Source organism: Pristiophorus japonicus, chromosome 19 (assembly GCF_044704955.1).
Source record: "Pristiophorus japonicus isolate sPriJap1 chromosome 19, sPriJap1.hap1, whole genome shotgun sequence".
Taxonomy (NCBI): domain Eukaryota; kingdom Metazoa; phylum Chordata; class Chondrichthyes; family Pristiophoridae; genus Pristiophorus; species Pristiophorus japonicus.
Genome location: NC_091995.1, coordinates 94,843,210 through 94,914,641, shown reverse-complemented (window position 1 = coordinate 94,914,641; position 71,432 = coordinate 94,843,210). Strand labels below are relative to the sequence as shown.

At 49.1% G+C, this 71,432-nt stretch overlaps 3 protein-coding genes across 4 annotated transcripts in view; 1 reads left to right on the top strand and 2 right to left on the bottom strand.

Moving 5' to 3' along the window:
- Positions 1-6,338, top strand: part of LOC139230544 (arf-GAP with dual PH domain-containing protein 1) — a 54,525-nt gene extending 48,187 nt beyond the window's left edge. For both annotated transcript variants that reach the window (XM_070862379.1, XM_070862380.1), the window contains exon 12: positions 4,861-6,338. In XM_070862379.1, coding sequence (XP_070718480.1) covers positions 4,861-4,889 — 29 coding nt within the window. In that variant the 3' untranslated portion in view covers positions 4,890-6,338. The remainder of the gene's footprint in view (positions 1-4,860) is intronic.
- A 16,741-nt stretch (positions 6,339-23,079) lies between these two features.
- On the bottom strand, positions 23,080-39,441 carry LOC139230543 (galectin-2-like). Its single transcript, XM_070862378.1, has 4 exons — positions 39,328-39,441; positions 35,157-35,236; positions 29,374-29,536; positions 23,080-25,001 (listed from the first exon to the last, which is right to left on the bottom strand). The coding sequence occupies exons 1-4, from the start codon at positions 39,334-39,336 to the stop codon at positions 24,852-24,854; spliced, it is 402 nt and encodes a 133-aa protein (XP_070718479.1). The 5' UTR covers positions 39,337-39,441; the 3' UTR covers positions 23,080-24,851.
- A 26,620-nt stretch (positions 39,442-66,061) lies between these two features.
- The window catches only part of LOC139230542 (ATP synthase subunit f, mitochondrial-like), a 5,845-nt gene continuing 474 nt past the window's right edge, over positions 66,062-71,432 (bottom strand). The window contains exons 2-4 of the mRNA XM_070862376.1: positions 69,679-69,786; positions 67,881-67,997; positions 66,062-66,203 (exon numbers count right to left, since the gene is read on the bottom strand). Of these exons, the coding sequence (XP_070718477.1) occupies positions 66,175-66,203; positions 67,881-67,997; positions 69,679-69,786 (254 nt within the window). The 3' untranslated portion in view covers positions 66,062-66,174. The remainder of the gene's footprint in view (positions 66,204-67,880; positions 67,998-69,678; positions 69,787-71,432) is intronic.

Sequence of the window (71,432 nt, the reverse complement as noted above, 5' to 3'; positions counted from 1 at the left end):
ACACTCTCTCTCCCTCCCTCACACTCTCTCTCCCTCCCTCACACTCTCTCTCTCTCTCTCCCTCGCACTCTCTCTCTCTCTCTCTCTTCTCGCACTCTCTCTCTCTCTCACTCTCTCCCTCACATTCTCTCTCTCTCCCTCACACTCTCTCTCTCTCTCCCTCAAACACTCTCTCTCTCTCTCTCTCCCTCAAAACACTCTCTCTCTCTCTCCCTCAAACACTCTCTCTCTCTCTCCCTCAAACACTCTCTCTCTCTCTCCCTCACACACTCTCTCTCTCTCTCCCTCAAACACTCTCTCTCTCTCTCCCTCAAACACACTCTCTCTCTCCCTCACACTCTCCCTCCCTCACTCTCTCTCCCTCCCTCACACTCTCTCTCTCTCCCTCACACTCTCCCTCCCTCCCTCACACTCTCTCTCCCTCCCTCACACTCTCTCTCCCTCCCTCACACTCTCTCTCCCTCCCTCACACTCTCTCTCCCTCCCTCACACTCTCTCTCCCTCCCTCACACTCTCTCTCCCTCCCTCACACTCTCTCTCCCTCCCTCACACTCTCTCTCCCTCCCTCACACTCTCTCTCCCTCCCTCACACTCTCTCTCCCTCCCTCACACTCTCTCTCCCTCCCTCACACTCTCTCTCCCTCCCTCACACTCTCTCTCCCTCCCTCACACTCTCTCTCCCTCCCTCACACTCTCTCTCTCCCTCCCTCACACTCTCTCGCACTCTCTCTCTCTCTCTCGCACTCTCTCTCTCTCTCTCGCACTCTCTCTCTCTCTCTCGCACTCTCTCTCTCTCTCTCTCTCGCACTCTCTCTCTCTCTCACTCTCTCCCTCACATTCTCTCTCTCTCCCTCACACTCTCTCTCTCTCTCCCTCACACACTCTCTCTCTCTCTCGCGCTTTCTCTCTCTCGCACTCTCTCTTTCCCTCACACACTCTCTCACTCTCCCTCACACTCTCTCGCTCTCTCTCCCTCACACGCTCTCTCTCTTTCTCCCTCACACTCTCTCTCTCTCTCTCTCCCTCACTCTCTCTTTCTTTCTCTTTGTTTCACACTCTCCTCTTTTCTCTCTCTCACTTTCTCTCGCTCTCCTCCCATAGAAACATAGAAACATAGAAAATAGGTGCAGGAGCAGGCCATTCAGCCCTTCTAGCCTGCACCGCCATTCAATGAGTTCATGGCTGAACATGAAACTTCAGTACCCCCTTCCTGCTTTCTCGCCATACCCCTTGATCCCCCGAGTAGTAAGGACCTCATCTAACTCCCTTTTGAATATATTTAGTGAATTGGCCTCAACTACTTTCTGTGGTAGAGAATTCCACAGGTTCACCACTCTCTGGGTGAAGAAGTTTCTCCTCATCTCGGTCCTAAATGGCTTACCCCTTATCCTCAGACTGTGACCCCTGGTTCTGGACTTCCCCAACATTGGGAACATTCTTTCTGCATCTAACCTGTCTAAACCCGTCAGAATTTTAAACGTTTCTATGAGGTCCCCTCTCATTCTTCTGAACTCCAGTGAATACAAGCCCAATTGATCCAATCTTTCTTGATAGGTCAGTCCCGCCATCCCGGGAATCAGTCTGGTGAACCTTCGCTGCACTCCCTCAATAGCAAGAATGTCCTTCCTCAAGTTAGGAGACCAAAACTGTACACAATACTCCAGGTGTGGCCTCACCAAGGCCCTGTACAACTGTAGCAACACCTCCCTGCCCCTGTATTCAAATCCCCTCGCTATGAAGGCCAACATGCCATTTGCTTTCTTAACCGCCTGCTGTACCTGCATGCCAACCTTCAATGACTGATGTACCATGACACCCAGGTCTCGTTGCACCTTCCCTTTTCCTAATCTGTCACCATTCAGATAATAGTCTGTCTCTCTGTTTTTACCACCAAAGTGGATAACCTCACATTTATCCACATTATACTTCATCTGCCATGCATTTGCCCACTCACCTAACCTATCCAAGTTTGAGTTGACGTGGCTCTGGAGACCTACGCTTGATCTTACAAATGTTATTGGAGCTCTGTCGCGGGCCATTGTAGCCACACAGAACAGGAAGATCTCGGTATCCATATAGAGTCCGCGCTAAGTTAGCAAATCACACAGTCAGGCCAGCTGTTGGAACGTTATACTTGGCTTCAGCACCTCTGGACAAGGATGGGGGAGGGAGGGGCAGAAGATCAGCCAAGTCTCTTGTTCCTGATCAATATCTGGCCCTTGGACAAACATGGGTTTGGTTGTGATGCCCTCCTTGGTGCAATAGTCTTCCAACATACACTAATCTCACACAGGAAGAAAGGGTATTTGGTCAACTGTGATTGGTGGAACCCATAACCCAGCAACAGTCATGAGATTGGGGGGAGAAGGAGTGACACTGGGAGGGGCTTCGCTGGGGGAGGGGCATCACTAAGGGGGAAGGGCTACACAAAGGGAAAAAAATCATCGCCTTTTGCAGATGATATTAAGACTTTGCTTTTTTTCTACAGCATTTCCGCTATTTGCCTTTATGTTGGTCTTCCCATCACACCCTGAACCCCAACCTCACCCTGGGCCCCACACCACAACATCAACATCACTAAAACAGATTATCTGGGTCATTATCACATTGCTGTGTGTGGGAGCTTGCTGTGCGCAAATTGGCTGCCACATTTCCCACATTACAACAGTGACTACACTCTAAAAGTATTTCATTGGCTGTAAAATGCTTTGGGACGTCCAGTAGTCGTGAAAGGCGCTATATAAATGCAAGTCTTCCCTTTCTTCTTTCACCCCATACCCTCGTCGCTCACACCAACAGCAGCCTCAGATCATCAAAGCGGTTTCACCGATTGAATGGGCGGCCATCAATCTTGCGGACGGCGCTATTTACAGAGAGAGGCCAGCCGCCCATTGCCTGGGTTGGGCGTTGGGAGACTGTAATGTATTTGCTTCATGGGTTCGTTGTTTAAGAATCCATAGCAACACATTGCTATTAAGAACTAGTTGGTTTATTAGCAAAAGGTTTAACAATCACACTACACATTACCGGTTCATCCACCAGGCTCACAATCACCTGCCCCATCGTGGATCCCCCTGAACTCAACTGGCCGGGGTTTTATTGAGTCTTGTGAACATCACGTGACTGGCTAAGCCACTCCCAACTCAACAGCTCCACCAACCAGTGAGCATACTCACAGGGGCATACATTACAGAAGCAAAGCCGAGTACCCTTTTATGTGGTGACTGTCTCTGCAGACTGCCCACTCACCCCATGCCCAGAAATTCTGCAGATCTCCACGCTCAGACCAACACCTCCAATCTAATCGCAGTCATTGAGGAAGTCTGCGATTCTGCCTCCATCTCTTCCCCCACCATAGGAACATCGCATTCTGTTTGTTCAATAATTCCAGGGATTTTTCCGCCATTACTGAATTCCATTCCAAGTGGTGGTTTTCTGTGTGAAGAAGAATCAGTCTTCAAATTTACCTATCACTAATTTGCAAATGTGCTCTCTGCACTGAGCCATCGGTTACCCCACTCAGTACGTTCCCCCCCCAACCCCCTCCACATTCACTCTGCCAGTTCCGCCATCATTGCATCAACGTGTCTTCTATCTATGAACCAATTTCTTATCCATTCCCAAGATTTACCCTAAATCGCCACAACTTTGGGGTTACACAGTAGTTACAGCCCAGAAACAGGCCACTGGGCCCCACCGCTCCGTGCCGGGGTTTATGCCCCACCGCTCCGTGCCGGGGTTTATGCCCCACCGCTCCGTGCCGGGGTTTATGCCCCACCGCTCCGTGCCGGGGTTTATGCCCCACCGCTCCGTGCCGGGGTTTATGCCCCACCGCTCCGTGCCGGGGTTTATGCTCCACACCAGCCCCCTCCCACCCCTCTCCATCTCACCCCATCACCATCTCCTTCTATTCCTTTCTCCCTCATGTGTTTATCCAGCCTCCCCTTAAATACATCGATACTATTCACCTCAACGCCTCCCTGTGGCAGCGAGTTCCACATTCTCACTGCTCTCTGGGTAAAGAAGTTTCTCCTGAATTCCCCATTGGATTTATTGCTGACTGTCTTATATTGATGGCCCCCCGAGTTCTGGTCGCCCCACAAGTGCAAACATCTTCTCTACGTCGACCCTAACGAACCCCTTTATAATTTTAAAGACCTCCATCAGGTCAGCCCTTCACCTTCTCATTTCTAGAGGACAGAAACAGATCCAACCTGCAGCCTGGTATCGTTCCAGTAAATCTTTTTTGCACCTTCTCCAGTGCCTCTACATTTTTTTTTTTACTAACATTTTAATAAACATCCTTTCATTTTTTTAAAATTAATTCTCGGGGGTGCTGGCCAGGCCAGCATTTATTGTCCATCCCTAATTGCCCCTTGAGAAGGTGGTGGTGAGCCGCCTTCTTGAACCGCTGCAGTCCGTGTGGTGAAGGTGCTCCCACAGTGCTGTTAGGGAGGGAGTTCCAGGATTGTGACCCAGCGACGGTGAAGGAACGGCCGATATATTTCCCAGTCGGGATGGTGTGTGACTGGGAGGGGAACGTGGAGGTGGTGGTGTTCCCATGCGCCTGCTGCCCTTGTCCTTCTAGGGGGTAGAGGTCGCGGGTTTGGGAGGTGCTGCCGAAGAAGCCTTGGCGAGTTGCTGCAGCGCATCTTGTAGATGTGGAAGTATGTCTGAAGCCAAGCGCCATGCGGGTGCCCATAGTCCACCTGGGTAGTCGCTTCCTTAAGGAAGTCGGCGTGGAGATAGGGCGGAGAGGGGAGCAGGAAAACTGTAACACAGAAGAGAATTGCGGGCCTGCTTACTGCTGTATGTGTGTTTATTCGTGGATTGAGTTAATTATTGCCTTTCCTCTTACAGTGGAAGCCTACTTCAAGCACAAACGATAAACCGAGACCAAGCTGACCACCAATCTCTGACCTCTGACCTCGCCTTGACTCATAAACACGACACAACGCCATTGAGATGCTGCTGGAATGTACAACACCCGCTTCCCCCCCCAACCCCCCACTCACCAACGACACCCATTATTTCCGATGAAGGCGGGAGCATTTTCCCCCCCGGGGTCTTGGCTTTGTCAACTTCGAGCTTCACCTTTAAGAGCGTTCTGGATCAGAAGCAGGACACAAATCCTCAGGCCGTATTCAGCGGGTGCTGAGTCTTTGCATATCACTGACTGATCGAAGGTGCCTTCCCAGCTCAGTCAACAGCTCATTGGGTAACGGAGAGGAAAGTGTAGAGTGTACAGACCCACCTCCTGGTGAGGACACTCGGGGGCTGGGACTGTGAGATACCGACCACTCACATCAGTATGTCCGGCAGAATATTTAGTTCAATGAGATTAATTAGAGAATGTAATGGAGTGGGAAATGCAAATATGTCATACCTGAACAATAAAGGGGCATTCCTTAGAGCCTGAAGTTCAGGCACATTGACGGGACAGTGTGGAGGGAGCTTTACTCAGTATCTAACCCCGTGCTGTACCTGCCCTGGGAGTGTTTGATGGGACAGTGTAGAGGGAGCTTTACTCTGTATCTACCCCCGTGCTGTACCTGCCCTGGGAGTGTTTGATGGGACAGTGTAGAGGGAGCTTTACTCTGTATCTAACCCCGTGCTGTACCTGCCCTGGGAGTGTTTGATGGGACAGTGTAGAGGGAGCTTTACTCTGTATCTAACCCCGTGCTGTACCTGCCCTGGGAGTGTTTGATGGGATAGTGTAGAGGGAGCTTTACTCTGTATCTAACCCCCTGTACCTGCCCTGGGAGTGTTTGATGGGACAGTGTAGAGGGAGCTTTACTCTGTATCTAACCCCGTGCTGTACCTGCCCTGGGAGTGTTTGATGGGACAGTGTAGAGGGAGCTTTACTCTGTATCTAACCCCCTGTACCTGCCCTGGGAGTGTTTGATGGGACAGTGTAGAGGGAGCTTTACTCTGTATCTAACCCCGTGCTGTACCTGCCCTGGGAGTGTTTGATGGGACAGTGTAGCGGGAGTTTTACTCTGTATCTAACTGTATTCAACCAACCTGGGAATGCCAACAATAGGTGCCTGAAACAGCAAAGTGTTCGATTCCTCAGCACCGACGTCCCGCACAAGTAAAATAAATGCTAAATCCTGTTTCAGTTAGAGAGATTGATGCCGCTCTTGGAAAAGGACAGGTCCTTCACGCAGATATACGGACATCTCACAGCTGACTCCGCCATGGTCTACAGGCACGTGTCAGTCACTCGGGGGCTGCAATCAGGGGGAATGCTGCTCTCTGGTTGCTCAGTAGATGGTGAACACTCTTCATTAAAATATTAATCCCTGCACCAAAGTAATTCCAATGTTTAATTAAAAGAAAGACACAAAATGAAATGAGAATCATTTTTGATTTAAACATGCTACCGTCAATACAGCAAATTGTCACACACCAACATAGAACGTCGCTGAGCTTAACAACTTGATGCAAGAACAGAGCGTATTTGTATAGCGCCTTTAATGTAGCTGAATGCCCTATGGTGTTTGATAATCGCTCCTGTGAAGCACCTTGGGACGATTTACTATATTAAAGGCGCTATATAAAGGCAAGAATGTTTACACACAGTGGAACAGAAAAAACAACTTATTTTTTTATTTGTTCACGGGATGTGGGCGTCGCTGGCAAGACCAGCATTTATTGCCCATCCCTAATTGCCCCTTGAGAAGGTGGTGGTGAGCCGCCTTCTTGAACCGCTGCAGTCCGTGTGGTGAAGGTGCTCCCACAGTGCTGTTAGGGAGGGAGTTCCAGCGACGATGAAGGAACGCACTGTCACGAGGGGCAGTACTGAGGGAGTGCCGCACTGTCGGAGGGGCAGTACTGAGGGAGCGCCACACTGTCGGAGGGGCAGTACTGAGGGAGCGCCGCACTGTCGGAGGGGCAGTACTGAGGGAGTGCTGCCCTGTCGGAGGGGCAGTACTGAGGGAGCACCACCCTGTCAGAGGTGCCATCTTTCAAATCAGCTGTTAAACACATTATCTGATCATGATCACATTGCTGTTTGTGGGTGCTTGCTATGCGATATTGGCTGCCGCGTTTACCACATTACAACAGTGACCACACTTCCAGAAAGTACTTCATTGGCTGTAAAGCGCTTTGGGACGCTCTGAGGTCATGAAAGGCGCTATTGAAATGCAAGTTCTTTCTATCTTTCTCTTTATAGGCTCAGAAGCTGTAAACTAGGCACCAGTTCAGTTACCCTTTCCTGCACTGCCTCCAATACCTGGATCAATAGTTCTACAGATTAGAAAGACACTGACATGGTTGTGAGCAGAAATAACAGATCAGTGACCAGTTCCCCTGTAGACCAATTGGTAAGGTATCAAAGGGTTAGTCTGACGTTGGGCAAAGGGGTTACTATTGATCCGGAGGCATGATTTCAAATCTCATCACGGAAGTTAGGGAATTTAACTTCAGTTAATTAAATAAATGTGGTATAAAAAGATGTCAATAATGGTGACCATGAAACTATTGGATTGTGGTTAAAAACTTATCTGGTTCACTGATGTCCCATTAGAGAAGGAAATCTGCCGCCCTTACCCGGTCTGGCCGATATGTGACTCCAGACCCACAGCAATGGGGTTGACTCTTAACTGCCCCTCTGAAATGGGCCAGCAAGACACTCAGTTGTATCAAACCGCTGGGTCAAAGTCAGCACCATCACCACACGGACTGCAGCGGTTCAAGAAGGCGGCTCACCACCACCTTCTCAAGGGGCAATTAGGGATGGGCACTAAATACCGGCCTGGCCAGTGACAGATACATCCCAGGAACGAATTTTTAAAAAGTCAGATATTCCTGTGCACTGTTTCCTTTTGTAAGTCGGATGAGAATAACCTTCCAGAACTCAACATCTAGGGTTGGATTTGAAGATTGACCATTAGGTCAACGTACTACAGATCTGCAGCTGCAAAACCTGCATTTATATAGGGCCTTTAAAGTAGTAAGACACCCCAAGGGGCTTCACAGGAGCGTTATCAGACAAGATTTGACACCGAGCCACATAAGGAGGTATTAGCGACAGGCGACCAAAAAGCTGGGTCAAAGAGGTGGGTTTTAAGGAGCATCTAAAAGGAGGAGAGAGAGGCGGAGAGGTTTAGGGAGGGAGTTCCAGAGCTTGGGGCCCAGGCAACAGAAGGCACGGCCACCGATGGTGGAGCGATTATAATCAGGGATGTTCAGGAGGGCAGAATTAGAGGAGCACAAGCTGTTTGGCCTGGGAGCGCTCGATGTCGACACTGGCTGTCTGGCATGAAAACCTTTCGAGTTCCTCACCTCGATGAGCACAGAGATTCGCGGCGTTAAATTCAAAACATCATTTTCGGAGCTCTGCGGCAGGCTAATGCGTTCGATGGCCGCTTGCTGGGATCGGTGATGCTGAAGTTTGAGGGAGCAAGGTTATTGACGGCAGAGTCGCATCAAGGGGCAGTGAATCACTAATCGCAAAGCAACGAGATGCAAGTTAATCGATAAAACTCAATCAGAGGAATGCGTGGTGGGGGGTGGGGAGGGAGGAAGAGAGGGGCGTCACCACACAACATGCTTCAGGTCAGTCAGCCGTCAGTCATCGCTAATCAAAGATCCACGAGGAAGTCGGGACATTTCTCTCAAAGCACAGATACAGAAAGGCTTTAAGTAAGAAAGAAACTTGCATTTATATAGCGCCTTTCAGGACCTCAGGACGTCCCAAAGCGTCCCGCATCCATTCAAGGACTTTCTGGAGTGTAGTCACTGTTGTAATGTAGGGAAATGTGTCAGCCAATCTGCGCACAGCACGCTCCCACACACAGCAATGTGATAATGAGCAGTTATTTTTGTGATGTTGGTTGAGGGATAAATATTGGCCCGCCCCCAAGATTGAGCCCATAATCTAGGCTGACACTCCCAGTGCAGTACTGAGGGAGTGCCGCACTGTCGGAGGGGCAGTACTGAGGGAGCGCCGCACTGTCGGAGGGGCAGTACTGAGGGAGCGCCGCACTGTCGGAGGGGCAGTACTGAGGGAGTGCCGCACTGTCGGAGGGGCAGTACTGAGGGAGCGCCGCACTGTCGGAGGGGCAGTACTGAGGGAGTGCCGCACTGTCGGAGGGGCAGTACTGAGGGGGCACTGCACTGTCGGAGGGGCAGTTCAAGGGAGTGCTGCACTGTCGAAGGGGCAGTACTGAGGGGGCACTGCACTGTCGGAGGGGTAATAATGAGAGAGCGCCGCACTGTCGGAGGGGCAGTACTGAGGGGGCACTGCACTGTCGGAGGGGTAATAATGAGAGTGCGCCGCACTGTCGGAGGGACAGTTCTGAGAAAACGCCACACTGTCGGAGGGGCAGTACTGAGGGGGCACTGCACTGTCGGAAGGGTAATAATGAGAGAACGCCGCACTGTCGGAGGGACAGTTCTGAGAAAACGCCACACTGTCGGAGGGGCAGTACTGAGGGAGCGCCGCACTGTCGGAGGGGCAGTACTGAGAAAACGCCACACTGTCGGAGGGGCAGTACTGAGGGAGCGCCGCACTATCGGAGTGGCAGTAATGATGGAACGCCGCACTGTCGGAGGGGCAGTACTGAGGGAGCGCCGCACTGTCAGAGGGGCAGTACTGAGGGAGTGCTGCACTGTCGGAGGGGCAGTACTGAGGGAGTGCTGCATTGTCGGAGAGGCAATCATGAGGAGGTGCCGCACTGTTGGAGGTGCCTTCTTTCAGACGAGATGTTAAACCACGTCTGCTCTCTCAGGTGGATGTAAAAGATTCCATGACCATTATTTCGAAGAAGAGCAGGAGAGTTATTCCTGGTGTCCTGGGGCCAATATTTATCCCTCATTCAACGTTACAAAAACAGATTATCTGGTAATTATCACAATGGTGGTTGTGGGAGCTTGCTGTGCACAAATTGGCTGCTGCGTTTCCCAATATTACAACAGTGACCACACAAACGTGAAGCCCTTTGGGTCGTACTGTAGCTGTGAAAGGCGATCTCGAAATGTAAGCATTTTATTCGTTCTTAGTTGTCCAACTGCAACACTTCGCAAGTAAACACCAACACCTCACAGAGATCAGAGATGTGGGGTAAAGATGGGACTTCTAATTTAGAACGTCAGCTTCTGCCGTCTAGTTTCGACAAACCACAGAGACACCAGGCAGCCCAGAACACAAATAAATGCGCGGCAATCCTATTTATACACGCTCTTTAAAGTGTTCCTGTAACTCAAGTCACCGTCAACTTGAGCAGATCCTCTCAAAGACACCGCTGCCCCAGTTAGTGGCGTCTTTAACTGCACGCGCGTTGCAAACTCCTGGTGGACCCATTCCTGGAGGCTTCATCACATGATCCCCAGCTTCCAGAAAAACACTCCTTTTCATCCCCATCTCCAATACTTTTATCACCAATGTACACCAGGTGTTGAAAGAACATTTTTACATTTTTCAACGCCCCGATTTTTTTTTCTCTCCTGGGTGTGGCTAGTAGCAGTAACCTGGAGATTAATCTTTAATTCCTGGGGACTCCAGGGTCAAGCCTGGAGAGTTGGCGACCCCTATCTATTCAGCATTCTTCCTGGATATTTGATGCCTCCTTCACCAACAACTTGCATTTATATATCTGTTGTGTGTGCAATAACTGTTAGACTGAGTACTGTTTAATTCCAAGAGGTATAACCTTGGCTCTGCTTTATTAAGGGCCAAAGTGACTAATATACAAAATGGCTGCACGTGTGTGCAGCCCAATGGCCTCCAACAGTGACGCCATCTAGTGGCTAGTGATCCCAAAAGTATATACATGACAATATAATTTTTGTTCGTTCCAGGGATGTGGCCATCGCTGGCCAGGCCGGTATTTTTTGCCCATCCCTAATTGCCCCTTGAGAAGGTGGTGGTGAGCCGCCTTCTTGAACCGCTGCAGTCCGTGTGGTGAAGGTGCTCCCACAGTGCTGTTAGGGAGGGAGTTCCAGGATTGTGACCCAGCGACGATGGAGGAACGGCCGATATATTTCCAAGTCGGGATGGTGTGTGACTGGGAGGGGAACGTGGAGGTGGTGGTGTTCCCATGCGCCTGCTGCCCTTGTCCTTCTAGGGGGTAGAGGTCGCGGGTTTGGGAGGTGCTGCCGAAGAAGCCTTGGCGAGTTGCTGCAGTGCATCTTGTATATTAAAAGGAGCGGAGGTGAGGTGACCCAGGAGCAGTGCCAGCTGGTGCAGGAGAGCGACGACTTGGAGAAGGGCAACTGGATTGGATGGCTCCAAAATCACGTTCGCTTATTGGAGCGTGGGCAGGTACAGCAGGAGAGGCGGCAAGCAGCAGAGAAGTCGGGGCGAAGGAGCGGCGAGAGATTGTAGAAGGATATGATCAGGGCCCGGGAGAGGCGTGAGTTTGGGGCCCAGGAGAGGCGAGGGCCCAGGGGCAGCACGGGCCCAGCCCACACTGTGCGCTATGTGTGTACACTAGGTCCGTGCAGCAGAGCTGGTCTCCAGTCGTCCTGGGTAACCCTTGCCGCTGGACCAAGACCTCGCTCTGTCAAACCCGTGTGGTGGCTGGTGTGCAACGGTCACCACACGTTAAAAAAATCCACCCACAGGCATCTTCCACCCTTCAGGATGTAGTTCGGGATCCGGAATATTAGGACCTTCATTGAAATACCGTTTTTGGCATGGAAGCAAGTCATCCTCGATACGAGGGACCGCCTATGATGATTACGCCTCTCATGGTGTGCACCTACTTTGCCAAGGATCCTCCTCAGTCTGGACCTTCTGGCCATGCGTGCCGGCATTTTCATACTCACCGCCATGGGCACCGAGCGGTACGGGGGGACGGTGGCGACGTCGCTGCATGCCGGGAATGCAAGCTGATGGCCGTGGTCATTTGGCTGCTGTCCTGACCTCCTGATGATCATGACCCACCTGAGAGAAAGCGCCAACAGTTCGGGGTCGGTGAAGAGAATTTGCTACCCGAGGCTGACAAGACCTACCTCACCGTTTTATTCCACACCAGCGTCCTGGCCCCCGGCGTCATCACCAGAGACTTGTACATCCGCCTGCCGCGCACACCTACTGGACCTCGGTCGTCGAGCTACAGTACGCGGACGACGCTTGCGTCTGCGCACATTCAGAGACTGAACTCCAAGTCATCGTCAACACTTTCACCGAGGCGTATGAAAGCATGGGCCTTACACTAAACATCCGTAAGACAAAGGTCCTCCATCAGCTTGACCCCGCCACACAGCACTGCCCCCCAATCAACAAGATCCACGGCGCAGCCCTGGACAATGTCGACCACATTCCATACCTCAGGAGCCTATTATCAACAAGGGCAGACATTGACGATGAGGTTCAACACTGCCTCCAGTGCGCCAGCATAGCCTTCGGCCGCCTGAGGAAGAGAGTGTTCGAAGATCAGGCCCTCAAGTCTGGCGCCAAGCTCATGATCCACAGGGCTGCAGTGATACCCGCCCTCCTGTATGGCTTAGCGACGCGGACCATATACAGTAGACACCTCAAACCGCTGGAGAAATATCACCAACGATGTCTCCACAAGATCCTGCAAATCCCCTGGGAGGACAGACGCATCAACGTCAGTGTGTCCTCGATCAGGCCAACATCCCCAGCATCAAAGCACTGACCACACTCGACCAGCTCCGCTGGGCGGGCCACATTGTCCACATGCCCGACACAAGATTCCCAAAGCAAGCGCTCTACTCGGAACTCCTTCATGGCAAGCGAGCCCCAGGTGGGCAGAGGGATCATTTCAAAGACACCCTCCTTGATAAAATGCGACATCCCCACCGGCAGCTGGGAATCTTAACTTGTCCCGTTACCATCTCCTCTCGAATCGCACCATCATCCCTTTTGTCTCTCTAATCTCTCCTACCTTCCACCCGATCACAGACCTTCCCTTTTGTTCTTCCCTCCCCTCCCCACTTTCCCTCCCCCCCCGGCACTTTGCTTAAAAACCTGTCACCTCTCTCCAGTTCTGACGAAGGGTCACCGACCTGAAACGTTAACTCTGTTTCTCTCTCCACAGATGCTGCCCGACCCGCTGAGATTTCCAGCATTGTCTGTTGTATTGATTTCGCTAAACATCCCTTTCCAGGTTCCTAGCCACCTTTCCAGAAGTTCATGGTCCAAAACTAGACACAAGATTCCAACTGTGACCTCAACAAGGATTGGTGAGAAAAGTATAAATTAAAAAGAGAATAAACTTTGTCACACTTGAGCGAGGAGATATTGTTCCCAGTTCTTTGTGACAGTTTCAATGTGAGGAAGAACAACAGTGCCCTTAACACGCGCCCTAATCAGAAAAATGTCCTCATTGTGCTCGGTTGATTGGAACCAGATTGCAAAGGTCAAAGTACAGTCTATCCAAACATGCTGTGCCAGCCCCTAACTGGGTTGTACTTTTGACTGTTGTAATGCAGCAAATGCGGCAGCCAATTTGCGCACAGCAAGCTCCCACAAACAGAAACGTAATAATGACCCAATAATCCGTTTATAGTGATGTTGGTTGAGTGATAAATATTGGCCCCAGGACACCGGGGAGAACTCCCCCTGCTCTTCTTCCAATACTCCCACGGGATCTTTTAAGTCGACCTGAGAGAGCAGACGGGACCTTGGTTTAATGTCTCATCTGAACGATGGCTCCTCCGACAATGCGGTGCTCCCTCAGCACTGCTCCTCCGACAGTGCGGTGCTCCCTCAGTACTGCCCCTCCGATAGTGCGGCGCTCCCTCAGTACCGCCCCTTGACAGTGCGGCGCTCCCTCAGTACCGCCCCTCTGACAGTGCGGCGCTCCCTCAGTACTGCCCCTCCGACAGTGCAGCGCTCCTTCAGTACTGCCCCTCCGACAGTGCGGCGCTCCCTCAGTACTGCCCCTCCGACAGTGCGGCGCTCCCTCAGTACTGTCCCTCCGACAGTGCAGCACTCCCTCAGTACTGCCCCTCCGACAGTGCGGTGCTCCCTCAGCACTGCCCCTCCGACAGTGCGGCGCTCCCTCAGTACTGCCCCTCCGACAGTGCGGCGCTCTCTCAGTACTGCCCCTCCGACAGTGCGGCGCTCCCTCAGTACTGCCCCTCCGACAGTGCGGCGCTCTCTCAGTACTGCCCCTCCGACAGTGCGGCACTCCCCCAGGACCCACTGTACTGCAGCACTCTGGGACGTTGCGGTTGTGAAAGAAGCTTGTATAAATGCAAATTGTGTCTTTACTATTCTGCTGCTCGGACAGAAAATCCAACTTTAGTGTTTAATATACAAGGAATTGTCACCCAGCTTCAAGGTCTTGGAGAAGCTGCAGAGGAGATTTCCCCGAATGGCACGAGAGATGAGGGATTTCAGTTACGTGGATAGACTGGAAAAGTTGGGGTTGTTCTCCTTAGAGCAGAGAAGGTTAAGAGGAAATTTGATCGAGGCTTTTCAAAATCACGAGGGGTTTTGATAAGAGTAAATCGGGGGAAGCTGTTCCCAGGGACAGGAGGGTCGGTAACCAGAGGGACACGGATTTAAGGTAATTGGCAAAAGAACCAGAGGGGGAAATGAGGAGAATGTTTTTACGCAGCGAGTTGTTGTGATCGGGAACGCGCTGCCTGAAAGGACGGTGGGAGCAGATTCAATCGTGACTTTCAAACAGGGAGCTGAATAAATACTTGGATGGCTCTCATAAAGAATCTGCAGAGGCATGGAGGGCCAAATAGCCTCCTTCTGTACCACAAGGTTCTCAGATTATTACTGTGAGCTATTACTGCCCCACACTTTAAACCAAACCAACATCCAAATTGTCAAGGGCCGTTAAGTGTATTTCTCGGGCAGCGCAGTTCACACCAGGACAGACTCTCAGCCCCCCCAAGCACCGGGGATAGAGTGCAGGAGAAGTGTGACCCACTCGAACACCTTGCCCAGCTGGGACTACAACAACAACTTGTATCTATATAGCACCTTTAAAGTAGGTGTGCCTTTATTTGAACTAACTGAATTGCAGTCGTGTCTCCGATTGGCTCGCCATTATCACATGACCTATTGCTGATTGGTCCTCTTCGAGGATAAGCCACACCCTGAAGTTTCTGCGGAATGTGTGAATGGAACCGCCCAGCCAACTTTGCACATTGTAACATGATCCACTTTAACTTCAGAAGTCAGAAAGGACACATCCCTCCCCCAGCCCAAGTCCATCCTCACCCCAAAGCAAGTGCATGCCCTCCCCCTCCCTTCCCCCCTCCCCACCATAGATGGGGCGGGTATTGTGTACGGATTGGTAACAGGTGTATTGGGTATTGTTATGTCTTTAGATCCTCTGATAATGACTGTACAAGGCAAAATATTGCATTGAACTGTAGTGACCTTTGCCCATCTAATATAACTCCAGAGTGATGATCACACCTGGTGGCCTGCCTTTAATACTAGGCCCAGCACACCTGTACAGGTAACCTACAGGTCTCCCACTGCAGCGCCCTCTGGTGCCACATCATATGTAATAGTACAAGCAATAAACATGTCTGATTACATGACAGGTATGAAATGACTAGACACAGTGTCGTGCCTTAGAAACAGAGAAACATAGAAAATAGGTGCAGGAGTAGGCCATTTGGCCCTTCTAGCCTGCACCGCCATTCAATGAGTTCATGGCTGAACATGCAACTTCAGTACCCCATTCCTGCTTTCTCACCATACCCCTTGATCCCCCTAGTAGTAAGGACTACATCTATCTCCTTTTTGAATATATTTAGTGAATTGGCCTCAACAACTTTATGTGGTAGAGAATTCCACAGGTTCACCACTCTCTGGGTGAAGAAGTTTCTCCTCATCTCGGTCCTAAATGGCTTACCCCTTATCCTCAGACTGTGTCCCCTGGTTCTGGATTTCCCCAACATTGGGAACATTCTTCCTGCATCTAACCTGTCTGACACCGTCAGAATTTTAAACGTTTCTATGAGATCCCCTCTCATTCTTCTGAACTCCAGTGAATACAAGCCCAGTTGATCCAATCTTTCTTGATATGTCAGTCCCGCCAACCCGGGAATCAGTCTGGTGAACCTTTGCTGCACTCCCTCAATAGCAAGAATGTCCTTCCTCAAGTTAGGAGACCAAAACCGTACACAATACTCCAGGTGTGGCCTCACCAAGGTCCTGTACAACTGTAGCTTCTGGATTTCATCCACTCCGATTCCCCCCATGTCTCTCTCCCAACCACCCCCACCCTCTCGGCCGCACGCTGCTCCTCTCGATACTGTGGAGGATGCGTTCGGAGGCTCGGGACTGCTCAAAGCTCAATGGATCGGAGGCTCAGTTGACACAGTGGAGGCAAAGTGGTGTTTGGGGCTGGTTCCAGTTCCGGGCGTGGGGGGGGGGGGGAGGGGGGAGGCGGGGGGGGGCGAAGGGAGGACACATGCGCAGAAAATTGTTAGTGGAAATTGCGCTAAGGGGGAGGAGTCGGAGGACGCATGCGCAGAAGTGAGTTAGGACAAATAGTCACTCCGTTAAAGTAGTGAAATGTCCCAAGGCGCTTCATAGGAGTATTATGAGATTAAAAATTTAACACCGAGCCGCAAAAGTAGAAATTAGCGCAGGTGACCAAAAGCTTGTCAAAGAGGTAGGTTTTACGGAACCTCTTGAAAGAGGAAAGAGAGGTAGAGAGGTTTAGGGAGGGAGTCCCGGAGCTTGAGGCCCAGGCAACAGAAGGCACGGCCACCGATGGTGGAGCGACTATAATCAGAGATGCTCAAGAGGGCAGAATTAGAGAAGTGCAGACATCTCGCGGAGTTATGGGGCTGCAGGAGGGGCGAGGGCCATGGCGGGGATTTGAAAACAAGAATGAGAATTTTGAAATCGAGGTGTTGCTTAACCGGGAGCCAATGTAGGTCAGCGAGCACAGGGGGTGATGGGTGAGCGGGAATCGGTGTGAGTGGGAATCGGTGTGAGTTAGGACGAGTTTTGGATCACCTCTACTTTACGTAGGGTGGAATGTGGGAGGCCAGCCAGGAGTACGTTGGAGTAGTCAAGTGTAGAGGTAACAAAGGCACAGATGAGGGCTTCAGCAGCGGATGAGCTGAGGCAGGGGGCGGAGACGGGCGATGTTATGGAGATGGAAATAGGCGGTCTTAGTTATGCTGCGGGAATGTGGTCGAAAGCTCATTTCAGGGTCAAATATGACACCAAGTTGCGAACAATCTGGTTCAGCCTCAGTCAGGAGTTGGGGAGAGGAATGGAGTCAGTGGCTGGGGAACAGAGTTTGTGGCGGGGACCAAAAACAATGGCTTTGGTCTTCCCAATATTTAATTGGAGAAAATTTCTGCTCATCCAGAACTGGATGTGGGACAAGCAGTCTGACAATTTAGAGACCGAGGAGGAGTCGAGAGAAGTGGTGGTGAGGTAGAGCTGGGCGTACATGTGGAAACTGACTCCGTGATGTCACAAGGCCCTCTCAGCATTTGCCCTTCGTGACTTTCAGCCAGCCTCTCATTTTCTCGTGGCTTGCACAATCGCTTGAATAGAAATCGGTCCCCGCTGTCGCAGTGGCCCATTTCCTTAATGCCTTGCACAAATATAGAACTGAGAGGATCCTGCCAGGAAATGGTCCTCTCGTCACACTCACACACTCACACACTCACACACTCACACGCCGAGATTCTGTCAGGTGTTGCATTGGATTCGCGCAGCTGTGATTACTGTTGTTATTGCTGCACACAAGCGACGTCGGCTGCAGCTTTCAAACACTCATTTCAGATTGTGGTCACGAATGGAAACAAATTAAATAGAACGTTCTTCGTCTACACATTGTAAGAAATCATAAATTGGAAGAAATCACTCGAGACCAAAAAGTCTCCTCAGACTGGCTAGATGCTTAGAATTTGCTTCTGTTTTTGATTCCCTGCGGATGTTATAACATTTAATGATTCATTCCATGGTGCAATAGCTAATTGAACAGCGTGAACATAAATAACGGGCGTCTGGCAGCCAAAAATGGCCTGTCAAACTCCACCCTTGGGAGGATAACAGGACAGATGGGCCTTTAGAAAGTATAAACAGGGAAAGACATGTGGAGAGGAAGGTTACACCCAAGAGTTGAGACAAAGAACTCAACATATCCTAGGTTAAATAGTCTTGTCCATAACCTACACCAGGCCCACCCCTAAAAATAAAATAAAATAAAGACCGATAGGGCATTTCAGGGCAGACGGTGCAGAGAAGAACTGTTCGTGTCACCAGCCGTCTGTCTGATCGGGACTAGTACCAACTACTTGTCATGGTCGTATGTCTATCCTGATTGTGTGTTCTGTTTGACTATATTTGAACTACTGCTTCCTTAATAAAATGTCTTATAACTCCTAAGACCCTTTGGGTATGTGTGTGACCCATGATGCTAATCTTACACCGTTTATGTTTAAAGTGGCACCATTGTTGCCAAGTCTAAAAGCAGATCATGGTCGAGTGGGGGAGCGGAGAGGTAAAGGGCAGGACATGATCTGGTGGGGGCAGGCAGGGGTGGGAGCACACCAGAGTTTAGCTTTGCTGGTCAAAACTCAATTGAAACCCTGAATAATCCACATTGAGCAAGTAACCCGATCATGAAAGAAAGGCTTGCATTTATATAACGCCTTTCACAACCACCGGACATCTCAAAGCGCTTTACAGCCAATGAAGCACTATTGGAGTGCAGTCACTGTTGCAATGTCAAACACGGCAGCCAACTTGCACACAGCAAGCTCCCACAAACAGCAATGTGATAACGACCAGCTAATCTGTTTTTGTGATGTTGGTTGAGGGACAAATATTGGCCTCAGGACACCGGGGAGAACTCCCCTGCTCTTCTTTGAAATAGTGCCATGGGATCTTTCATATCCACCTGAGAGGGCAGACGGGGCCTCGGTTTAACATCTCATCCAAAAGACGGCACCTCCGACAGTGTGGCGCTCCCTCAGTACTGCACTGGGAGTGTCAGCCTGGATTTTTGTGCTCAAGTCTCTGGAGTGTGACTTGAACCCACAACCTCCTGCCACCATGAAGTAATAGGGAAGAAGGTTCCTTGTATTATTTGGAAGAAGAAAAAATAGCAGACTGCTTAGAAATTTCCAGATAGCAGTCAAAAGCTGGAATGTCCGAGAGTTGGGTCAGATAGTCACCCCACAAGTCAATCCAGCTGCATCTCTCCCCCCCTCCGAGCAGCAGTTCCAGAGAGCCTTGGGTTGAGATTGGAGAGGCCAAGGGACCTACCTGCTCTCTTAGCCAGTGAGCAGCACAGGGAGGATGTAAAAGGGAAAATCCCCCTTTCATTATTAGAATTAGAGAGCACAGGAGAGCTCATCATGCCAGCTTTGTGCAAGAGCGATCCATTTAGTCCCACTCCCCACTGCTCCAGAAATCCCATCCCACCCCACCCTCCAAGCCTATATCTAGTTCCCTTTTGAAAGTCACTATTGAATCTGCTCCCACCGCCCTTTCAGGCAGCGCGTTCCCCGATCACAACAACTCGCTGCATTATAAACAAATTCTCATCTCCCCTGTCATGTTATATGAAGGTTACAAACTATAACCCTTATGTAACACTGTACACTGCTGAGAAATGCACACCTTGCCCACAGGGGGTGAACTTGTGGGAGACACTCCTCACCTGGTCATCCAGGTATATAAAAAAAGGGGAGGTCCCACACAGGGTCATCACTTCTTGGTCCTGTAAATAAAAGGTACAGGTCACAGAGTGTCTTTGTCTCCGTATGTGCCTAGTGTTGATTTACTGTAGTGTGTAAGGACACAACATCCCCCTCTGGTTCTTTTGCCAAATTACTTCCAATCAGATGCCTCCGGTTGCTACACCCTCCCCAGCTACTCTGGTCGGAACCCCCTCATGATTTTGAGCACTTTTATTGAATCATCCTAAAGAGCTTTGCTGCTCCAAGGAGAATAATCACAGCCTCTCTACCTAGCTGAAGTCTGTCATCCCTGGTAAATCTCCTCCGCACCCTCCCCCAGGACTTGACATCCATCCTACAGTGTAGAGCCCAGCAGCAGTAACTCCATTAAACCACTTTCACACTCTTATGCTGCACTATAGCTTTCTCGATCACAAGTTAGGATGATTAAGTCTCACTTCCAGAGTCTCCAAATTAGTATCGATGAGCGCTATTGAATTTTAAAATGTCTTGGCGTGCCCCAGGTTAGGATAGAAACAACTTTGATGCACTGTTATTGAACCAGATGTATTGCATGCTACAGAATCAACGGCAATAGAAGAAAAATGAAGATGGATTGGGGAAGGAAAGGGAATGCCAGAGAAGGAGGAGCAAGGAGAGAGAAAAGAAAAACAAGACTTTCATTTATATAGCACCTTTCACAACCACTGGATGTCTCAAAGCGCTTTACAGCCAATGAAGTACTTAGAGTATAGTCACTGGGAAACAGCAGCCAATTTGAGCACAGCAAGTTCCCACAAACAGCAATGTAATAATGACCATGTTACATATGCAGACTATAGATATACTCTGTGTAGTCACCATATAGTTGCATAAGATGGAGGCTTGTTACCTGATGTATGATCAATAAGGTTTACACTGTATATACACTATGCTGGTACCACTAGAGGGTGCAACTGGTGGAGACTGGGGTTTCTTGCCCCTGTGGCAGAGGCTGTCCACTAGAGGGCACTGCAGGGGGAGACCCAAGGGTCACCTGCATAGGTGTGCAGGGCCTAGTATAAAAGGCTGCCCAGCATGCTTGTGCCTCACTCGAGTTACAATAAATGGGACTAATCACTACAGTTTGAGTACAATACAATGACTCCATGAGTCATTCATAACAGACATTAGACATAACAGACAAGATCATCTGTTTTTAGTGATGTTGGTTGAGGGATAAATATTGGCCTCAGGACACCAGGGAGAACACCCCTGCTCTTCTGCCAAATAGTGGTCATGGGATCTGCTACGTCCACTGGAGAGCAGACGGGGCCTCGGTTTAATGTCTCATTTGAAAGACAGAACCTCCGACAGTGCGGTGCTCCCTCAGCGCTGCCCCAGGTGTGTCAGCCTAGACTTGTGTTCAAGTAGGTCTATGAACGTTTGGAATAACTCCACAAGACTGTAGATCTTAAGCTCAAACTGTTGTGACCTGGGTCTCTAATGTAACCAGAGAGTGAGGAGGTAGCATGGTAGACTTCCTTTTATACCCGATTGCCCAGAGTGTGCAGGTGACCCTTGGGTCTCCCACAGGTGCACCCCCTGGTGGCAAGTATTACACATGAACATTACCAAACACTTGACTCAGGAGACTGCTACCCACCTGAGCCATGGCCAACACCTAAAAGATTACTTCTAAAAAGGTAAATTTAGCAGAAACCATTATTCCATGTGTTGCTCACTTGGAGTCAACTGTTGGATAGAGCCAGAACCAAACAGTGGAGTTCTGGGCTGAGGGTAGGGACAGAGTCTAGTGTTTTTCTGCAGGGATGAGCCAAAATGGTCTGTCATCAATCTAATGCATCTTCCAAATTTGGCAGAACATAGGATGACAGCCATCTTGGATTTAGAAATGGAGCTCACTTCTGGGCAAAAAACCAAGCACCAGCTGCTTGAGGGTGGAATGAGAAACTATCAATGATTTGAGAGGAGAAATTGGATGGGAACTTGAGAAATAAACTTGCAGGGCTACAGCAAGGGAACGAAACTGACTGGATTGCTCTAGGGAGCCGACTTGGACTGGATGGGCCGAATGGCCTCCTCCTGTACCATAATGACAGACGATCAGCAACATGTCAGAACTGTTAAATTGCAAGATACAGGCCCCAGAGCTCACAGCCAAATGCTGAGAGAGTGAGAATCTGCCACGTAAACCCAAGATCCCTCCTTGTGTATTGGAATGTCCTGTATGGACGCCCAGGAGGACAAGACTGGGATTTATTGCACTTAGTGGATAATTACAATTTTCATGTAGATACGAAAGAAATGGGATTCAAAGACCCTGAATCGCCAACTTTCATTATTTACAGCTTACCATGGGGGTGTGAGTTAGCGGTGAAGATAACTCTCCCATTTGCACAGTGATGGTGAGATCATTGCTGGCTCCTTGCCAGTCTTGCTGACATCTGACCAAAGCTCACTTGGAGAGACAGAGACAAGCAGAAGAATCATTCAACCCAACTTAGCACTATCCATGCAGCACAAAATACCCACATCCCCAAAACAGCATCCAACTGAGAAGGAATCTAGAAAAAATATATTTTAAGTTTTCACATCCGCTACCCTACCCAGAGGAAGATGTCACCAAGTGTCAACTGTGACTCAGTGGGCAGCGCACACTCCTCTGGTCAAAAGGTTGTGGATTAAAGTTCCAGTCCAGGAACTGGGGCAGTACTGAGTGAGGGGCAGCACTGTCAGATGAGACATTAAACCAAGACTACATCTGCTCTCAGGTGGATATAAAAAGATCCCAGGGCACCAATTTGAAAAATAGAAAGTTATTCCTGGTGCCAATATTTATTACTCAATCAACATCACAGATTACCTGGTCATTATCCATTGCTGTTTGAGAGAGCTTGCTGTGCACAAATTGGCTGCTGTGTTTCCCACATTACAACAGTAACTACACTCAAAAGTAGTTCATTGGCTGTAAAGTGCATTGGGATGTCCGGTGGCCATAAGAATGAAAGCCTTTTGTTATGTATGCAATAAAAGGTTCATTGAGTAATGTTTAACTAAGCAAGGTACAACCTTGCTTCTGCTTTATTTAGGCCCAAAGTGTCTGGCCTTTTATACCAGAGCAGTGCCATGTGTGCACTGCTCAATGGCCTCCAGCAATGGCACCATCTGGTGGCTACTAATAGCATGTACATTTATGACATATTTTATCCATGCAGCACAAAATGCCTACATCCACAGCACACCAACCAAATGACTAGAAGGAATCTAAAAAAAAAAAGGGTTTGTACATCTGCTACCCTACCTGGAAGATAACACCACCAGTTGATTGCTCTGCAGTACTTAAAGAATGGACTAAAATGTCTTCAGCTATCATAGGAAATTCTCTGGAAGGGCTGTTCCTGCATTGAGCAAGTGACCCGATCACAAAATAAAATTAAACAGATGAATGTATGATTTTTTTTTTTTTTTTTTTATTGATCAAAGAATGCAAAAGAACCCCAGGTAGCTGGTGCAGATGAAATCTCAAAGATGCATACAATTGCTGCGAGAGCGAGAGCGGTTTTGGTTGAATGGAGCTTATCCAACACATCCATCCATGAACCAGTGTTAATGGACTCAAAAGGCCAGGACTAGTTTCAAGCAGGAGAATATTGAACTGTCAAACTGCCTAGTGCTCAACACCAGTCATGGCTCCTGCATTATATACAGTGGAATGCAGTGAAATCCCTGAACACAGCAAAAGTGACTCAGTAAACAAGAATCACAATTATGCAACTCGAAAAAGAAAAGCACAAGTGAATTATGCACAATCTTTAGATTACCTCAAAAGCAACAGGAGACCACAAGCAAATGGACATGGTCCATTTTTGGGGGGGGGGGGGGGGGGTGGTTCAGTCACCTTATCTAGTCAAGTTGAAAAACATTTAAACCCATTTAAATGGTGAACAAGGCCAATATGCCAATACTAGGTGGGAGTGTACAATAGCACGAGAATAAGCAGGCCAACAAGTTTGTTCATGCAAGTTAGTTTGTGCAAGTGGAAACCCTTTGACTAGCAAACCACAGGATTAGTCTGCCTCAAGGTGGGCAGGTTTTAAGACACTCTTGGCAAACATTGCTCAGATCAGAGGACCGAGTCAGGGATCAGTTGCAGGAACAATGATGCTGCATCCTACACCAGTCCTTTGGGGAACACCTACCCACAAAAAGGTGCTGATGGCAACAGCCAAGTTCGAAGCACGTTCATGTAGGTCATGGGGTCCTCATCACTCCTTCCCCCATCAAGCCCAAGGTACAAGTCTCCAAATGCCCCCTAGGGAGCGGAATTGGCTGTATTTACCAGAGACATGGTCATTGACCAAATCTTGGTTCCTAGGGCCATACAAATGGGATGTAGAGGTTGATGAAGAAAGCTTGTGCTTTTGGCATTTCCTGCTTCTATGTGTAATTGGCAGTTGAAAGTAGTTCAGGAATTCAGTTTAGCAGAGCAAGAATTGGAATGCTAAAGTGAAAAAAAATCAAAATGTTCCTTGTTGGAAGTCTTGAGTCAGCTAATAAAATATTGGCATCACAGGGTCAAGACTGGCATCAGAGGGTCAAGACACCCACAGCTCGAGGTAGCAGCACACCATATTGGAACCAGGTGGCGATTAGACAGGTGGTGATGAACAGGTCATACAATGTTAATTTTTCCATAGGGAAGCTGGGTGGTAGTTAGTGGTCTAGAGTTAAACTCAGTCCAAAAGGGAGTGAGGATTGACTCTGGTTTACCCACATTAGAACACAAGTTAGAAAGAAAATGGGAGATCCTAGTAGGACTAATGGAGGGTCATTCAGGTCAAGGATGACCAGCCCAGGGTAAAATGGCCTAGACACAAGGCAGCCCAAGAGTGGTGTACAGATGGATGCCCATAGGATGGAGGGATGCTCCAAACCATTGGTAAACCTATTCTCCTAGGTAGAGACAACATGGAAAGGGGGAGGGAATGCAGATTTCTACACCAAGCCCCAGGAGATAGCCCAATGGCCAGTTTAGAAAATAATGGCCCAGTTAAAATGAGTCAGCAGTTTTGCAAAGTTCCTGATATAAAAAATTCCCCAGCACAATTCAGACTTCTAAATATGGCCCCATGTTGTACCCACTCCTTACTCTCTTTCCCCCCCCCCAAAAAAAAAAGTCATCCTTCTACTTGAAATGGAAGGAGATCCTGCAGCAATCCGTTTTGTCACCAGTGAAGTGATCAATAATCAAATTTCAGGGATTTCACCCGAACATCCCCTTGCACAGAGAGGTAGGTCATTGTATCCATACAAGAGCGATTGGGGAACTCCAGAACAGAGTCATCAGTCAACTTAATCTCAAACACGCCTTCATGGAATGTAATGCAAATCTGGAGAGACAAAAATGGGAGACAACAGGTCAGAAGGGGAAAGGATTATAGAATTTACAGCACAAACAGGCTGACTGGTCAACACTCCAATAATAAACAGGAAATGCTTGAAATCTCAGCAAGTCTGTCCTTGGCCTCCTACACTGTTCCAATGAAACTCAAGAACAGCTTCTCATCTTTTGTTTTAGGCACCTGACAGCCTTCTGGGTTCAACACAATTCAACAATTTCAGTGTAACCTCAGCCCATAACATTTTTAACATACAACCCCTCTTTCCCATGACAGTTGGCAATTATTCCTCCATTCACACCCAATCAAAAAACTCATCTTTTGTAACTTGTGCCATTACCATTGCATTTTGGCCAGTCATCCCTCTGGTCTCAAATCTCTGCCTGCCACCCTATCAGACCTTCCCATTTGTTCTTTCTTTCCCTCCCCCTGCCTTAAGAATCTGTTACATCTCAAACTTTTCCAATTGTGACAAAGGGTCGCCGACCTGAAACGTTAACTTCCTCTCCACAGACGCTGCCCGACATGCTGAGATCTCCTGCATTGTGTGTTTATTTCAGATTCTAGCAGCTGCAGGTCTTTGTATTAGTCTACACCTCACACTTTTGACATCCTTTCTCCCACATGTACTTAATACAAAATCGACACTATTTGCCTCAACCCCTCCCTGTGGCAGCGAGTTCCACATTCTCACCACACTCTGGGTAAAGAAGTTTCTCCTGAATTCCCCATTGGATTTATTGGTGATATTTAGGCTACTCTGGCAGTTCTGGGAAATCATGCTTGACTAATCTTCTGGAATTTTGTGAGGATGTAATTAGCAGAGTGGACAAGGGAAAACCAGTGGATGTGATGTATTTGGACATTCAAAAGGCTTTTGACAAGAGATTGGTGTGCAAAATCAAAGCCCATGGGAGTAATGTACTGACATGGATAGAGAAGTGGTTGGCAGACAGGAAGCAGCAAGTCGTGATAAACACATCCTTTTCAGAATGGCAGGCAACGACTAGTGGAGTGCTGCAGGGCTCAGTGCTGGGACCCCAGCTCTTCACAATATACATTAATGATTTAGAAGAAATTGTGTGTGATATCTCCAAGTTTGCAGATGACACTAAACTGGGTGGTGGTGTGAGCTGAGAGGAGGATGCTAAGAGGCTGCAGGGTGACTTGGACAGGTTAGGTGAATAGGCCAAAGCATGGCAGATGCAGTATAATGTAGATAAATGTGAGGTTATCCACTTGGGGCAAAAACACAGGCAGATTATCTGAATGGTGGCAGATTAGGAAAAGGGGAGGTGCAAAAAGACCTGGGTGTCATGGTTCATCAGTCATTGAAAGTTGGCATGCAGGTACAGCAGGTGGTGAAGGCAGCAAATGGTATGTTGGCCTTCATAGCTGGGGATTTGAGTATAGGAGCAGGGAGGTCTTATTGTAGTTGTACAGGGCCTTGGTGAGGCCTCACCTGGAATATTGTGTTCAGTTTTGGTCTCCTAATCTGAGGAAGGACATTCTTGCTATTGAGAGAGTGCAGCAAAGGTTCACCAGACTGATTCCCGGAATGGCTGGACAGATATGTGGAGACTGGATCAACTGGGCCTTTATACACTGGAGTTTAGAAGGATGAGGGGATTTCAAGATTCTGACAGGACAGGATAGATGCAGGTAGAATGTTCCCAATGTTGGGGGAAGTCCAGAACCAGGGGGACACAATCTTAGGATAAGGGGTAGGCCATTTAGGACTGAGGAGAAACTTCTTCACTCAGATAGTTGTTAACCTGTGGAATTCTCTACCGCAGAGAGTTGTTGAGGCCAGTTCATTAGATATATTAAAGAGGGAGTTAGATATGGCCCTTACAGCTAAAGGGATCAAGGGGCTATGGAGAGAAAGCAGGAAAGGGGTACTGAGGGAATGATCAGCCATGATCTTATTGAATGGCGGTGCAAGCTCAAAGGGCCGAATAGCCTACTCCTGCATCTATTTTCTATGTTTAAGTTTCTCCTGAATTCCCCATTGGATCTATTTGTGACTATTTTTAGGCTACTCCAGTAGTTCTGTACCTATACATTAAGCAAAAAGCATTTGCAAAATGGTACAGGAAGGGAGGTGACATGGAGCACATTTGTAGTGCTACACACAGTTTTAACAGTATTTGCTCATTTGAAGTTTTAAGGCTTCCAATTCTTAGAATAGTTTATTCAAGATCACGCATCAACTTTTCTTTGTGACACTAATGCTGGGTAGAAGCAAAGTCCTGCTACCGACACTGATCACCTACAAGTTAACATTGCATTTATATTAAAAAAAAAAGAGTGCCTTCAATGCAGTGTCAGCTGTGGCTTAGTGGGCATCACTGTCGCCTGAGGTCAGAAGATCATGGGTTAAAGTCCTCACTCCAGGGATTAGAGCACAAAAATCTAGGCCAACACTCCCAGTGCAGTGCAGAGGTGCAGTCTTTTGAATGAGACCTTAAACCAAGGCCGTGTCTGCTCAGGTGGATGTAAAGGAACCCATGGCACCATTGTGAAGAGCAGGGGAGTTATCCCCGTGTCCCAAGAGCATAACTGCTCAACCATTGGTGGCTGTGTCTTCAGCTCCCTAAACCCCTCTCCTCCTTCACGATGCTCCTTAAAACCTACCTCTGACCAAACTTTTGGTCACCTGCTGTAATTATTTCTTATGCCTTGGTGTCTATTGTTTTGACTTAAAACACTCCTGTGAAGCACCTTGGGATGTTTCATTATGTTAAAGGCACTATATAAATGCAAGTTGTTATAATAAGAGTGGGTGGGTGGTGGGGTTGGCAGGAAGGAAAGGCACACAAGTAATGGCAATAAGGTGGTGAAAGATCATAGAAAAGGTGAATGAGAACAAGACAAGGAAAGTAGAAGAGTTTTAGGCATTTTTTTTTTTTTTTAAATATACCATTCAAGGACAAGATAGCTTGGTTACTAAAAGTAAATAAGGGTATGAGGGTAGGGACTAGGTAGATAGAGATGGCATAGACATGCTCCAAATGGCTTCTAAGCACCAAGGGCTGGGATTCTCTGTCTGCAGTGGTTCAAGGCGGCTCTCCACCTCGAGGGCAATAAATGCTGGCACAGCCAGCAACACCCACATTCTGTGAAGCAATTTTTTTTTTTTTTTTTTAAATCCTTTAAGTTTCTCTAGATGTCACTAGCCACTCCAGCACAAAGTGCTCGACAACCCCTTCACATCTGGATCCTTTGCAGAATTCCAGATTTATTACAGCTGGTTGACCGGGGGCGGGGCAGGAGTTACCATGCAGAAGCAGAGCTTCCCGGTGAAAATACTGGCCAACCTTGCTTCAGTCAGAGTTTCATTCCATGGTTGAATTGGGCAAAACCCAAAGTTAGTCCCAACACACGTCGGTCTGTAGTGCTGCTGCACACAGAGGGTCAGTGTTGCTGCAGAGTGTCAGTGTTGCTGCAGAGTGTCAGATATCCCATGTACAGCATCCACTGACAGAGACCAACACAGGCCCAGCTTCCAATGTGAAGTCCAGACTGCAAGTCAAATGATGGAATAGACTGCCACCTGGTGCACCACCCATGGCATTAACAGAATTAGATTCTTTATGTATAAAAAAGACTTCCTTATTTTAAATAGGAGGACTGGACACCAAGCACCTTATATGGTCAACAGTTCCCCAGCTCAATGAGCAGTGTCTCCACCTTATCGAAGCAATTCCTGCTCCACAACCCCTCACACACAGCATCTTGAATATTGTAAAGCACTTCAGCATAGCACGTTAAAAACTGAGCCACAGATACTAGGACAGGTGACCAAAAGCTTGGTCAAAGAGGGAGGTTAAGAAAAAGGCTTTTATATAGCGCCTTTCACAACCACTGGACATCAGTGCTTTTTGGAGTGTAGTCACAGTTGTAATGAGGGAAACGTGGCAGCCAATTTGTGCACAGCAAGCTTCCACACACAGCAATGTGATGATAACTGGATAACCTGTTTTTAATGTTATGTTGATTGAGCGATAAATATTGGCGCCAGGACACTGGGGATAACTCCCCTGCTCCTCTTTGAAATAGTGTCCATGGGATCTTTTTCATTCATCAGAGGGCAGACGGGGCCTCAGTTTAACGTCTCATCCGAAAAGTGCATCTCCGACAGTGCGGCACTCCCCCAGTACTGCCCCTCCGGCAGTGCAATGCTCCCTCAGCACTGCACAGGAATGTCAGCCTAGAGTTTGTGCTCAAGTCCCTGGAACGGGACTTGAACCCGCAACCTTCTGACTGAGGCGAGAGTGCTGCCCACTGAGCCACAGCTGACACTGGAAGACATGTTACCACAACCCTGGAAGCACATTTACATCACAGCCTCCATCCTCACCTTAACGAACTCGCCCTGCTCGAATGGGAATGCCTCCTCCCGCTGCTCAGTGCACCACTCACCAGCTTCTTTACTGTTACAGACAATCACTCGACCACTATCAAACCTAGGGTTAAAGTGCAACGCCAACTCAGAGTGCTCCTGTCCCAGGTTAATCGAAAACCTGCAGCAAAAACAAATAATTAACTTAGTTACATGGCGACTGGAGAAGCTGGGGCTGTTCTCCTTGGAGCAGAGAAGGTTGAGAGGAGATTTGATCGAGGTGTTCAAAATCATGAGGGGTCTGGAGAGAGTAGATTGAGAGAAACTGTTCCCATTAGTGAAAGGGTTGAGAACCAGAGGACACAGATTTAAGGCGATTGGCAGAAGAAACAAAAACACCACGAGGAAAAACTTTTAAAAATGCAGCAAGTGGTTAGGATCTGGAATGTGTTGCCAGAGGCAGACTCAATTGTGGCTTTCAAAAGGGAACTGGATAAGTGTCTGAAGGAGAGAAATTTGCAGGGCTACAGGGAAAGGAAAGTGGAGTGGGACTGGCTGAGGTGCTCTTGCAGAGCACTGGCACAGGCTTGACTGGCCTCCTTCTGTGCTGTAACCATTCGGTGAAAATAGTATGAGCTCAATATGCCACCTTCCTGCAAGTAACCCACGAGAAGATATTGCCAGTGGGACTTTCAAATAATTTTCATAATGTGGGCCTTCATGACATTTATTCTCAATCAGGCCAACATTCAAGCACTGACCACACTACCAGCTCTGTTGGGTGGGCCACATGTGTCAAGCATGCAGGCAAATGCTCCCAAAGCATGTGCTCTACTCAGAACTCCTACATGGTGAGCAAGCCCCAGGTGGGCAGAGGAAATGTTGCAGGGACACCCTCAAAGCCTCCAATAAAGTGCAACATCCCCACTGACACCTGGGAGTCCCTGGCCAAAGACCGCCCTAAGTGGAGGAAGTGCATCCGGGAGGGCGCTGAGCACCTCGAGTCTCGTCGCCGAGAGCATGCAGAAACCAAGTGCAGGCAGCGGAAGGAGCGTGTGGCAAACCTGTCCCACCCTCCCCTTCCCTCAACCACTGTCTGTCCCACCTGAGAGACTAATTCCTGTATTGGACTGTTCAGTCACCCGAGAACACACTTAGAGTGGAAGCAAGTCTTCGATTTTGAGGGACTACCTACGATGATGCTGCCCATCCCCAACAGACCAGGAGCAGTTGTGACAACGGAATGATTTGTTAGACCACTTGAGGGCAGTCAGGAGTGAACCATGCTGGTGTGGGACTGGAGTCACTTGTAGCTAACCACCAACCAGCAGATTTCCTTCTCTAAAAACAAAAGTAGACATCACTAGACATGAACCAGTTGGGTTTTTAAAACCACAATCTAAGTTTCATGGTCACTGGTACCAGCTTTTTATTTCCCCAAAAGACAATTTAGAAAACAAATTCTCAAACAGTGGAACTTGAACTCATGACAGCCATGACCCAGTGGGTAGCACACTTGCCTCAGTCAGAATGGTCATGGGTTCAACTCCCACTCCAGGGGCTGGAGATTGAAAAAACCTAGGCTGACCCACTAGTGCAGTGCTGAGGGAGCACCATACTGTTGGAGGTGCAGTCTTTCAGATGAGACATTAAACCAAGGGCAGACGGGACCGACAGAATGCCCCACAGCACTATTTTGAAGAGCAGGAGTTATCCCAGTGTCCTGGGGCCAATATCTATCCTCAGTCAACATTTAAAAAAAACCAGATTATCTGGTCATCACATTGCTGTGGGTGGGAGCTTGCTGTGTGCAAATTGGCTGCTGCCTTTCCTACATTGCAATAGTGACTACACTCCCAACTTCATTGGCTGTAGAGCACTTGAGACAACCAGTGGTCGAGAGAGGCACTATAGAAATGCCAGTCTCTTGGGTCTACTAGCCCAGTAACATACGGTGTCTGGCAGTGCCAAAATGTTCACCTGACCCATCAGGATAGTAACAGCCAGAGGGCAGATAAAAATAAAAAAGTAATCCTTTGCTCAACCACAGGGGATTACTGAAGTTGTAACAGCAACAACATTGTACTGCATTGATTTGGGAAGGCCCGAGGTAGTGAAATGTGCGAGGCAAATACAAGTGTCTCTATGCCGCAGAATGAGATTTAAAAACATCACTGGTCACTGATCCACACTGCATGCATTGTCATGATAGGATGACTTAATTACCATCCCTACACCACTGATAGAGAATTCAAACAGGCTGCATTTAGACAAGTTGAGAAAACACAGACTCCAATGACTACGTGCAGTTCAGCATGTTGCATTAAGTCATCAATCAACTTGACATTTTAGGACCTTGGGTAGCAAGCCAATTAAAAAGGTTAAAAGACTATTAATTGAGCCAATAAGGTCAAAGGTGGCAAGTTCTTTTCTGTAAATTGATCCAGGTATAAGTACAGCCATTTTGACCATGTGGTCCCAGAAGGACAAAGACCTGGCTTAAAGCCAAGAACTTGTTACTGCTGTCTGCCAAAAATAAAGCAGTTAAAACTACAATCGGAGTTCGTATTTCATTGGAAATTAAGAGATTTAACAATTTTGGCGTCACGAACAGGATCGCTGAGGAAAGAAACTGAATTTTGGACATCGGACCTACATATGGAGGTAAGGACACCTCTTTTTAAAAAGAAGTCCTTGGTCAAAAGTCTAAATTCGCCTCTCCTACGCGATTCCGAAAGCCTCCGGTTTGCGAACCCTCCGGTTGGTAGTCGGCTCGAGGTCCCATAGACGTCTAACTTCGGCGGTGTGTTAGTTAATTAATCACCGACCTATTGATCGGCTAGAAAGCCTACGACTTGAGACCCCAGTAAATAAATCAGTATTATGGCAGCAGGAGATAAGAGCAAAGAATTGTCTACAACTGTTAAAGGTGGGCAGGCACCACATGAAGTTTCGCTAGATTTAATTCTCGAACAGTTGAAAGAATACATAGAGCAACAATTCAACTTATCTAAAACCTGTATTAAGATCGAACAAAAGTACAGAACCTCCAAAGGACAATGGTCCTTGGACGAGATTAAAAGGGTCTGGGGGAAAACGACCCGTATGAAAAATAAAGAGTGAACTAGATGGTCCCTAGCAGTTATGGGCCAGATTCGAAAGCAGAATGAAATTATAATGCGTTCCCAACATGATCGAGAACTGACCAGTACAAAGGATCAATTGCAAGCAGTTTGTGCGCAGCTGCGACAGAAAAAGCTTGAACTTGAAAAGCTGGAAGCGGAAGTTAAAGATCTTAAAGGTGAAATTAAAGAATGGAAAAAATCATTAGGTCAAGAGACAGTAATAGGAAAAGGAAAATGTATTGATCAATTCCCAGGGTACCCATGTTTGGATAAATTAAAAGCATAAGCCCGAAGACACGACCGAGGAATAGATACGAATTCTGAATCCTCCGACAATACAGGGTCGGAGGATGATGAAGAATTAGGGGTGCGCTTTGCCCCGTTTAAAAAAAGACGAGTTGTAGTCAAATCAGAAGAGACTGCAGATGAGGGCGGAACCAAAAAAAACAAAGAAAAGGGTGTACGAAAAATACTTAGTTCATGCTCCGGCAGACCCAGAGAAAATTGATAAATGGTCCAAGGAATTGCCCAATCCAAAGAAAGGGGGAGTAAAAACGTGGGACCAATTAAGAAATATATATCAACTTCATCCCTGGGACGGAGTGCAAATTTTGACCATAATGGTGCCAAAAACACAGGGAAGAAAATTGCACGACAAGGTAGAAGAAGCTTTTGGGCAGGATGAGCAAGAATTAGACGCAGGATGGGAGGCGATTAAACACTGGCTGCAAGCCTTCAGTCCAGCTAAGACAGACTGGGGAAAAATTGCAGCCTGCCAACAGAAAGGAACAGAGGAGGTCCTGGAGTATGATGAGCGGTTTAGATGCACGTGGCTAGAACATTCGGGTATGAATAATACAGATGGGGAAATGGATGAACAAGTATTTGGACCCCTGAAAGCAGCTTTTGTGGTAGGTCTAAAGCCAGAACTGTCCAAAATGCTTAAGGTAGTGTTACCGGACTGGGAAGGTAGAGGAACTACCTTTGCAGCATTGGTGGATCGATGTAACCAATTAGATCGGGATATGGGAGCTAAAGTCCGTGCTGTACAGGCTATGGGATGGAAATCCCAGGATTCTGATAGTTATTAGGAAAATTACCTGGAAAATGTCATTATTGTGGGAAAGGTGGTCACTAGGCCAAGACGTGCAGGGCAAAACAGCAAGGTCGTGGCTGGGGAAGAGGACGCAGCCAGGGATACAATTCAGCCAACAAGCCAGGCTTGTCACAAGCTAACGACCTCATAGAAGCCAAACACAAAGCCTTTTTCAAACTTGGGAAGGCCTCTTGCTATTCTTTTGTGAGGGTGATGGCTTCTTTAGAGGCACATTTCCCCTTTAAAATATCATTCAATGGCTGAGCAAGTTGTGTGAAGGAGTCAATCCAATTTCTGTTAAAGTTACACAATCCCAAAAAAGACCTTAGTTCCTGAATAGTGGTTTTTTTTTTTAGCAGCCCGAATGGCTGCAGTTCTATCCTGGGTAAGTTCTCTCTCCTTGTGAAATCTTTTGTCCCAGGTATACAACCTCTTCTTCTTGGGATATTTGTGCTTTGTCAATGCTGGCTTTGTCCTTTCAGCCAAAGGTGATCCAGCAAAGCTTGTAAATCTTGTTCATGCTGGTCTTCCGTGTTTGAAGCTAGCAGGATATCATCTACATATTGGATGACAGGGGAGGTAATTCTCACAAATGGCTTTGTAAAGCCATGTGGAATACCGTAGGGCTGTTGTAGAAACCCTGCGGTAACCGGGTCCAAGTATACTGTTGTCCTTGGACCGTGAAAGCAAACCACTATCGAATCTCCGGCAGTATTTTGAAGAGCCGGGGGGGGGGGGGGGGCGCGATCCCTGGTGCCAATATTTATCCCTCAAATCATAACAGATTATCTGGTCATCATTACATTGCTATTTGTGGGAGCTTGCTGAACACAAATTGCCTGCTGCGTTTCCCACATTACAATATAGTGACTACAGCCAATGAAATACTTTTTGGAGAGTAAAGCACTTTGGAAAGTTCAGTGGTCATGAAAGGCGCTATAGAAATGCAAGCCTTTCTTTCAGGTATCTCCTCAAATGGTATCTGGTGTGAACTTGGACAGAAAGTCTTGACAGCTCTTTAACTGCCGCAGAATCATAGCCAAGTGGAAATACCAGGAGGGCAGCACTGATGGCAATCCAGTAACTCCTGAGCAGGCACTCAATTTCTGCTCTTTAGACAAAGGTGCTGAGGCCAACTGGGTTGTCTGGTCTATGCAGCGCACTTTCCAGCCTAACCCAAGGAAACAACTTGCATTTATATAGCCCCTTGAATGTAGGAATGCATCCAAAAAGCACTATATAATGCAGAAGCACAAGACAAAAAAAATTACACTGAGCCAAAGGAGGATATATTTGGACAGGTGACCAAAAGCTTAGTCAAAAGGCAAGTTTTAAGAAACATCTTAAAGGACTGGAAGGGGCTAGGGACAACAGTTTAGAGAGGGATTTCCAGAACTCAAGACCCAGATACCAATGGTGGGTTGAAGGAAGTGAAGAGGGAGCACAAGAGTCCAGAGTTGAATGAATGCAGACTTGAGGGCTGTAGGGTGAAAGGGGTTTACAGAGATCAGGGAAGGAAGGCCATTGAGAGAAAGCAGAACACGAGAACACATTTAAAAGGTCATTGAATTAAATCTTGCCTCTCTGCTTCTGGGTCAATAAACACTTTGATTTTGACAGTGTCACCAACTTTCATGTCAACACCAAACAATTCCAGGACCTATTGACAGGAAAACAAAGCCATTGAGTCAGTAGAGTGCCAATGCATCAAATGTTATATTAGCAGTTTAACTACAACTCTGGAGGGGCAGGGAAGCATTCACACCCTGGGCCCTCAACCTCTTATTTACTGAATAATGAATAGACCAGCTTGTGTTGACTAATCACAGCGATTGGCAATTCTGCACACTTGAGAATTGGCACCAAGTGAATTTAAAAATGAGGCATCCAAGCACCTCTAAAGGCTACAAGGAGAAAGTCTTCTCTACCAGATTTATCCAACCCCAGCTTACCTAGTCTAGCAGTTTACACAAGAGATTCAGCTCCTTAAGCTTAAAATTAAAAAAAAAAAAAGTGTATTTTTCACCTGCAGAAATTTTTTTACAAAGTATCACAGAAAATCTTTCAATTTACACAGAAATGGAGGAGATTCTCCCTCGATAGCTAGTCTCAAACTTCGATAAAGTTAAGCTACGCAAGAGTAGGCTTTAAACTCAGAAGTCACGAAGTTCTGAATTCCCACGCTGGCTCAATGTGAAGATACTAGTTTAGAGCCATCGGTTCTTAGAGCTTATCATTGAATGATTAAATACGAGGCTATTCAGCCCATCATGCCTGCTCTTTGGTAGATCGATCCAGTTAGTCCCCTCCCCACCCTTTACCCATTGCCCCACAAATTAATTATCTATCCAATTCTCTTTTGATGAGACATTAAACAGAGGCCTCATCTGCCCTCAGGCAGACACAAGAGATCCCATAGTACTATTTCGAAGAGGAGCTATCCTCTGTTCTGGGTCCAATATTTATCCCTCAATCAACATCAAACGTTATTTGGTCACATTGCTGTTTGTGGCAGCTTGCTGGGCACAAATTGGCTGCCACATTTCATCAACTTCAAAAAGTAATTCATCAGCTGTAAAGCACTTTGGGACATCCGGTGGTCGTGAAAGGTGCTATATAGATGCAAGTCTCATTAGGGTAGCCAATGTAACCCCACTTTTTAAAAAAAAAAGGAAGGAGAGAAAAAACAGGGAATTATAGACCAGTCAGCCTGACCTCAGTAGTGGGTAAAATGATGGAATCAATTAATGATATCATAGCAGCACATTTGGAAAGAGGTGACATGATAGGTCCAAGTCAGCATGGATTTGAGAAAGGGAAATCATGCTTGACAAATCTTCTGGAATTTTGTGAGGATGTTTCCAGTAGAGTGGACAAGGGAGAACCAGTTGATGTGGTATATTTGGACTTTCAGAAGGCTTTTGACAAAGTCCCACACAAGAGATTAATGTGCAAAGTTAAAGCACATGGGATTGGGGGGGGTAGTGTGCTGACATGGATTGAGAACTGGTTGTCAGACAGGAAGCAAAGAGTAGGAGTAAATGGGTACTTTTCAGAATGGCAGGCAGTGACTAGTGGGGTACCGCAAGGTTCTGTGCTGGGGCCCCAGCTGTTTACATTGTACATTAATGATTTAGACGAGGGGATTAAATGTAGTATTTCCAAATTTGCAGATGACACTAAGTTGGGTGGCAGTGTGAGCTGCGAGGAGGATGCTATGAGGCTGCAGAGTGACTTGGATAGGTTAGGCGAGTGGGCAAATGCATGGCAGATGAAGTATAATGTGGATAAATGTGAGGTTATCCACTTTGGTGGTTAAAAACAGAGACACTATTATCTGAATGGTGACAGATTAGGAAAAGGGGAGGTGCAACAAGACCTGGGTGTCATGGTACATCAGTCATTGAAGGTTGGCATGCAGGTACAGCAGGCAGTTAAGAAAGCAAATGGCATGTTGGCCTTCATAGCGAGGGGATTGGAGTACAGGGGCAGGGAGGTGTTGCTACAGTTGTACAGGACCTTGAGACCACACCTGGAGTATTGTGTACAGTTTTGGTCTCCTAACTTGAAGGACATTCTTGCTATTGAGGGAGTGCAGCAAAGGTTCACCAGACTGATTCCCAGGATGGCAGGACTGACCTATCAAGAAAGACTGGATCAACTGAGCTTGTATTCACTGGAATTCAGATGAATGAGAGGGGACCTCAAACATTTAAAATTCTGATGGGTGCAGACAGGTTAGATGCAGGAAGAATGTTCCCAATGTTGGGAAAGTCCAGAACCAGGGGTCACAGTCTAAGGATAAGGGGTAAGCCATTTAGGACCGAGATGAGGAGAAACTTCTTCACCCAGAGTGGTGAACCTGTGGAATTCTCTACCACAGAAAGTTGTTGAGGCCAATTCACTAAATATATTCAAAAAGGAGTTAGATGAAGTCCTTACTACTCGGGGATCAAGGGGTATGGCAGGAAAGCAGGAATGGGGTACTGAAGTTGCATGTTCAGCCATGATCATATTGAATGGCAGTGCAGGCTAGAAGGGCCGAATGGCCTACTCCTGCACCTATTTTCTATTCCTTTTGAAAGTCACCATTGAATCTGCATCCACCACCCTTCCAGACAGCATGTTCTAGGTAACAACCCACTGCGTGTAAAAAAAAAAAAAATGTTCACATCTCCCCTTCTAGCAAAAGAACCAATCACTTAATTTATGTCCTCTGGTTACCAACCCTTCTCTGCCACTGGAAGCTGAAAACCAGGCATGATTAACACATCCATCAAATCTCAACCATCTCCACTCAAAAGGGGAACACTCTTTCTTCAGAGTCAGCCCACCCTAGGACCAATCTAGTCCACCTACAAGCACATGGCTTTAGTCTCCACATGTTGAAGGGAACTTCTACCACCAACATGGACCAAAGTCATAGAGTTCAGGAGGAATTAGCCTAGGACCTCTAGCGCACACTGGGCTAATTCTGTCTATCAAGAATGTGATTTGTAGAGTAAAAATGGGGCAATGTAACCAGTTTGAGAAGAAAGCCCCAAGAAAATCCCTTTAACACAATGGGGAACCAACAGCCCACTTGATACAATCTCATCCACAGCTTGCAATGTGCAGAGAGGATTAAAAAAAAGTCAGATCTAGTTTACTTAGTTCCTATTTGTTATCAGGCATGTGTTGCAACTAAACAGCATACAGAAAACCCAAACCACAATCTCATCCCCTCCCAGCTTTGGAACGAGCTGACAATATCAAACTGAATAATCTCAGAACAATGGTTTTCAAACTGCATTAGATGCAGAAATAGAGACACCGCCCCTGCCCCCCACCACCCCCCCTCCCCAAGGCCCCAGAAATACAGACACCTCCCCTGCCCACCCACCCCCCCCCCTCCCCAAAAATACAGACACCTCCCCTGCCCACCCACCCACCCCCCTCCCCAAGGCCCCAGAAATACAGACACCTCCCCTGCCCCCCACCCACCCCCCTCCCCAAGGCCCCAGAAATACAGACACCTCCCCAAGGCCCCAGAAATACAGACACCTCCCCTGCCCCCCACCCACCCCCCTCCCCAAGGCCCCAGAAATACAGACACCTCCCCTCCCCAAGGCCCCAGAAATACAGACACCTCCCCCAACAGGCCAGTGTCAACTACCCAAAGAAAAAGCTGTACCACTACTGCACAAGGTTCTTGGGAAATTATAGCAAATTAAACATTATCACAATTGGAGATGCTATGCTTAACTTTAAACAAAGTATGCCAGGCCCCAGAACATCTCATCCAACACTCACTGGTATTCATGGACCCCAATCTAGGAGATGTTCTCAACAAAAAGCCAACTGAAATTGCAGCTTTACTCTGTCCAGTAGATGATACCTGGAGCACCACACTAGCTGTAGGAACCAAGCAGGGTTAACCAACCACTTCACTCCCCCTCCCCTCCATCTCATCCACTGTTTTGTCCCACTACCCACTACAGCTCGCCATTAAATTTCTCTCAAACATCCTCAGGCCTATCGACAACAATTGTTGAATAGTGACTGACATTGCTGGCTTTGGATGGGTGACTAGTTACAGATACAAAAAAAAAGTCAGCAAAGTTACCAGCTGAAGATTAAAGACCCTGAAACACACAGTTCCAGTTCCAGTTCCTCCCATCCCCCCCAAAAATCAGCCAGTATTAAATCACTTTGAGACAATTCAAGCCACATTCCAGTTTATAGCAAACCCAGTGACAGTTCAATACTCACAGGCTTCATTATTCTGTTGTGGTTTGACTTGTTCCCTCTCTCAGTTTACAGTTAAAATCTGCTTCCTAACAGAGCATGTGAAATAGCCTTATATCAGCACCACAGTCATCAGCCTGCACATGACCGACACTTACAGTGATCCAATCCGTGCGCTTACTCGGGCAAGCCCCTACCCATTCGCCCACCTATTGGAGGCAACACCCAATCAGGTGCCAGGCACACCGGTTCACCCAATCAAAGGAGCTGCCAGGACCATTGACAGGAATTAAGCAATTCCAAAAGCTAGCAGGTAGGGGGTTGGGATTGAGTTAAAGGGATGTGGTGTTTAATTCCATGCAGACAACTATTTTGTTGTATCCGTAAAACAAATGTAAATCAAATGCCCCCCACCCCCTTATTAAAGGGGCTCTAAAACCGACAATGTAAACAAATTAAATTTTAAACTTTAAACGATCAAATTAAAATGTGGTTCCCGGGGGTGATGAGGCACTCCAGTCCCTCCGGCGCCCACCTCTTGCGGAAGGCCGCGAGCGTACCGGTGGACACCGCGTGCTCCATCTCCAGGGACACCCTGGCTCGGATGTAACCGTGGAAGAGAGGCAGGCTGTCGGGCTGAACGACCCCCTCGACTGCCCGCTGCCTGGACCGGCTGATGGCCCCCTTGGCCAGGCCCAGGAGCAAATTACATGCATGCATATCTGTCAGGATTTCTGTCTCACGAACACGTTCAGCTCGTTTTTGAGTTCTTTTCAAAGTGAAGGAACGTGTAACATCACTTTGTATCCGGTAAATGAGACTGCGCCAGAGGGGGCAGGTAGAGCAGATAATTTACTAACTATAGCACTGTGAATGGTGTGTTTGCGCTTGTGTGAAAGTAGAAAAGAAAGACTTGCATTTATATAGTGCCTTTCACGATCACCAGATCACCTATACGTTTTACAGCCAATGAAGTACTTTTTGGAATAGTCACTGTTGTAATGTAGCAAACGCGGCAGTAAATTTGTGCACCACAAACAGCACTGTGATAATGACCCAGATAATCTGTTTTTAGTGAATTTGAGCGATGGATAAATATTGACCCAGGACACCAGGGAGAACTCCCCTGCTCTTCTTCGAAATATGACTGTGGGATCTTTTACTTTAAAACAAGACCGTTACAGACAAGACCTCGGTTTGAACATCTTGTCCAACAGTGCAGCGTTCCCTCAGCACTGCCCCTCCAACAGTGCGGCGCTCCCTCAGTATTGCCCCTCCGAAAGTGCAGCGCTCCCTCAGTACTGCCCCTCCGACAGTGCAGCGCTCCCTCAGTACTAGCCCTCCGACGGTGTGGCGCTCCCTCAGTACTGCCCTCTGACAGTGCAGCATTCCCTCAGTACTGCCCCTCCAAAAGTGCAGCGCTCCCTCAGTACTACCCCTCCAAAAGTGCGGCGCTCCTTCAATACTGCCCCTACGACAGTGCGGCGCTCCCTCAGTACTGCCCCTCCGACAGTGTGGCGCTCCCTAAGTACTGCCCCCCCGACAGTGCAGCACTCCCTCAGTACTGCCCCTCCAAAAGTGCAGCGCTCCCTCAGTACTACCCCTCCAAAAGTGCGGCGCTCCTTCAATACTGCCCCTACGACAGTGCGGCGCTCCCTCAGTACTGCCCCTCCGACAGTGTGGCGCTCCCTAAGTACTGCCCCCCCGACAGTGCAGCACTCCCTCAGCACTGCCGCTCCGACAGTGCGGCGCTCCCTCAGTACTGCCCTTCTGACAGTGTGGCGCTCCCTCAGTACTGCCCCTCCGACAGTGCGGCACTCCCTCAGTACTGCCCCTCCGACAGTGCGGCACTTCCTCAGTACTGCCCCTCCGACAGTGCGGCGCTCCCTCAGTACTGCCCTTCTGACAGTGTGGCGCTCCCTCAGTACTGCCCCTCCGACAGTGCGGCGCTCCCTCAGTACTGCCTCTCCGACAGTGCGGCGCTTCCTCAGTGCTGCCCCTCCGACAGTGCGGCGCTCCCTCAGTACTGCCCCTCCGACAGTGCAGCGCTCCCTCAGTACTGCCCCTCCGACAGTGCAGCGCTCCCTCAGCACTCCCTCAGCGTAGATTTTGTGCTCACGTCTCCAGAGTGGGGACTTGAACCCACAACCTTCTGACTCAGAGGCTACCCACTGAGCCATGGCTGACAAGCATGAGCACATGTTGAAGGAATGAAACTACCTGTTGATACGTGATTGATTCTAACTGACCTCGGTAGTGACCCAGCATGCCGCTCAGTTGCATCATACCCGTTATCAAAAATTAAACCAGCCAGCGCCACACGGACTGCAGCGGTTCAAGAAGGCGGCTCACCACCACCTTCTCAAGGGCGACTAGGGATGGGTGACAAATGCTGGCCTTACCACTGATGCCAACATTGGAGGAGCTTAGCGATATTGGTGGGTGAGGGTTGTGGGGCTGGAGAAGGTTACAGATATAGAAAAGGGCGAGGTCATAAAGGGATTTAAACATGAGTGTGAGGAGTATAAAATTGAGGCACTCGGGCCTGGAAGTGTGTGTACGATGGTAAGTACTGCAGGGAATCGAATACGTCCAGGGCGATCTCCTGGACTCGTTTCCATCGCCTAGATGGGTCGAAGAGGAATTTTCCCAGATTTCTTTTCTCCAATTGGCCTGGGTTTTTATCTGGCGTTTGCCTCTCTCAGGAGATCGCGTGGCTCCGGTTGGGGTGGAGTGTAGAACGTTTCAGTATAAGGGATGTCGCAGTTGTGTGGGGCGGACAGGTTGGGCCGGGTGCTCTTTACCTGTCCGTCATTGTTCATTGATCATAGGTTTATATGTAACCTTCAGGGCTGCTGACTGAGGGCCGTGTGGCTCTTTGTCGGCCGGCGCGGACACGATGGGCCGAAATGGCCTCCTTCTGCGCTGGAAACTTCTATGTTTCTTTGTAGGTCAGCGAGCACAGGGGGTGATGGGTGAGTGGAACTTGGTGCGAGTTAGGACACGGGGCAGTGAGCACAGGGGGTGATGGGTGAGCGGGACTCGGTGCGAGTTAGAACACGGGGCAGTGAGCACAGGGGGTGATGGGTGAGCGGGACTCGGTGCGAGTTAGGACATGGGGCAGTGAGCACAGGGGGTGATGGGTGAGTGGGACTCGGTGCGAGTTAGGACACGGGTCAGTGAGCACAGGGGGTGATGGGCGAGCGGGACTCGGTGCGAGTTAGGACACGGGGCAGTGAGCACAGGGGGTGATGGGTGAGCGGGACTCGGTGAGAGTTAGGACACAGGGCAGCTGAGTTTCGGATGAGCTAGAGTTTATGGAGGGGGGATGACGGAAGGCCAGCCAGGAGAGCGCTGCAATCATTGAGCCTGGAAAGAACAAAGGTTCGGATGAAGGTTTCAGCAGCAAATGGGCTAAGGCAAGGAGTGGAGACGGGCGATATGACAGAGGAGGAAATAGGTGGTCTTAGGGATGGAGCGGATATGGGGCCGGATGCAGAGCTCACGGTCAAATTGGATGTCAAAGTTGAGAACCCTCTGTTTCAACACGCGACAGTGGCCAGGGAGGGGGATGGAATTGGTGGAATCCTAACTGGCAGGGCACGTTAATCTTAGATTACCAACCAAGTCATTGAGGCCATCTTTGTCTGTTCAAATGATGACACGATCCGAGGAGGTGTTGCTTCTTCCCGAAGCTCGGCACCTGCAACCTGATGTCACAGTGTCACGGGACCGCCTGTAAATACTGACACACCCCCGGGGACCACCTGTAAATACTGACACACTCCCCGGGGACCGTCTGTAAACAGTGACACACTCCCGGGGACCCCCTGTAAATACTCACACACCACCGGGGACCCCCTGTAAATACTGACACACTCCCCGGGGACCGTCTGTAAATACTGACACACCCCCGGGGACCCCCTGTAAATACTGACACACTCCCCGGGGACCGTCTGTAAACAGTGACACACTCCCGGGGACCCCCTGTAAATACTGACACACCCCCGGGGACAGCCTGTAAATACTGACACACCCCCGGGGACCGTCTGTAAACAGTGACACACCCCCGGGGACCACCTGTAAATACTGACACACCCCCGGGGACAGCCTGTAAATACTGACACACTCCCGGGGACCACCTGTAAATACTGACACACTCCCCGGGGACAGCCTGTAAATACTGACACACTCCCGGGGACTCCCTGTAAATACTGACACACCCCCGGGGACAGCCTGTAAATACTGACACACTCCCGGGGACCACCTGTAAATACTGACACACTCCCCGGGGACAGCCTGTAAATACTGACACACTCCCCGGGGACCACCTGTAAATACTGACACACCCCCGGGGACCACCTGTAAATACTGACACACCCCCGGGGACCACCTGTAAATACTGACACACCCCCGGGGACTCCCTGTAAACAGTGACACACTCCCGGGGACCCCCTGTAAATACTCACACACCACCGGGGACCCCCTGTAAATACTGACACACTCCTGGGGACCCCCTGTAAATACTGACACACCCCCGGGGACCCCCTGTAAATACTGACACACTCCCGGGGACCCCCTGTAAATACTGACACACTCCCGGGGACCACCTGTAAATACTGACACACCCCCGGGGACCGTCTGTAAACAGTGACACACTCCCGGGGACCGTCTGTAAACAGTGACACACCCCCGGGGACCGTCTGTAAACAGTGACACACTCCCGGGGACCCCCTGTAAATACTGACACACTCCCGGGGACCCCCTGTAAATACTGACACACTCCCGGGGACCGTCTGTAAACAGTGACACACTCCCGGGGACCCCCTGTAAATACTGACACACCCCCGGGGACCACCTGTAAATACTGACACACCCCCGGGGACCGTCTGTAAACAGTGACACACTCCCGGGGACCCCCTGTAAATACTCACACACCACCGGGGACCACCTGTAAAAACTGACACACCCCCGGGGACCGTCTGTAAACAGTGACACACCCCCGGGGACCGTCTGTAAACAGTGACACACTCCCGGGGACCCCCTGTAAATACTGACACACTCCCCGGGGACAGCCTGTAAATACTGACACACCCCCGGGGACCACCTGTAAAAACTGACACACCCCCGGGGACCGTCTGTAAACAGTGACACACTCCCGGGGACCCCCTGTAAATACTCACACACCACCGGGGACCCCCTGTAAATACTGACACACTCCTGGGGACCCCCTGTAAATACTGACACACCCCCGGGGACCCCCTGTAAATACTGACACACTCCCGGGGACCCCCTGTAAATACTGACACATTCCCGGGGACCCCCTGTAAATACTGACACACTCCCCGGGGACAGCCTGTAAATACTGACACACCCCCGGGGACCCCCTGTAAATACTGATAAACTCCCGGGGACCCCCCGTAAATACTGACACACTCCCGGGGACCCCCCGTAAATAATGACACACTCCCAAAGACCCCTGTAAATACTGACACACGCCCGGGGACCCCCCGTAAATACAGACAGACTCCCGGGGACCCCCTGTAAATACCGACATACTCCTGGGGACCCCCTGTAAATACTGATACACCCCCGGGGACCGTCTGCAAATACTGACACACTCCCCGGGGACCCCCTGTAAATACTGACACACTCCCAGGGACCCCCTATAAACACTGACACACACCCGGGGACCCCCTGTAAATACTGACACACCCACGGGGACCGCCTGTAAATACTGACACACTCCCGGGGACCCCCTGTAAATACTCACACACCACCGGGGACCCCCTGTAAATACTGACACACTCCTGGGGACCCCCTGTAAATACTGACACACCCGCAGGGACCCCCTGTAAATACTGACACACTCCTCGGGGACCCCCTGTAAATACTGACACACCCACGGACCCCCTGTAAACACTGACACACACCCGGGGATCCCCTAAAACACTGACACACTCCTGGGGGACCCCCTGTAAATACTGACACACTCCCGGGGACCCCTTGTAAATACTGACACAATCCTAGGGAACCACTGTAAATACTGACACTCTCCCGGGACACCCTGTAAATACTGACACTCTCCCGGGGACCCCCTGTAAATACTGACACACCCCCGGGGACCGCCTGTAAATACTGACACACTCCCTGGGACCCCCTGTAAATACTCACACACTCCCGGGGACCCTCTGTAAATACTGATACACCCCCGGGGACCCCCTGTAAATACTGACAAACCCCCGGGGACCCCCTGTAAATACTGACACACCCCCGGGGACCCTCTGTAAATACTGACACACCCCCGGGGACCCTCTGTAAATACTGACACACCCCCGGGGACCCTCTGTAAATGCTGACACACTTCCCCGGGACCCCCTGTAAATACCGGCACATTCTCGGGTACCCCCTGTTAATACTGACACATCCCCGGGGACCCCCTGTAAATACTGACATACTCCCGGGGACTCCTTGTAAATACCGACACACTCCCGGGGACCCCGTGCAAACACTGACACACTCCCGGGGACCCCTTGTAAATACCGACACACTCCCGGGGACCCCCTGTAAATACTCACACACCACCGGGGACCCCCTGTAAATACTGACACACTCTCCGGGGACCCCCTGTAAATACACACACACCACCGGGGACCCCCTGTAAATACTGACACACTCCCCAGGGACCCCCTGTAAATACTGACACACTCCGGGGGATCCCCTGTAAATACTGACACACTCCCGGGGAGACCTTGTAAATACTGACACACTCTCCGGGGACCCCCTGTAAGTACTGACACACTCCCGGGGACCACCTGTAAATACTGACACACTCCCGGGGACCCCTTGTAAATACTGACACACTCCCCGGGGACCCCCTAAAACACTGACACACTCCCGGGGGACCCCCTGTAAATACTGACACACTCCCGGGGACCCCCTGTAAATACTGACACACTCCTAGGGAACCCCTGTAAATACTGACACACCCCCGGGGACCCCTTGTAAAACTGACACACCACCGGGGACCCCCTGTAAATACTGACACATTCCCGGGGACCCCCTGTAAATACTGACACACCCCCGGGGACCCCCCGTAAATAATGCCACACTCCTGGCGACTCCCTGTATATACTGACACACCCTCGGGGACCCCCTGTAAATACTGACACACTCCCGGGGACCCCCTTTAAATACTCACACACACCCGGGGACCCCCTGTAAATACTGACACACTCCCGGGGACCCCCTAAAACACTGACACACTCCCGGGGGAACCCCTGTAAATACTGACACACTCCCGGGGACCCCCTGTAAATACTGACACACTCCTGGGGACCCCCTGTAAATACTGACACACCCCCAGGGACCCACTGGAAATACTCACACACTCCCGGGGGCCCCCTGTAAATACTGACACACCCACGGGGACCCCCTGTAAATACTGACACATTCCCGGGGACCCCCTGTAAATACACACACCCTCCCCGGGGACAGCCTTTAATACTGACACACCCCCGGGTACCCACTGTAAATACTGACACACTCCCGGGGGAACCCCTGTAAATACTGACACACACCCAGGGACCCCCTGTAAATACTGACACACTCCCGGGGACCCCTGTAAATACTGACACATCCCCGGGGACCCCCTGTAAATACTGACACACTCCCCGGGGACCCCCTGTTAATACTGACACACTCCCGGGGAGCCCCTGTAAGTACTGACACACTCCCGGGGACCCCCTGTAAATACTGACAGACTCCCGAGTCCCTTTGTAAATACTGGCACACTCCCGGGGACCTCCTGTAAATACTGACACTCTCCCGGGGACCCCCTGTAAATAATCACACACTCTCGGTGACCCCCTGTAAATACTGACGCACTTCCAGGGACCCCCTGTAAATACCGACACACTCCCAGGGACCCCCCATAAATACTGATGATCTTGCAGAGATCCCGCGCAAATTAAAATTTATCATTGCTGTTCGTGGGAGCTTGCTGTGCGCAAATTGTCTGCCGTGTCTCCTACATTCGTGTCAGCTGTGGCTCAGTGGGCAGCACTCTCGCCTCTGAGTCAGAAGGTTGTGAGTTCAAGTCCCACTTTCAGGGACGTGAGCAAAAAAAATCTAGGCTGCCACTCCCAGTGCAGTACTGAGGGAGCGCCGCACTGTCGGAGGGGCAGTGCTGAGGGAGTGCCGCACTGTCGGAGGGGCAGTGCTGAGGGAGCGCCGCACTGTCGAGGTGCAGTACTGAGGGAGCACCGCACTGTTGGAGGGGCTGTCTTTCAGATGAGTCTCTATCTGCTCTCTCATGACACTATTTCGAAGAGGAGCAGGGGAGTTCTCCCCGGTGGCCTGGGACCAATATTTATCCCTCAATCAACATAACAAAAAAAACAGATTATCTGCTCATCACATTGCTGTGTGTGGGAGCTTGCTGTGCGCAAATTGGCTGCCGCGTTTCCCACATTACAACAGTGACTACACTTCAAAAGTACTCCATTGGCTGTAAAGCGTTTGAGATGTCCGGTGGTTGTGAAAGGTGCTATAGAAATGCAAGTGTTTCTTCCTTTACCTTCCAATGCATCCATGTATATCTGCTCATAGTGCAAACCTTGACATTTTGGCACAGAAGGCCATCTGGTGCATTGTACCTGTGTAAAATGCTAACCTCTCATTGAGTGATCTACTCAAACACCTATTTCTCTCGCCCTATTAATTTTTTTCTTAAACTGTTTATCTAATTCCCTCTTAAATTGATTTGGCTTCAAAAGCTCCCTATACTAATGGATTCCACATCCCTCTAACCTCTGCACAAAAATAAATTTCTCGACAAAGTTACAGAGTATTTACAGCCCAGGAACAGGCCACTGGGCCCCACCGCTCCGTGCCGGGGTTTATGCCCCACCGCTCCGTGCCGGGGTTTATGCCCCACCGCTCCGTGCCGGGGTTTATGCCCCACCGCTCCGTGCCGGGGTTTATGCCCCATCGCTCCGTGCCGGGGTTTATGCCCCACCGCTCCGTGCCGGGGTTTATGCCCCACCGCTCCGTGCCGGGGTTTATGTCCCACCGCTCCATGCCGGGGTTTATGCCCCACCGCTCCGTGCCGGGGTTTATGCCCCACACCAGCCCCCTCCCACCCCTCTCCATCTCACCCCATCACCATCTCCTTCTATTCCTTTCTCCCTCATGTGATTATCCAGCTTCCCCTTAAATACATCGATACTATTCGCCTCAACCCCTCCCTGTGGCAGCGAGTTCCACATTCTCACCGCTCTCTGGGTAAAGAAGTTTCTCCTGAATTCCCCATTGGGTTTATTAGTGACTATTTGGATGACGTACTAATTTCGAGTCTTTAAGTGGCTCGTGCACACCGACAAGGCCAGCGAAACATCGCAGGCCAAGGAGGTTTGCGGGTATCATAGAACCATAGAAATTTACAGCACGGAAGGAGGCCATTCGGCCCATCGTGTCTGCGCCGGCCGACAAAGAGCTACCCAGCCTAATCCCACTTTCCAACTCTTGGTCCGTAGCCCTGTTGGTTGGATTTCAGAAGAATGAGAGGTGATCTTTTCGAAATGTATAAAATTATGAGGAGGCTTGACAAGGTGGATGCAGAGAGGATGTTTCCACAGATGGGGGAGACTAGAACTAGAGGGCACGATCTTAGAATATGGGGCCGCCCATTTAAAACTGAGATGAGGAGAAATTTCTTCTCTCGGAGGGTTGTAAATCTGTGGAATTCGCTGCCTCAGAGAGCTGTGGAAGCTGGGACATTGAATAAATTGAAGACAGAGATAGACAGTTTCTTAAATGATAAAGGGATAAGGGGTTATGGAGAGCGGGCGGGGAATTGGAGCTGAGTCCATGATCGGATCAGCCATGATCTTATTAAATGGTGGAGCAGGCTCGAGGGGCCGAATGGCCTACTCCTGTTCCTATTCCTTTTGTTCTTGTGTTCTTATGTTACAGCACTTCAGGTGCACATCCAAGTACTTTTTAAATGTGGTGAGGGTTTCTGCCTCTACCACCCTTTCAGGCAGTGAGTTCCAGACCCCCACCACCCTCTGGGTGAAGAAATTTCCCCTCAAATCCCCTCTAAACCTCCCCCCAATTACTTATGCTGCATGTGAGCCTCCCCCCGCCCATCCTAACACTCAGGTGTTGGGGAGGACCGGTTGATCCGGTGTGAATACGAACGGCCGACATCGGTCCCACCAAGCGTGGGAGCCAGCCCCGAGGTGCAGGCGAGGCTGAGTCATCGTCAGTAGGCTGAGGTTAATGCACTTTAGTCGTCACCTGACATGTGCAAAGCTTTATTACAATAGACCCACGTTATCAGCAAACATCACCTCAACGATAACAAAGAACCAACCAGATACTACAACAACTAGCTACACTCACAGCCCCCCCATGTGGAATCCGACCTGCTTCCATACATGGGCTCCGGTAAAGAAAGACTTGCATTTATATAGCGTCTTTCACGACCACCGGATGTCTCAAAGCGCTTTACAGCCAATGAAGTACTTTTGGAGTGTGGTCACTGTTGTAACGTGGGAAACGCGGCAGCTAATTTGCGCACAGCAAGCTCCCACACACAGCAATGTGATAATGACCAGCTAATGTTTTTTTGTTATGTTGATTGAGGGATAAATATTGGCCCCAGGACACCGGGGATAACTCCCCTGCTCCAGGAAGGAGGCCATTCGGCCCATCAAGCCCGTGCCAGCTCTCTGAAAGAACACTTCCTCTAGTCCCACTGCCCCGCCCTTTCCCCGTAACCCTGCAAATTTCTCTCCTTCAGATACTTATCCAATTCCCTTTAGAAAGCCGCGATTGAGTCTGCCTCCACCACCCTGTCAGGCAGTGCATTCCAGATCCAGATTCAGTGATTCGGTAGGCCCTGAGGTCAGCGATTCAGTAGGCCCTGAGGTCGGTGAGTTGGTAGGCCCTGAGGTCAGCGATTCAGTAGGCCCTGAGGTCGGTGAGTCGGTAGACCCTGAGGTCAGCGATTCAGTAGGCCCGGAGGTCACCTATTCAGTAGGCCCTGAGGTCAGTGAGTTGGTAGGCCCTGAGGTCGGCGAATCGCTCGGCCTTGAGGTTAGCGATTCGCTAGGCCCTGAGGTTGGTGAGTCAGTAGGACCTGAGGTCGACGAGTAGGTAGGCCCTGAGGTCGGGGAGTCAGTAGGTCCTGAGGTAGGTGAGTCAGTAGGCCCGGAGGTCAGTGAGTCGGTAGGCCCTGAGGTCAACGAGTAGGTAGGCCCTGAGGTCGGGGAGTCAGTAGGTCCTGAGGTAGGTGAGTCAGTAGGCCCGGAGGTCAGTGAGTCGGTAGGCCCTGAGGTCGGCGAGTCGGGAGTTCGGAGGCCGGCAGTTCGCAGACCGGGAGGTGGTTGATGTGAGTTGATAAGTAGCTCTCTTTTCTCTATTTTCTCTATTTCTTTTTAAGTAGGTCTGGAGTTCGGGGGCTAAGAGGTCGGAAGTTCGGGGGCCGAGAGGTCGGGAGTTCGGAGGCCGAGAGGTCGGGAGTTCGGAGGCCGACAGGTCAGGAGGCCACAGAGCTCGGTGAGTTCAGGAGGCCACAGAAGTAGGTGAGGTGAGTTAGTAAATCGCTCTCTTTTCTCTATTTTATTGAAGTAGATTTTAAACTTGATAAGGCTAACTAGAGGGATGCAGTGCAGCTCAGCCCCGTGGAGTGCACATCCTGCGGCATGTGGGAAGTCCTGGTTGTGTCGTGCTGCCTACACAACCACGTGTGCAGGAGGTATCTCCAGCTTCAACTGCTCGAGCTCCACATTTCAGAGCTGGAGCAACGGGTGGAGTCAATAAGGTGCATCCGCGAGGCTGAGAATTACGAAGCTAGCACGTTTCAGGTCAGCCCCGCAGCTTAAAGGCGTGCAGGTGAAGGGGAGGTACGTGACCACCAGACGTAGTAAGTGTGCGAGGCAGGTAGGGCTGGAGTTCCCCCGTGAGTCAATTTTGAGTATCGGTGGGGGCGATGGTGCCTCTGGGGAGTGCAGCCAGAGCCAATTCCAAGGCACCACGGGTGGCTCAGCTGCACAGGGGAGAGCGACAAAAAACACAAAAGCCCTAGTGATCGGGGATTCTATAGTTAGGGGAACAGACAGGAGTTTCTGCGGCCGGAGACGTGACTCCCGAATGGTTTTGTGCCTCCCTGGTGCCAGGGTCAAGGATGTCACAGAGCGGACGCAGGGCATCCTGGGGGGGAGGGGAGGGTAAACAGCTGGAGGTCGTGGTCCATATCGGGACCAACGACAGAGGTAAAATAAGGGACGAGGTCCTACAGGCAGAATTCAGGGAGCTAGGAAGAAAATTCAAGGGTAGGGCCTCAAAAGTAGTAACCTCCGGGTTACTCCCGGTGCCACGTGCTAATGAGTATAAGAATAGGAGGATAGAGAGGATGAGCATGTGGCTGGGAAGTTAGTGCAGGAGGGAGGGTTTTAAATTCTTGAGGCATTGGGACCGCTTCTGGGGGAGATGGGACCTGTACAAACCGGACGGGTTGCACTTCAATAGCGCCGGGACCAATATCCTCGCGGGGAGTTTTGCTCGTGCTGTTGGGGAGAGTTTAAACTAGCTTGGCAGGGGGATGGGAACCTGAGAACAAATTCAAAAGGGAAGGAAGTAAAGCAGAAGTTGGATAGCAAGAATCTAGAAAACGAATCTGTAAAACAGAGGAAACAGGGTTTAGTATGTAGTAAGCAAGGAGGTCTTCCTGTGCTGGATGGTATATACTTTAATGCAAGGCCTATAAGGTGGATGAGCTAAGAGCACAGGTAGACACTTGGGAGTATGACATTATAGACATTACAGAAACATGGCTGAAAGAGGGGCAGGTTTGGCAGATCAATATTCCTGGCTACAGGATTTTTAGACAAGATAGGTGCCGTGGGGTAAAAAGTATGGAGGGGTTCCGGTACTGATTAAAGTAACTATTACAGCGGTGAGGAGGGATGATATGTTAGAGGGATCACCAACTGAGGCATATGGATCGAATTGAAAAATAAAAAAGGGGCGATCACACTGCTGGGAGTGTATTATAGACCCCCAAACAGTGGGAGGGAGATAGAGCAGCAAATATATCGGCAAATTGCTGTGAAGTCCAAAAACCATAGTAATAGTAGGGGATTTAAATTATCCAAATATTGATTGGGGACAAATTTAGTGTGAAGGGTATAGAGGGTGCGGAAATCTTGAAATGCATTCAAGAGAACTTTTTTAGTCAGTATGTAGCAAGCCCAACACGAGAGGGGGCGGTCTTGGATTTAGTTTTGGGAATGAAGCTGGGCAGGTTGAAGGGGTATTAGTGGGGGAGCACTTGGGTGCCAGTGACCATAATTCAGTCAGATTCAAGTTGGTTATGGATAAGGACAAGAATAGGCCTGGAATAAAAGTTCCGAATTGGGGAAAAGCTAATTTTGCTAAGTTAAGGAGTGATTTGGCCATAGTGGACTGTGTGGGTAAATCAGTGTCGGAACAGTGGGAGGCATTCAAGGAGGAGATCCGGAAGGCTCAGGCCAAACATGTGCCCTTAAAGAAAAAGGCTGGGAAAAATTATTCTCGAGCCCCCTGGATGTCTAGGGACTTACAGGGGAGAATTAAGAAAAAAAGGGACGCTTATGTCACATATCAATGGCTAAATACTTTAGAATCTTTAGAGGAATATAAAATGTTACGAGGCAAAATTAAAAAGGATATTAGGAATGCTTAGAGAGAACACGAGAAATTCTTGACCAGTAAAATTAAGGAAAACCCTAAGATGTTCAATAAAAATATTAAGAGTAAGAGGGTAACTAAAGAAAGGATAGGGCCCATTAGAGACCATGAGAGTAATCTTTGTGTGGAGGGGGAAGATGTTGGTAGGGTTCTTAACGAATACTTTGCATCTGTTTTCACAAACATAAGAACATAAGAACATAAGAATTAGGAACAGGAGTAGGCCATCTAGCCCCTCGAGCCTGCTCCGCCATTCAACAAGATCATGGTTGATCTGGCCGTGGACTCAGCTCCACTTACCCGCCCGCTCCCCGTAACCCTTAATTCCCTTATTGGTTAAAAATCTATCTATCTGTGACTTGAATACATTCAATGAGCTAGCCTCATCTGCTTCCTTGGGCAGAGAATTCCACAGATTCACAACCCTCTGGGAGAAGAAATTCCTTCTTAACTCGGTTTTAAATTGGCTCCCCCGTATTTTGAGGCTGTGCCCCCTAGTTCTAGTCTCCCCGACCAGTGGAAACAACCTCTCTGCCTCTATCTTGTCTATCCCTTTCATTATTTTAAATGTTTCTATAAGATCACCCCTCATCCTTCTGAACTCCAACGAGTAAAGACCCAGTCTACTCAATCTATCATCATAAGGTAACCCCCTCATCTCCGGAATCAGCCTAGTGAGTCGTCTCTGTACCCCCTCCAAAGCTAGTATATCCTTCCTTAAGTAAGGTGACCAAAACTGCACTCAGTACTCCAGGTGCGGCCTCACCAATACCCTGTACAGTTGCAGCAGGACCTCCCTGCTTTTGTACTCCATCCCTCTCGCAATGAAGGCCAACATTCCATTCGCCTTCCTGATTACCTGCTGCACCTGCAAACTAACTTTTTGGGATTCATGCACAAGGACCCCCAGGTCCCTCTGCACCGCAGCATGTTGTAATTTCTCCCCATTCAAATAATATTCCCTGTTCCTGTTTTTTTTTCCAAGGTGGATGACTGTCATGTATTCAACCAGCATTGTAACCCATGTATAAACTGACCTAAGTTGTACACCGTGAGAACACTGACCACTAGGTGGGAGACACTCCTAACCTGGACCTTCAGGTATAAACGGGGAAGCTCCACCCACCTTCATCACTTGAAGGCTAAGGAATAAAGGACAGGTCGCAGACTGACCTTCTCTCAAGCATGGGCCTCGAGTGCATTTATACTGTGTAGTAAAGACGTATCAATGGCGACAAGAAACTGGGATTTAAACCACGCGAGCATGGCCACTAGCAGAACAGACGAGAGGTACTGTGTTAAGGAATGGTTGGGACAGAGATTCAACATTGTTAAAGCAGCACACAGTTCTCCAGGCAGACAAGGGCAGTCAGGCATGCCCCAACATGTAGTCGAACCCAGAGGGGGAGTTCGACAGAGACAATGGCAAGCTGAACAGCGATTCACGCCATTGCAAGGGACAATGCGGCCAGTAATGGGGCCATCAACACCTGTTAATGGTGCACTCAAGGACAATAACAGAGGCAGTCAGGGACGATCGACTGGCAAGGGACCTTTTGTTTCAAACAGCAGCTCATGCTGGAGGCGTGGAGGCACACACACAGCCGGAGTTTGCAGAGGTGAGCAAAATACCTGCAGAAATTGCAGAAATGGACACTGGGGGAAATCGCTGGAAGCTGAAGTTCAGCGAGTTCATGTGGAGCACATATACAGTTCATATACCAGGACGCCACCGATAATGATGAAAGTGCTCCTCAATGGCATCCCAGTATCAATGGAGTTAGACACGGTTGCCAGCCAGTCCCTGATGGGTATCAAACAGTTCGTAAAGTTGTGGGCATCCAAGGCCAGGAGGCCAAAATTATCACCGATTGACGCACAGCTACGGACTTACACAAAGCAGATCATTCCGGTGCTAGGCAGCGCCATGGTAGTCGTGATCCACAAAGATTCGGAGAACAGGTTGCCACTCTGGATTGTCCCAGGGGACGATCCCGCACTACTGGGGAGGAGTTGGCTTGCTGTCATGAACTGGAAATGGGGCGATGTCAATGCAATTTCCTCTGTGGAGCGAGTATCATGCTCACAGATCCTGGACAAATTTGATTCAGTTTCAACCCGGCATTGGCACTTTCATGGGGACCAAGGTAGTGATTCACATAAACCCGGACGCCAGACCAGTACACCACAAGGCCAGAGTGGTGCCGTACGTGATGCGGGAAAAGATAGAAGGCGAATTGGACCGCCTGTTGAGGGAAGGCATCATCTCGCCAGTCGAATTCAGTGACTGGGCGAGCCCGATTGTGCCGGTGCTCAAGGCGGATGGGTCGGTCAGGATATGTGGTGATTACAAGGCCACCATCAATCGGGTGTCACTCCAAGACCAGTACCCGCTACCGAGAGCAGAGGACCTCTTTGCGACGCTATCCGGTGGCAAACTTTTTTCAAAATTGGACCTGACCTCAGCTTACATGACCCAGGAGCTGGCGAGTGAGTCGAAGAAGCTGACCACCATCACGACACACAAGGGGTTGTTTGAGTACAACAGATGTCCGTTCGGGATTCGCTCGGCCGCCGCGATCTTCCAACGAAATATGGAAAGCCTCCTCAAGTCGATTCCAGGGACGGTGGTTTTTCAGGACGACATCCTCATTACGGGTTACGATACTGAAGAACACCTCCACAACCTGGAGGAGGTGCTACGCAGACTGGACCAGGTAGGTCTGCGACTGAAAAAGGCGAAGTGCGTCTTCCTAGCTCCAGAGGTAGAATTCCTGGGGAGGAGGGTAGCAGCAGACCTACTGCATCCAAGACGGAAGCGATCCAGAGAGCACCCAGACCCCGTAACATGACGGAGCTGCGTTCGTTCCTGGGGCTCCTGAACTATTTTGGTAACTTTCTTCCCAAATTGAGCACGCTGCTAGAGCCGCTACACGTGCTCCTATGCAAAGGTCGCGAATGGGTCTGGGGGGACAGACAGGAAAGGGCTTTTAATAGAGCACGCAATTTGTTATGTTCCAACAATCTGTTAACGCTATATGACCCATGTAAGAAATTTGTGTTAACGTGCGATGCGTCGTCCTATGGTGTCGGGTGTGTGTTGCAGCATGTCAATGCCAAGGGTCAGTTACAGCCGGTAGCTTATGCCTCCAGGAGTCTGCCCCAGGCAGAAAGGAGTTACGGGATGGTAGAAAAGGAGGCGTTCGCATGTGTATATGCGGTAAAGAAAATGCACCAGTACCTGTTTGGCAGGAAATTTGAGCTGGAGACAGATCACAAACCCCTAACGTCCCTTTTGGCCGACAACAAGGCCATAAATGCAAACGCATCGGCCCGCATACAGAGGTGGGCACTCACGTTAGCTGCCTATGACTACACAATTCGGCACAGACCGGGCACCGAAAACTGCGCCGATGCACTCAGCAGGCTCCCACTAGCCACCACTGAGGGGGCTACCGAGCATGGTGCTGAGATGGTCATGGCTGTTGAAGCTTTCGGAAGCGAAGGCTCACCCATGACAGCCCGTCAGATTAAAGTCTGGACAAATAGAGACCCGCTATTATCTCTAGTCAAGAAATGTGTCCTGAATGGGGACTGGGCAGCCACGTACAGAGCATGCCCTGAGGAATTTAAACCATTTCACAGGTGCAAGGATGAACTCTCGATTCAGGCCGATTGCCTACTGTGGGGAAACCGCATAGTCATGCCCCAGATGGGCAGAGAGGTGTTCATCAGAGAACTCCACAATGGGCACCCGGGCATTGTCACGACGAAGGCAATTGCCAGGTCACACGTTTGGTGGCCAGGGATAGACGCAGATCTGGAACTTTGTGTTCGCAGGTGCAACACGTGTGCCCAGCTGGCCATGCACCAGGGAAGCCCCCCTTAGCCCCTGGCCATGGCCCGCCAAGCCTTGGTCACGCATCCATGTGTTTTTGGTTGTCGTAGATGCCTATTCCAAATGGATCGAGTGTGACATTTTAAATTCAAGCACATCCTCTGCCACGGTAGAAAGTCTACGGGCAATGTTCGCCACCCACGGTCTACCGGACATCTTGGTCAGCGACAATGGCCCGTGCTTCACAAGCACTGAATTCCAGGACTTCATGGCAGGCAATGGAATTAACCATGTTAGAACGGCACCGTTCAAGCCGGCCTCAAACGGCCAGGCAGAACGAGCAGTGCAGATAATCAAACAGGGGATGCTCAGATTCCAAGGGGGTTCCCTACAAACCCGCTTATCACGCCTCCTGTTGGCCTATAGATCCCGACCACACTCGCTCACAGGGGTTCCAACTGCAGAGCTACTAATGAAAAGGACGCTCAAAACCCGATTATCCCTTATACACCCCACCATGAAAGAAATTGTCGAGAGCAGGCGCCAGCCACAATATCACTACCATGACAGGAATGCGAGGGCGAGATGTATTGATGTAAATGATCCTGTTTTTGTCCTCAACTACACTGCAGGGCCCAAATGGCTCACAGGCGCTGTGGTTGCCAAAGAGGGAAATAGGATTCTGGTAGTTAAACTTACCAATGGACAAATCTGCCGCAAACATGTGGATCAAACAAAAAGGAGGTTCAGCAACCCCATAGAAGAAGCAGAGGAAGAACACAATATAGAGTTCACTCCACCACAGGTGACTGAACACCGGAACCAAAGGGAGGAGAGCCCAGTCACTGTGGGCAGTCCGGACAGGCCTGAGGCACTGCAAACAGCAGACACTCAGGCCAGCGCCCAACAACCGGAGCCCCAACTCAGGTGCTCTACAAGGGAGCATAAACCACCAGAGAGACTTAACCTGTGATCCCAATAAGACTTTGGGGGGGGAGGTGATGTCATGTATTCAACCAGCATTGTAACCCATGTATAAACTGACCTAAGTTGTACACCGTGAGAACACTGACCACTAGGTGGGAGACACTCCTAACCTGGACCTTCAGGTATAAAAGGGGAAGCTCCACCCACCTTCATCACTTGAAGGCTAAGGAATAAAGAACAGGTCACAGACTGACCTTCTCTCAAGCATGGGCCTCGTGTGCATTTATACTGTGTAGTAAGGACGTATCAGATGACCTCACACTTTCCGACATTGTATTCCATCTGCCAAACCTTAGCCCATTCGTTTAACCTATCTAAATCTCTTTGCAGCCTCTCTGTGTCCTCTACACAACCCGCTTTCCCACTAATCTTTGTGTCATCTGCAAATTTTGTTACACTACACTCTGTCCCCTCTTTCAGGTCATCTATGTATATTGTAAACAGTTGTGGTCCCAGCACCGATCCCTGTGGCACACCACTAACCACCGATTTCCAACCCGAAAAGGATCCATTTATCCTGACTCTCTGCTTTCTGTTAGCCAGCCAATTCTCAATCCATGCGAATACATTTCCTCTGACTCCGCGTACCTTTATCTTCTGCAGTAACCTTTTGTGTGGCACCTTATCGAATGCCTTTTGGAAATCGAAATACACCACATCCATCGGTACACCTCTATCCACCATGCTCGTTATATCCTCAAAGAATTCCAGTAAATTAGTTAAACATGATTTCGCCTTCATGACTCCATGTTGCGTCTGTTTGATTGCGGTATTCCTATCTAGATGTCCCGCTATTTCTTCCTTAATGATAGTTTCAAGCATTTTCCCCACTACAGATGTTAAACTAACCGGCCTATTGTCTGCCTCCTTTTTTAAACAGAGGCGTTACATTAGCTGCTTTCCAATCCGCTGGTACCTCCCCAGAGTCCAGAGAATTTTGGTAGATTATAACGAATACATCTGCTATAACTTCCGCCATCTCTTTTAATACCCTGGGATGCATTTCATCAGGACCAGGGGACTTGTCTACCTTCAGTCCCATTAGCCTGTCCAGCACTACCCCCTAGTGATAGTGATTGTCTCAAGGTCCTCCCTTCCCACATTCCTGTGACCAGCAATTTTTGGCATGGTTTTTGTGTCTTCCACTGTGAAGACCGAAGCAAAATAATTGTTTAAGGTCTCAGCCATTTCCACATTTCCCATTATTAAATTCCTCTTCTCATCTTCTAAGAGACCAACATTTACTTTAGTCACTCTTTTCCGTTTTATATATCTGTAAAAGCTTTTACTATCTGTTTTTATGTTTTGCGCAAGTTTACTTTCGTAATCTAGCTTCCCTTTTTTTATTGCTTTCTTAGTCATTCTTTGCTGTCGTTTAAAATTTTCCCAATCTTCTAGTTTCCCACTAACCTTAGCCACCTTATACGCATTGGTTTTTAATTTGATACTCTCCTTTATTTCCTTGGTTATCCACGGCTGGTTATCCCTTCTCTTACCACCCTTCTTTTTCACTGGAATATATTTTTGTTGAGCACTATAAAAGAGCTCCTTAAAAGTCCTCCACGGTTCCTCAATTGTGCCACCGTTTAGTCTGTGTTTCCAGTCTACTTTTGCCAACTCTGCCCTCATCCCACTGTAGTCCCCTTTGTTTAAGCATAGTACGCTCGTTTGAGACACTACTTCCTCACCCTCAATCTGTATTACAAATTCAACCATACTGTGATCACTCATTCCGAAAGGATCTTTTACTAGGAGATCGTTTATTTTTCCTGTCTCATTACACAGGACCAGATCTAAGATCGCTTGCTCCCTTGTAGGTTCTGTAACATACTATTCTAAGAAACAATCCCGTATGCATTCTATGAATTCCTCCTCTAGGCTACCCTGTGCGATTTGATTTGACCAATCGATATGTAGGTTAAAATCCCCGTTCCTTTTTCACATGCCTCCATTATTCCCTTGATTATTGCCCGCCCCACCGTGAAGTTATTATTTGGGGGCCTATAAACTACGCCCAGCAGTGACTTTTTCCCCTTACTATCTCTAATCTCTACCCACAATGATTCAACATTTTGTTCATTAGAGCCAATATCATCTCTCACAACTGCCCTATCATCCTTTATTAACAGAGTTACCCCACCTCCTTTTCCTTCTTGTCTATCTTTCCAAATTGTCAGATACCCCTGTATGTTTAATTCCCAGTCTTGGCCACCTTGCAACCACGTTTCTGTAATGGCCACCAAATCATACCCATTTGTAATGATTTGTGTCGTCAACTTATTTACTTTATTTCGAATCTGCGTGCGTTTAGGTAGAGTGTTTTAATACTAGTTTCTAAACCATGATTTTTAGTTTTGACCCCTCCTGCAGACCCTTTATATTCATACATATTGTCCCTTCCTATCACCTTGTGGTTTACACTTACCCCAGTGCTACTCTGCTCTGTTGCCTCCTGCCTTTTGCATTCTTTCTTGGGGTCCTGTTCATCTGAGCTCTCACCCACTCTAACTAGCTCAGAGCCCTCTCCTGTGTTCTGAATACACCTTGCATTGAGGCACCGAGCTTTCATGCTTGCCTTTTTATTGCACTTTGACCCTTTAGAATTTTGCTGTACAGTGGCCCTTTTTGTTTTTTGCCTAGGGTTTCTCTGCCCTCCACTTTTACTCAACTCCTTTCTGTCTTTTGCTTTTGTCTCCTTTTTGTTTCCCTCTGTCTCCCTGCATTGGTTCCCATCCCCCTACCATATTAGTTTAACTCCTCCCCAACAGCACCAGCAAACACTCCCCCTAGGACATTGGTTCCGGTCCTGCCTAGGTGCAGACCATCTGGTTTGTACTGGTCCCACCTCCCCCAGAACCGGTTCCAATGCCCCAGGAATTTGAATCCCTCCCTGCTGCACCACTGCTCAAGCCACGTATTCATCTGAGCTATCCTGCGATTCTTACTCTGACTAGCACGTGGCACTGGTAGCAATCCCGAGATTACTACTTTTGAGGTCCGACGTTTTAATTTAGCTCCTGGTTCCTTAAATTCGTCTCGTAGGACCTCATCCCTTTTTTTACCTATATCATTGGTACCAATGTGCACCACGACACTGGCTGTTCACCCTCCCTTTTCAGAATGTCCTGCACCCGCTCCAAGACATCCTTGACCCTTGCACCAGGGAGGCAACATACCATCCTGGAGTCTCGGTTGCGGCCACAGAAACACCTATCTATTCCCCTTATAATTGAATCCCCTATCACTATCGCTCTCCCACTCTTTTTCCTGCCCTCCTGTGCAGCAGAGCCAGCCACGGTGCCATGAACTTGGCTGCCGCTGCCCTCCCCTGATGAGTCATCCCTGCAAAGGAAAGAGATAATGCAAATACTGCTATCGAGGAGGAGTGTGTTATTCTGGATGAAATAAATATAGTGAGAGAGGAAGTATTAAGGGGTATAACAGCTTTGAAAGTAGATAAGTCCACAGGCCCGGATGAAATGCATCCCAGGCTATTGAGCGAAGTAAAAGAGGAAATAGCAGAGGCCTTGACCATCATTTTCCAGTACTCCTTGGATCTGGGCATGGTGCCAGAGGATTGGAGGACTGCTAATGTAGTACCCTTGTTTAAGAAGGGAAAAAGGGACAGGCCGAGTAATTACAGGCCTGTCAGCCTAACGTCAACAGTGGGAAAATTATTGGAAAAAATCCTGAAAGGCAGGATAAATCTGCATTTGGATAGGCAAGGATTAATTAGGGAAAGTCAGCACGGATTTTTTAAGGGAAGATCGTGTTTGACTAACCTGATTGAATTTTTTGTGGTGGTAACCAAGAGGGTTGATAAGGGTAGTGCGTACAATGTAATATATATGGACTTTAGCAAGGCTTTTGATAAGGTCTCACATGGTAGACTGGTCGTGAAGGTTAAAGCCCATGGGATACAGGGCAAAGTAGCAAGTTGGATCCAAAATTGGCTTGGAGGTAGGAAGCAAATGATAATGGTTGATGGAAGTTTTTGTGACTGGAAGGATGTTTCCAGTGGGGTTCCGTAGGGCGCAGTACTGGGTCCCTTGCTTTTTATGGTATATATCAATGATTTAGATTTGAATATAGTGTATGATTCAGAAGTTTGCAGACGACACTAAAATTGGCTGTGTGGTTAATAATGAAGAGGAAAGTCATGGGCTGCAGGAGGATATCAATCTACTGGTCAGGTGGGCAGAGCAGTGGCAAATGGAATTTAATTCAGAGAAGTGTGAGGTGATGTACTTCGGGAGGGCTAATAAGGAAATGGTATACACATTAAGTGGTAGGCCACTTAATAGTATAGATGAACAAAGGGACCTTGGAGTGCTTGTCCACAGATCCCTGAAAGTAGCAGGCCAGGTGGATAAGGTGGTTAAGAAGGTATACGGAATACTTGCCTTTATTGGCCGAGGCATAGAATATAAGAACAGAGAGGTTATGCTTAAATTGTTAGGTTAGGCCACAGCTGGAGTACTGCGTGCAGTTCTGGTTGCCGTATTATAGGAAGGACGTGATTTCACTAGAGAGGGTGGCAGAGGAGATTTACTAGGATGCTGCCTGGAATGGAGAATCTTAGTTATGAGGACAGATTGGATAGGCTGGGTTTGTTCTCAATGGAGCAGAGGAGGTTGAGAGGAGACCTCATCGAGGTGTACAAAATATTGAGGGGCCTGGAGATAGTGGATAGTGAGGGTCTATTTCCATTGGTGGAGGGGGCATACTTTTAAGGTGGTTGGTGGAAGGTTTAGAGGGGATTTGAGGGGGAGGGCTTCTTTACGCAGAGGGTTGTGGGGATCTGGAACTCGCTGCCTGGAAGAGTGGTGGATGCAGAAACCCTCACCACTTTTAAGAGATGGTTGGATGGGCACTTAAAGTGCCATAATCTGCAGGGTTATGGACCTAGAGCTGGTAATTGGGATTAGACTGGATGACCTTTTGTTGGCCGGCACAGATATAATGGTAAGTACTGCGGCCAGGGTGATCTCCTGGTTTAGTTTTGATCGCCTGGATGGGTTGGAGAGGAATTTTCCCAGATTTTTTCTCCCTAAATTGGCCAGGGTTTTTAATCTGGTTTTTGCCTCTCTCAGGAGATCACATGGCTCTGGTTGGGGTGGAGTGTAGATGTATTTAGTATAAGGAGTGTTGCAGTGGTGTGGGGCAGACTGTTTGGGCTGTGTGCTTTTCCCTTTCCATCATTGTTCATGGGTTTATATGTAACATTTAGGGCTGCTGACAAGAGGCAGTGCAGCTCTTTATCAGCCAGTGCAGATATGATGGGCCGAAATGGCCTCCTTCTACGCTGTAAATTTCTATGTTTTCTATCCTAACCACTCACTGCATAAAAAGGTTTCTTCTCGTGTTGCCTTTGGTTCTTCTGCCAATCACCTGGTTCCCGACCCTTCCACCAATGGGAACAGTTTCTCTCGATCTACTCTGTCCAGACCCCTCATGACTTTGAACACCTCGATCAAATCTCCTCTCAACCTTCTCTGCTCCAAGGAGAACAACCCCAGCTTCTCCCGTCTATCCACGTCACTGAAGTCCCTCATCCCTGGAATCATTCTCATATTTAAAAAAGGAGGCAGACAAAAAGCAGGAAACTATAGACCAGTTAGCCTAAAATCTGTGGTTGGAAAAATGTTGGAGTCCATTATTAAATAAGCAGTAGCAGGACATTTGGAAAAGCAAAATTCGGTCAGGCAGAGTCAGCATAGATTTATGAAGGGGAAGTCATGTTTGACAAATTTACTGCAATTCTTTGAGGATATAACAAACAGGGTGGATAAAGGGGAACCAGTGGATGTGGTGTATTTGAACTTCCAGAAAGCATTTCACAAGGTGCCACATAAAAGGTTACTGCATAAGATAAAAGTTCACAGGGTTGGGGGTAATATATTAGCATGGATAGAGGATTGGCTAACTAACAGAAAACAGAGTCAGGATAAATGATTCATTCTCGGGTTGGCAACCAGTAACTAGTGGGGTGCCGCAGGGATCAGTGCTGGGACTCCAACTATTTACAATCTATATTAACGACTTGGAAGAAGGGACTGAGTGTAAAGTAGCCAAGTTTGCTGACAATACAAAGATGGGAGGAAAAGCAATGTGTGAGGACACAAAAAATCTGCAAAAGGACATAGACAGGCTAAGTGAGTGGGCAAAAATTTGGCAGATGGAGTATAATGTCGGAAAGTCTGAGGTCATGCATTTTGGCAGAAATAAAATCACAAAGCAAGTTATTAGTTAAATGGAGAAAGATTGCAAAGTGCCGCAGTACAGTGGGACCTAGGGGAATTTGTGCATGAAACACAAAAGGATAGTATGCAGGTACAGCAAGTGATCAGGAAGGCCAATGGAATCTTGGCCTTTATTGCAAAGGGGATGGAGTATAAAAGCAGGGAAGTCTTGCTACAGTTGTACAGGGTATTGGTGAGGCCACATCTTGAATACTGCGTGCAGTTTTGGTTACCATACTTACGAAAGGATATACTTGCTTTGGAGGCAGTTCAGAGAAGGTTCACTCGGTTGATTCCGGGGATGAGGGGGTTGACTTATGAGGAAAGGTTGAGTAGGTTGGGTCTCTACTGATTGGAAAACATCTGAGATTATGAGGGATCTTGACAAGATCAAAGCCGAGAGAATGTTTCCACTGATAAGGGAGACTAGAACTAGAGGGCATCATCTTACAATAAGGGGCCGCCCGTTTAAAACTTAGTTGAATAAATTTAAGACAGAAATAGACAGTTTCATAAACAATAATGTTCTTAAATCTTATAAGAACATAAGAAATAGGAACAGGAGTCGGCCATACGGCCCCTCGAGCATGCTCCGCCATTCAATAAGATCATGGCTGATCCGATCATGGACTCAGCTCCACTTCCCCGCCTGTTCCCCATAACCCCTTCTCATTTAAGAAACTGAATAAATTTAAGACAGAAATAGACAATGTCCCAGCTTCCACAGCTCTCCGAGGCAACGAATTCCACAGATTTACAACCTTCTGAGAGATGAAATTCCTCCTCATCTCAGATTTAAATTGGCGGCCCCTTACTCTAAGATCATGCCCCCTAGTTTTAGTCTATGTGAAATGGAAATGTCGCAGTGCTGATTTGAGGGGAAATGTCTTCACCCAGAGGATGGTGGGGCTCTGGAACTCACGGCCTGAAAGGGTGGTAGAGGCAGAAACCCTCACCACATTTAAAAAGTACCTGGATGTGCACCTGAAGTGCCGTAACCCACAGGGCTACGGACCGAGAGCTGGAAAGTGGGATTAGGCTGGGTAGCTCTTTGTCAGCCGGCGGGGATATGATGGGCCGAATGGCCTCATTCCGCACTGTCAATTTCTATGATTCTATGAAACAGCAATGTGATAATGATCAGATAAAGTGTTTTAGTGACGTTGGTTGTTGAATAAATATTGGCCCCAAGACACCGGGGATAACTCCCCTGCTCTTCTTCAAAATAGTGGCCGCGGGATTTTTATGCCCACTTGAGGGCAGACGAGTCCTCAGTTTAACATCTCATCTGAAAGACAACACCTCCGACAGTGCAGCACTCCCCCAGTACTGCCCCTCTGACAGTGCGGCGCTCCCTCAGTACTGCCCCTCCGACAGTGCGGCTCTCCCTCAGTACCGCCCCTCCGACAGTGCAGCACTCCCCCAGTACTGCCCCTCTGACAGTGCGGCTCTCCCTCAGTACTGCCCCTCCGACAGTGCGGCGCTCCCTCAGTACTGCCCCTCCGACAGTGCAGCACTCCCTCAGTGCGGCTCTCCCTCAGTATTGCCACTCCGACAGTGAGGCACTCCCCCAGTACTGCCGCTCCGACAGTGCGGCTCTCCCTCAGTACTGCCCCTCCGACAGTGAGGCACTCCCCCAGTACTGCCCCTCCGACAGTGCAGCACTCCCTCAGTGCGGCTCTCCCTCAGTATTGCCCCTCCGACAGTGAGGCACTCCCCCAGTACTGCCGCTCCGACAGTGCAGCACTCGCTCAGTATTGCTCCTGCAACAAGACTGAACCCTCTGCTCCACCTTGGATTTTGCTGGATGTAGCGGGAGAACCAGAATTTTGGACGGGAAGGTGTCTCCATGTACTCCAAAAAACCCTTCCCGATTTCAGAGTAAACTTGTAGAGATATAGTAAACATCACCCCCTCCTTTTCACCTCACAGAAAACACACACACACACACAAATTACATTGAAAACTGGTCCTAGTTTTATTTTCCATGATCCTGACTCTGAAACACTCGTTTCTTTAGAGTTCCATAAATACAGCGAGCAGAATGACCAGGAATTCGCCTGTGGTTTAGTGATACTTCCTCCATCGCTGGTGCTCTGTGAGGGAGGAAACCAAGAGATCAGTCAAAGGAGAGTGGCGTAACAATTACTCACTGAACATCACTGATCTTTCTCAAGAGTCCAGCAGTTGGACAGCTTGTGAAAGAACATGCATTTATATAGCACCTTTCACATCCTCAGGGTGTCCCAAAGCGCTTTATAGCCAGAGGTGCTTTTTTTTGAAGTGCAGTCATTGTTGTAATGTAGGAAAACACGGGAGCCAATTTCTGCACAGCAAGCTCCCACAAGCGGCAATGAGATAATGACCAGATTATCTGTTTTAGTGATGTTGCTTGAAGGATAAATATTGGCCAGGACACCGGGAATAACTCCCCTGCTTTTCTTTTGAAATGGGGGCCTTGGGACCTTTTAAATCCAACAGTGTGGCGCTCCCTCAGCACTGCCCTTCCGACAGTGCGGCGCTCCCTCAGCACTGCCCCTCCGACAGTGCAGCGCTCCCTCAGCACTGCCCCTCCGACAGTGCGGTAACGCACTGGGAGTGTCAACCTGGAAAATGGGCTCAAAATCCTGGAGTAGGGACTTGAACCCACGACCTTCATTCTCCGATCTCCTCCCGAGACATTACACAACCGTCTAAAGTTTATTAAGACAGGAGGCTCCTGCATGATTCTAATGACACCACATTCCACCCATCTCCTGGACGCCTTAAAAACAAGGTAGCCCGTATAGGTGGGGGAAATCCGGGGTAACCCAGGGTCCTTCGCTGGCTGGGTTTTGTAGCAATCGGCAACATCGTGACTACCGCAATATTCCCTCCCCCTCCAAGGGAATTCCTAAAGCAGGGGAGCTGCGTAGAACATGGATACTAAAATAAGCATCTTTTCACTCTGAGGATGTTGGCACGGCGGAATTCGGTAGCCGGCCCTCGCTGCCGAGAAAGGCCACGGTGGACCTTCAGCGATCCGCCGACGGCAGCCAACCCGATGCCCGAGTCGTTACAGATGATGTTTCTCGGGATGTGGGCACAGCTGGCACGGCCTGCATTTATTTGCCCACTCCTTAGTTGCCCCATGAGAAGGTGGACCTATACTCTCTGGAGCTTAGAGGAATGAGAGGTGATCTGATAGAATCTTGAATGTCTCAGAGGGGGATTGACAGGGTAGATGCAGGGAGGATGTTTCCCCCCGGGCTGGGGGGTCTAGAACCAGGGGTCACACAGTCTCAGGATAAGGGGTCGGCCATTTAGGACTGAGATGAGGAGAAATTTCTTCACTCAGAGGGTGGTGAATCTTTGGCATTCTCTGCCCCAGAGGGCTGTGGAGGCTCAGTCGTTGAGTATATTCAAGGCTGAGATCGATAGATTTTTGGATATTAAGGGAATCAAGGGATATGGGGATCGGGCAGGAAAGTGGAGTTGAGGTCGAAGATCAGCCATGATCTCATTGAATGGCGGAGCAGGCTCGAGGGGCCGAATGGCCGACTCCTGCTCCTCATTCTGATGTTCTTGTGTGGTGGAGAGCTGCCTTTTTAAACCGCTACAGTCCGTGGGGTGAAGGTGCCTCCCACAGTGCTGTTGGGTGGGAAGTTTTAGAATATACCTCATGTCGTGATGGAGAAGGGGAGAAAATAATCTCGGGCTGTGGGAGTGGTTTACTAGGCAGTGAAGAGTCGGAATCAACTCCGCCACCCCTACTGGGAGAAAGCTGCACTTACTGAGGTGATCGTACTCCCAGATGTAACTGATGAGAACATAGCCAGTCAGCACCATGGCAACACCACCGATCCCGCCTCGCTTCACGTTAATGTACTTGTTGTAATACCGACTGTGACCTGGAGAGGCAAGGGGACAAGCACAGGTTAAACCACAGTCGTCATTACCAGCTCGTCCCTATAGGAGAGCGGCTTTGCAGAATTTCAATCAGTGAAAACTGCAAGGTTATCAGGCACACAAGCACACACTGAGGCGCGCGCACACGCAAAGTCACGCACACACACAGGCGCGCGTACAAACACGCACACACAGGCGGTGCAAGCAGACACACGCACACACAGGCGTGCACGCACACTCACACAGAGACATCATAGGCAGTCCCTCGGAATCAAAGAAGACTTGCTTCCACTCCTGAAGTGAGTCCTTAGGTGGCTGAACAGTCCAATACAGGAATTACAGTCTCTGTCACAGGTGGGACAGACAGCGGTTGGAGGGAAGGGGAGGGTGGGACTGGTTTGCCGCACGCTCCTTCCGTTGCCTGCGCTTGGTCTCTGCACGCTCTCGGCGACGAGACTCGAGATGCTCAGCGCCCTCCCGGATGCACTTCCTCCACTTAGGGCGGTCTTTGCCCAGGGACTCCCAGGTGTCAGTGGGGATGTTGCATTTTATCAGGGAGGCTTTGAGGGTGTCCGTGTAACGTTTCCGCTGCCCACCTTTGGCTCGTTTGCCATGAAGGAGCTCCGCATAGAGTATTTGTTTTGGGAGTCTCGTGTCTGGCATGTGGACTATGTGGCCTGCCCAGCGGAGCTGATCGAGTGTGGTCAGTGCTTCAATGCTGGGGATGTTGGCCTGGATGAGAACGCTAACGTTGGTGCGTTTGTCCTCCCAGGGGATTTGTAGAATCTTGTAGAGACATCGTTGGTGGTATATCTCCAGCAACTTGAGGTGTCTACAGTACATGGTCCATGTCTATGAGCCATACAGGAGGGCGGGTATTACTACAGCCCTGTAAACCATGAGCTTGGTGGCAGTTTTGAGGGCCTGGTCTTCAAACACTCTTTTCCTCTGGCGGTCGAAAGCTGCACTGGCGCACTGGAGGCAGTGTTGGATCTTGTTGTCAATGATAGGAGGCTCCCGAGATATGGGAAATGATCCACGGTGTCCAGGGCCACGCCGTGGATCTTGATGATAGGGAGGGTGGAGTGGAGTGCTGTGCGACGAGGACAGGCTGGTGGAGGACCTTTGTCTTACGGATGTTTAGCGCAAGGCCCATGCTTTCGGATGCCTCAGTAAATACGTCGACTATGTCCTGGAGTTCAGCCTCTGTGTGTGCGCAGATGCAGGCGTCGTCCGCGTACTGTAGCTCGACGAGAGGCTGGGGTGGTCTTGGACCCGGCCTGGAGTTCTGTAGTTTAGTTCCACTCCAGCGGGGAGCTTGTTGACTGTGAGGAGACATGCACACACACACACACACACACACACACACACACACAGGAGCATGCGTGCGTAGTGACAAAGCAGGAACTCCCGTTCCACCCTCAACAAGCTCCTACCTGAACTGGAAGCTCCTTGCCCAGATAGTTAAAATGAGTTTCTCCTTCATCTCCCAACTGCCCCCCAATTGAATCCCAAGACCCTGTAACACACCCTGTACTTCAACGGCTAACAGTGCATCTTCCGGGCAAAAAAAAATATCAATTTAACAAACACGGACCTTGAACAAAGAACAATTGCACCTGTTTTCACATTAATACCTTTGCGGCACACATTTATTCCCCGATCAGGTGAGGTTACACTTACCCCGGCGTAACGCCGCGAGCATGCCGTTGGGCGTGAAATCCCGCGCGGTGACCCAACGAGACATCTCCCCCAGCTTCACGTCCATCAGACGCTTCTCCGCCACTGGAACTGCAGACACAGAAACACTGGTCAAAACAGATCAACACAGGAATAACGGCATTGAGAGCATCACCTTTGTATATTCATTCATTCATTTGCGGGATGTGAGTATCGCTGGCAAGGCCAACATTTATTGCCCGTGCAGAGCTTGGCAGGGTAGATGCAGGGAGGATGTTTCCCCCGGGCTGGGGAGTCTAGAACCAGGGGTCACACAGTCTCAGGATAAGGGGTCGGCCATTTAGGGCTGAGATGAGGAGAAACTTCTTCACTCAGAGGGTGGTGAATCTCTGGAATTCTCTGCTCCAGAGGGCTGTGGTGGCTCAGTCGTTGAGTATATTCAAGGCTGAGATCGATAGATTTTTGGATATTTGAATCGAGGGATATGGGGATCGGGCGGGAAAGTGGAGTTGAGGTCGAAGATCAGCCATGATCTTATTGAATGGTGGAGAAGGCTCAAGGGGCCGAATGGCCGACTCCTGCTCCTATTTCTTATGTTCTTATCCCTGCGAACCATTCAGAAGGTGGTGGTGAGCCGCCACCTTGAACCGCTGCAGTCCGTGTTGTACGAGTGTCTGCTTAGCTCAGTTGGGCAGCACTCTTGCCCAAAGACAAAAAGGTGTTTGGAGTGCAAGACTCGAGCATATAATCTGGGCCGATATAAGAAATAGGAGCCTGCTCCGCCATTCAATAAGATCATGGCTGATCTGATCATGGACTCAGCTCCACTTCCCTGCCCGCTCCCCATAATCCCTTTACTCCCTTATCGCTCAAAAATCTGTCTATCTCCACCTTAAATATATTCAATGTCCCAGCCTCCACAGCTCTCTGGGGCAGAGAATTCCACAGATTCACGACCCTCAGAGAAGAAATTCCTCCTCATCTCCATTTTAAATGGCGACCCCCTTATGCTGAAACTATGCCCCCTAGTTCTAGATTCCCCGAGGGGAAACATCCTCTCTGCATCTACCCTGTCGAGCCCCCTCAGAATCTTATACTTTTCAATAAGATCGCCTCTCATTCTTCTAAACTCCAATGAGTTATAGGCCCAACCTTTCCTCATAAGACAACCCCTCCATCTTGTACTTCATAGAAATTTACTGTCCAAATCACTCTCAACCCCCTTCTATAAACAAGTATAACACTGCACCCCACACACAACCATCTTAATCCACTCAATTAAATTTTCAGAGAATTACAACACAGCAGGCCATTCAGCCCATCATGTCCGCGCCGGCCGACAAAGAGCTACCCAGCCTAATCCCACTTTCCAGCTCTCGGTCCGTAGCCCTGTAGGTTACGGCACTTCAGGTGCACATCCAGGTACTTTTTAAATGTGGTGAGGGTTTCTGCCTCTACCACCCTTTCAGGCAGTGAGTTCTAGACCCCCACCACCCTCTGGGTGAAGAAATGTTCCCTCTAATCCAACTACTTTAATTCTATGCCGACATCTATACTTTAAAACTATTTTTCAATATAAATCTCAACGGTTTTCTTCCTAAACATGGAAAAACATCACCCGTCTCAATACCAATCCCTGCTGCAAATATCAGAATGCCCAGTTACAGCTTTGAGGAGCCTTATACATGACCTTTACAACCAAACCAATGTTATATACATTATATCCGCAATCACCTCCAGATTTCTCTCTCCCTCCC

Coding starts and splice junctions, on each gene's coding strand:
- LOC139230543 (XM_070862378.1), bottom strand. Junction 29,537..35,156: donor ATTGACCCAGAAGCAGAGAG/GCAAGATTTAAT, acceptor TTTTTGCTGCAG/GTTTTCGATTAACCTGGGAC. Junction 25,002..29,373: donor AGCAGGGCGAGTTCGTTAAG/GTGAGGATGGAG, acceptor TTGTCTCTCCAG/ATTTGCATTACATTCCATGA.